General features: G+C 33.2%; 4 protein-coding genes across 4 annotated transcripts; 1 reads left to right on the forward strand and 3 right to left on the reverse strand.

Moving 5' to 3' along the window:
• Positions 1-9,571: 9,571 nt before the first annotated feature.
• Positions 9,572-20,408, reverse strand: LOC119835597. Its single transcript, XM_038360518.1, has 3 exons — positions 20,277-20,408; positions 18,156-18,450; positions 9,572-10,204 (listed from the first exon to the last, which is right to left on the reverse strand). Exons 2-3 carry the CDS (start codon positions 18,441-18,443, stop codon positions 9,719-9,721), a joined length of 774 nt encoding a protein of 257 aa, XP_038216446.1. The 5' UTR covers positions 18,444-18,450; positions 20,277-20,408; the 3' UTR covers positions 9,572-9,718.
• Positions 20,409-29,448: 9,040 nt separating this feature from the next.
• On the forward strand, positions 29,449-49,907 carry LOC119835610 (V-type proton ATPase 116 kDa subunit a1-like). Its single transcript, XM_038360539.1, has 15 exons — positions 29,449-29,565; positions 33,816-33,992; positions 35,532-35,692; positions 36,033-36,198; positions 36,676-36,852; positions 38,113-38,325; positions 40,613-40,763; positions 42,444-42,605; positions 43,065-43,273; positions 43,807-43,916; positions 43,996-44,120; positions 46,296-46,531; positions 47,049-47,256; positions 48,434-48,608; positions 49,362-49,907. The coding sequence occupies exons 1-15, from the start codon at positions 29,449-29,451 to the stop codon at positions 49,498-49,500; spliced, it is 2,526 nt and encodes an 841-aa protein (XP_038216467.1). The 3' UTR covers positions 49,501-49,907.
• A 1,757-nt stretch (positions 49,908-51,664) lies between these two features.
• LOC119835713 lies at positions 51,665-60,041 on the reverse strand. Its single transcript, XM_038360690.1, has 7 exons — positions 59,874-60,041; positions 56,911-57,080; positions 55,133-55,305; positions 53,915-54,166; positions 53,459-53,533; positions 52,223-52,338; positions 51,665-51,859 (listed from the first exon to the last, which is right to left on the reverse strand). The coding sequence occupies exons 1-7, from the start codon at positions 60,039-60,041 to the stop codon at positions 51,665-51,667; spliced, it is 1,149 nt and encodes a 382-aa protein (XP_038216618.1).
• A 1,850-nt stretch (positions 60,042-61,891) lies between these two features.
• Positions 61,892-63,682, reverse strand: LOC119835715 (ATP synthase subunit beta, mitochondrial-like). The gene has a single exon (XM_038360695.1). The coding sequence runs from the start codon at positions 63,680-63,682 to the stop codon at positions 61,892-61,894; it is 1,791 nt and encodes a 596-aa protein (XP_038216623.1).
• Between the last annotated feature and the right edge of the window lie 8,407 nt (positions 63,683-72,089).

The following is a 72,089-nucleotide window of genomic DNA, read 5'->3' on the forward strand; positions in this document are numbered from 1 at the left end:
ACACAATGAATAAAAATATTTGAATAAATACACTTGAAATTTTCAAAAGCACTCGCGCATCTTGTGTGCGTTAAGTGAAAAATAGTAGGTCAATAAAACGCTATGAACTTCAATATTTACAGTCGGTTTTTAGAAAATTGTAAGTACGAAGGGCAGATAAATGTGTAATATCATAATCAAACTTCCTTATTCAAAAACCTTACTTAAATATCAAAGGCATTGAAATCAATAATTAGTTGTATTTTATAGCTGCATTTAAGCATGTGGTATATTTACAATAATTAATAAATGGAGTTAAAATTAAAATGCTCATTTTATTATTCTAATTTTATTCTATGCTCTAACTGAACGTAATATTACGTAGTCAGTCTCTGTCATCGCCACTCTTTTTAAACTTTTATAGCAATTTTCTCAGAAGTAATTATCTTGTTAATTATATTTTTAATAATGAACCAGTTTATCTTTATTAAGACTCTTTTATGTTTAAACGTTTGTTAGGTAGACTTATACTAATTATTGTTATAGGAAATTGATAGTTTTGATGGACACGGATCGAGTTAATACTCATGTAATTGTCATGTTTTACATGTGTGTGTTAAATAAGAGAAATTAGCATAAGTATAAAGTGTAAATAACTTATAATTGTAAACGCGAGAAATAAAGGCTTTTTATTTTATTTTTATTTATTTTTATTATCAGAAATTACTTTAACGATATCAAAAACGATAACGAAACAAACGATATCACAGAGAGTATAGCCCATGTATACAGATCGTAAAAGTGTTTACAAAGGCAGGTGCACTTACAAATCCTTCGCTCTCATTGTCTAATGGGACGGATATCCGACACGGAGATCTGTGCAGGACTGTCAGAATTACGTGCTTTGGAATGTAAGAGGCCATCTACTATTACAGATGCCCATATAGGAAAATTGTTTGGTGATGAAAAATGCTAAATCGTTCTTAGTATCGCTTATACGTGATTATGAAGGTATTTGAGGTCGCAAAGAGATCGAAAGTTAGAGTGAACTTGCCAATCTGTTGATGGTCAATTAAACACACGGTTGAAGCGTCAAGAACCTAATCAAAGATTATGGGACTTTAAATAAAATTAGGTGAACGTGTTAACGAATCAACTTATACACAAAAAACAAATTTTACATTTTTATTATACAAAACAAAAAAAGTCAACGTTACGAGTTAAAGTCAATATGAAACGATGATTTTATGAATACAAATCTAGTGTAATGAATCACAGTTAAATTACATTGATGTTATTTTATTGAAAGATACTGTAGCATGCCGTCGCCGCTTCGCGCGCTTGTTCAAAAAGAACTACAAATAAATTCGCTCCGTTGCAACGTGAAAGAACGAGAAAAAAACTCACTATTGCATTTTAAATATAATGTTATCATAACGATTTATTTTGTTATTTTAGTACGTTTATTATTTTTTCGAACAATAGCTTAATATTATTTTGATTGTACATGTACTTATGACGACAGTCTCTAAAGCCAGATCAATTAGCATAAAGGGGCGTTCTACGTATTGATTCATTATGACTAATGTACAGTGAATTAACAATTATGTTATACCACTTAGTATAATGTTTGTTGGTAAATAGGTACCTATTAGATTGAATCGATAAGTGCTTGAAACTATTTGATGAGTTTAGTAGAATAATATTATTGGAAAATTTCCATCGCCGCTTCGTTCACGTAGTCAAAGAAAATTCATATAGTAAGATATAACACTAAATTGATTTCAATTAATTTGTTACATTGTGATCTGACCACCTAAAAGTACCAAATAGTAATAAATATAGAAAAGAGAAACGCAATAATGTATTTCAGTTTTTAACATAAAATCGAAGTCGGTAGGAACATCGGTGCCTTGGGGGGTTACCATGACATCATAAAGCAGAACTTGCTCATTCAAATGTTAAAACATTACAGGCTATAGATCGCATATACTCGATTTACAGGTTGGATAGCGGCATCGCTTTCCCACACTGATCAGCACTCCTTTAAGCTGTCAAAGCTTTTATATCGTACTATTTAAGAATAGTCAGACAAATATGTTAAGCCACAGGCAAATGATAAACATAATGTGAAGTTCTAACAACATTCCATTGATTCTATCCCATGATGGAGATCATTCACATACTTACATTTGATTTAGAATTCCTATATAACGTTACCCCGCATAACTGAAACGCTTTAAGATAAGTTCAAACCCATTTGGTTGGATGAATATTTAAGTATAAAATCGAAATATTAGTTAATTGAATATATAGATACAAAGTTAAGTGAATTGAAAAAAAATTAAAAATTAAATTTCGCTTATTACATTTAAACGTTTTCAATACATGTGATAGTAAATAATTCCACTACTATGATACAAAACAGCGGTGTAATTTATTTTATTATATGCAATAAATACTTAAAGAGTAAGAAATAGTACATTTATTCGCGATTTCAATTATAAGTGAAGTGGGATTACAAAGATTTTATACATATTCTATATTGAGAGGGAAGCTTAGTAGCCAATTAATACATATTAAGTGATTTCCAGCACTCTAAGCTTGCAATTTGCCGGACATCTTTATCGAGACCAAGTAATCCTTTATTAACGAGGCTAAATGATATTCATAAATGTTGCGATTTGTATGAAATTTAATCACCGTTCCTAATACTTATTTTTAGTCTTATACAAATTTAACAGTTATGTGTATGTATTAAAATTGTTTGATAACACACCTTAAAAAAAACACAACAATAAGCAATATAAACAATTGACATTGTAATAAATATTATGTACCGTTGTTACGTCCTGAATTTTCCATTGCTTGATTTTTTACATTGCTAAGTATTACATCTAACAATATTATAAGAACAGTGGCTCATTTATTATTTCATAGTAAAAAATAATACAATTTTATAAAAGCAATAAAACCTTGCCTATTTACTCATTTATATAAATTCACTTAAGAATTTTGTTTAAATTACGAATGAACCGCTACGATGATGAGTGAATAATCGTCAATATTTAGCCAATGGGTGACACTGAAACAAAAATATTGATGGATTTGGCTTCGGTTAGATCGCGTCGCTCTACGCGCCAATTCACATGCAAATTTTATTTGTATTGTATTTTGTTTCTGACCGCCTCCTTGGTACAGTGGTTAACGCGTGAGCTTAGAACCGAGGGGTCCTGGGTTCGATTCCCGGTAGGGACGCACAAAAAAAAAAGTCTCGGTCTGGCAGGACACAGAAGGCTAATCACCTACTTGTCCATAAAGAAAATCGATCAGTGAAACAGATGTATATCATCTTCCCCCTACCCCACTTGGGGAACACGGGACTTCACTTTTGTATTTTGTTTCTATCACCGTAAGATTGTAAAAACCGTTAATGTATAACGTAACTCTCTTGATTGTTATCTGTACCATTAGCTTGTTATGTACTTTATATAATTGTACAGGTATTCACAATACTATGATACAATCAAATCACAATACAAAAAAAAATAATAATTTTCCAATTGGATATTGTATATTATATTAATACCTGTATATAGAATAAGCTTTTTAATGTTTGAATATGTAAGATCATTACTGCTTCAACTATAAAGCATTTATAATTAGTGTACCAATTACTTTCTCTTGAAAGAAATTAATCCTAGCGAATAGATATTTCTATATATATTATTTACAACGATAGTGACATTTACAATGATACAGAAAATAGGTATATGTATTTCTAATTTATGTACTGTTTTACATCTATGAAGAATGTAACCTCAGTTTCAACTTGGAAGTAATCATAACTTCAAATACGTACAAGTAATTCTGAGCTACTAGTTTACTAGCTGTTCACCCCGCATCTACCCCCTGGACTTTCTTCGTTTTCAAAACTTTATTAATTTTATTAATAATCACTATCCTAATTAAAGACCAATCCAACAAATCGTCATCAAAATCCGCCCAGTTCATGGTTGAACTAAATTTCTTTTTAACATTGAAAATAAATTTTTGACTATTCATTATATATTTGTTCTTCATTGACAATCAACAATTACATGGGTATTTCTGTATTTAGACCCAAGAATAAAAATATAACATAGGCTTTTCACTGGAAATCTCAATGGAGCGGAACCTTTGTGGAGAAAACCTGACTAATCTTACAAAATACTGTCTATTTTTTCTTTAAATACGCGGGCGAACTCTATGGCGGAACGCTAGTAAAGTAATAAATCGCTTAACATACACCAGAGTTCGCGGGATTTATTCGACAAGTACCTATCATCAAATTAATTTGTGCACATTATAAAATAATATAATACCCCGCTAATTAGTCTCAGTGTCTTAATGTTCTAGTATATTTGAGATAATGAAATGTATTTTACGCTGCTACAATTCGTAACAGCCACGTTAGTTCTACGTGAAAGATATTGTTGTCTCAAGGACTAGTTGAGGAGATATAGCTCATTTCATCGAAGCAAATGCTCGTTCGAGATCGCAGTTGCGGGAATGCTAAGTATGATTATTATTTGCAAATCGCAGAAAGCACTTCTAAACGAATAGCTTGGAAGCTTTCGTGGAAGTATGGGATTTCAGTTTCAGGGTTTCTAAATGAAGTAGGAGTATGAACGGGGAGTGGTTGTTTATAATTATTTATTCCTTGTATCATAATTTTCTTAAAGGTTAGGAAGGTGGGGAAGCGGGGTGAGCGGGTGTTAAACTTTTCAGGGGAGGAGGGTGCAGTGGTACTCCTATACCCCACCCCTTAGCTACGTCCATCCAATATAGTAGATTTTTTTTCAATGTGGATAAATTGTTAATACTTTATATTTGTAAGTTCATCAAATCAAAATATATTAATTTATTATAAGTCATTTTTACAACGGCGATGCCAGCCTTTGTTATGTCATCTTTGGCAGTGGTGCTGGTGGCTCACCTGATGATAAGAGCTACGACCCCCAAGAAAATTTGCAGTCGAGTAAGATCTTTTCCGCACCTTAAAATTCTAAAAATGTAATGGCGACTGTAAATGGAAAGGGGTAAATAAAGAATTGACAAGAGGAACAAAGAAAGGAAGAAAAAGGATATAAAGAAATCGATTCAAGCTTAAGCTTATGGGTAAATATAATGGCGCCTTTATTTGTAAGCCGATGATGTTGGGTTTCTAAGTCATATTTCTCAAGTTCACCTGTCAATTACTTGAGAAATATGGAGAACATTAAAACTATTTCAATAAAATATTTTGTTAACTATTTTAGGCATCGACATAAGTATCATCAAGCACAGTTTAAACATTCCTAAAATAACCACATCATAATTTTAATATAAACTGTCGTTCAGTTTATCAGATCGCTTCTTTTTGGAAGTTTATATCGTGAAATGGCTATTTGGATACTTATTAACATGCTGCATTAATTTCCAAAGAGAAACTTTTAATGAGAAATTTGCTGTGTTACAAATATTAAGCGAGCAAAATTTTAGATTTAACAATGTATCGTGTAAAATGCAAAAACATTTAACATATTATAAAGAGACGTATACAGTATAAGCAGAAATGTGTGTGTCTTGTAATATTATATCTTCATAGTTTTAAATAACTCTTTCAAGATAATTAAATCAGTTATACTTTTTTAGTTGATTACGCTATTGTTAGAATTAATTATTCATAGTACAAAATGAAATGCAACTCATAGCTACCAGCTAAGCTATTTTTATGCCGAAAAGAGTATGCACATTAGTTACGAGTAATTATATATATTTTAGTTGGTATGTAGTCTACCTAGAAGCTATACTTTGTGTGGAAAAAAAACCGCTCAATTTTGAGTCTGGCATTCTTATATGAATATTTATTGAAGAGAAACTTCTTTAGAATCGTTGTGATTTCAAACCTGATGCAACGGAAAACGACAGGTAAGAGACACAAATACAAAAATGTGTAGAATGAAGCCGGCAAAGAATGAGACAGAAATATAGATACTATTTTATATTTTATATATATTCATCTCATTCTTTTGTCAATTTACTGAAGTTTCACTTCTATCGTGTGTGAATCGCACACACACCTTTTTCGTAAAGAATTATTGTGCTTTTCATTTTTGCGCCAATTGATGTTAGGTATTTTTGTGATGTTAAAATGGAGTGTGTGGGTGATATGGAGAACCGAATTGCTGTGACAGCATTACGTTAAGGATGTATGGAGCCAAATGTAATTTTTGAAACTCTCCATCCGCCTGATATTTATAGTTGAATGTTTCTTAACCGGGTATTTGATACGAAGAATTTTTTAATATAAGGAGTAAATGGAAGAGCTTTTAAAGGTTTTTAGAACATGATAAAACATTTTGTTTTACAGATTTTTTGTTTATGAACAAATCTAGCTATTCTTAGTAACACTGGCATTTAAAGGAATACTTATAATTTATAAACTTAAAATTATAACATGTTATTAGATTTTATAAGTCATCTGTTGCGGTAAATAAATGAACCGATTTATTAAAAAAAAACTGCTTTTTACATCATACTATAAGCGTCGAATTCAAGTTTTAAACAATGTTATAATTAAAATTATGTTTAAAGAAAGATTTTGATTTTTTTTTGTATTTGAACATAAAATGCATTATTTCTTCTTCCAACAATAGTACTTTAAAGTTTCTATTGTATTACCACAGATAAAATAATACTAATAGATGAAGTAATAAAAAGTATGCTGCTTTATAATAGAGCTTCTACAGATACTACTAATGACATCTAGTAAATTCGTTTTGAACAATGATCAAACGAGCTAAATTTAGTTTGAATCAAGAATATTGGGAATTTTTGGTTGGTTTATACAAATTCCGAGAGATGGCGTATATTGCAATCCTTTTTAATGGTATGTAGCCATTAAAAATTAAAATCCAGGTGGCATGTTGTGGTTGGCAAATGTATATTAAGGAAAGATGTTGATTGTGTTTCGAAAACCAGGACAAAAAAGTAACGTTTAAAGGGGCTGCCATATATTTAACTTGATGTTTGCCTTTTTTATAGCTGATGACTATATAAATAGCTAAGGGGTTCTTTCCTACGCTAGTCTGAATCGAAGGTAAAGATCTGAATGAGGTATTATTAAGAGGTAGGCACCTGTACTTGTAGAATATAGCAGACATAACCTTTGTGGTTAAAAGAAGTCAGTATCTTTGTACACTAAAAAGCACTACTGTTTCTTTATGCCATGAGCGGGCAACTGAACTGGTTGTTCGCATGATGGTAAGCGATTACCACCGCCCATGAATATTTGCAGAGGTAGTGCCTCCGCTAATGTGCTGCCTGTCTTTAAGGGGGACGGGATAAGGAAAGTATTGGCGACTGGAAAGAAGAAATAGACTGGGTAGTGTGAGGAAAAGGAAACGGCCTCCGGCTCCCCCACTCTCCGTACGAGACACAGTAGCATTCTGCTATTGCACGCCAGTTTTCTGTGGGAGTGTGCAACTTCCCCGGTGCGAGCTTGCCCAATTCGTGACGAAGCGTACTCGACTTAAACAAAAAGAAAGGATTTTTTTTTTAAGTTTAATTTTTGATACGTCAGTTTTCTTATGCTATTTATTTTTTTGTTCATTTAGCCTATATAGACCAGGGCCGATAATTTTTGAAACCATGATTGATTTTTAAGGGAAAAAAAATGTTTTATCTTGATTTCCGGCAAAACTACAAGTCCTATGGATCTTGTTGTTTATAAATACCTTATCTGAAATTATAATCAGTTATTCATTCAAAATAACAAATTATCAAATTTTTGAAAAAGATATAAATAAAAAACCAAAAACTTGGTTTTTTGAATTTTCCACCTAAATTTTGAGGTTATGTGAAAAAATTGCAAATACAAAAGTTGTAGATCTTTTTATTATCTACAACTTTGCCATTTAACTTTTTTCCATAGGACTTGTAGTTTTGCCGGAAATCAAGATAAAACATTTTTTTCCCTTAAAAATCACCCCCTCCCACTTCCCGAACTCGGATCGTCTGTAGTTTATTTTTCCTTTCATTTTGATCATATTTCCCACCTTTTCTATTGGTTTTCATCCTACTGTAATTTTTTTTCATTTTTTACCATTTTTAAAGGCTTCGGCCCTGGTCTAATACCCTTCCACATCACAAAAGACTCCCGCAATTGCATACGGGGAGCGCTATTGTATTTGTTTATAGAATACTAGCTGTTCGCCCGTGGCACATATAATGTGGCACACGACCTATGTCTTCTGGTACAGTTGCAGCTTTTTAATGGTGAAAGAATTTTTGAAATCGGTATAGTGGTTTTTGCGAGAAAACGTTAAAAACGTACAAAAATACAAAAGTTTCATTTTTATAATATTTGTGTAGATAATGTATGGTTATAATTATGATGGTAATTTTATCCATTATTATTGGATTTTCTTTCTTGTACCCTCTCCTAAAACTAAACTCTATTTCATGCTTTGTCGTGATATTATGATAAAGGAATTTCCATTCTGATTTACCTACTACTACTAATAATTTTCTGTTACTACTGTACTTATTTACAGAACACTACATTTTCTTTAAATATTATAATAGTTATATGGAATATAATTAGTTATCTGGGAGTCATAGTCACTAAGTTACTCATGTGCCAGTTCGGAGAGGGATGGAGGACACTATCAAATAAGACCGGGTTTAACAAGTAAGTTTATTATTATATTAAGATACTAGTTCCTTCATACCTACCTTCATTGTGGGAGTCGATCACGCTTCGGCACGAATTGGGCCAGCTCGCACCGGGGAAGTACCACACCCCCACAGAAAACCGGCGTGAAATAGTGGCATGCCACTGTGTTTCGTACGGTGAGTGGGGGAGCCGGAGGCCCGTTTCCTTTTCCTCACCCGTCCCAGTCCATTCCTTTTTTCCAGTCGATAATCCTTTCCTTTTCCCTTACCCCATAAAAGCGGGCAGCGCATTCGCAGAGGCACTACCTTTGCGAATGTTCATGGGTGTTGGTGATCGCTTACCATCAGGCGAACCACCAGCTCAGTTGCCCGCAATGACATAAAAAAAAAAATACTCCTCTCTGATTTTATCATTTTCGTAATATATTTGTAATATTTTAAGGGTAAAAAGCCAAGAGGCATATACGAACACTCAGGCTTAATTAATTTTTAGATGTTTATTTATAAAATACTCATCATTAGATCGAAGTCAAGAGCCCTTGTGACTGTTACATTGAATAGCAGAAATTTAAAAAACATATGTGATTTCCATATGGTAATGTCAATTTATATCACATTTACTCAGTAAAAGAATCATGACTATGACTGGAAGTCCCAGTTCCATTGTTTTATTAATCTTCAATAGGATTGAACCCAGGTCTCCACAGTAGTGACGTAATAATATTATGAGCATTCCGAACTTAGAAAGTATGTAAGATTAAAGGATTAACCTGCTAAGACCTCCAGATTACATTTGACTTTAACGCCCACGTAGAAACTTTAGAGAGTTCAAGGCAACGGTCAATAATCGAGAGCTTAATAATATTCTTAACACTGCAATAAAACCAATGAAGTAATTATAATTTTATTCTATATAGAAGTATAAAATAGACACCAACTTCAACTTTTTTAATTGACAAATGCAAAACATCGTGTAATCTAACTGAGCTCTACGAGTTTATAGTTAGAGTTCAGCTGTAAGTTAAGTTCACTAATTTGTTTAAAAGGTGACTTGCTTCTTTTCTCGTTCAGCACGGACGGTGACCTTGGAGGAAGCGACGGAAGTTTCGCTGGATTCGGCGTCAGCTACGAGGGCTCTGAGGCGGGCGGCTCTCTTTTCCCTGGCTGCAGATCTTTCATTCAGTTCCGTCATTTCATCTTCTAGGTCAGACAAACGGGCCCTTGTCGCCCTCGCCCTTTGTACTGCAGCTGTCTCCTCGTCAATATCCTTCACCGCTGTCCATTTGGTGAGTGCGTTTTCCTCGTTCAATCGTCTTGCAATGCGTTTCTCTGTGCGATCTTCGTTTTCTTTTAAAGCCCTTCGAGCACTGGATACCTCTGATTGCCCAATACCAACGCTCTCGAGTATCTTGTCGGAAATCTTCATGCGATTCTCGATGTTCGTGACGCTGTTTTCGAAGTCGATGTCGTCAGAGAAACGAGATACCTTCTTGCTGGCGCGGAGGCGTTTCAATGATTCCGAAATCTGAAAGTTATGAAGGTCTTGTTATTAAGAATATTGTGAGTACCAAACAAATCCGATATTTGACTTATTTCCACAGAGAAAAAGAAAGTTCACGGTTTTGCATAGCTCGTTTTTGTTTGAATCGCCACGAACGTTTTTTGTTTTTAATGAACGAAGTAGGCACGTAGTTATTATTTAACAAAGATAATATCTATATTTGATTAAGAGAAGGTGATGGCGTATTAATGAGTTACTTGTATGAGGCTATAATTATTATCCTACTGAAATAAGACAGTTGTGTGGTTTCAGTGACTGTCTCTTAGAAGAGCAAGTAACGTTAATATAATAATTTATAGCTATGTCTATATTTGGTTTACTGTTACCTAACTTTGTAATAGGAAAATTGAATGCGCATTTCTTTCGAAACAGCGAAGTTTCGTTATATTATCAAAACAAAAGACAGACTCTCAAATTTATCTATTTGTAAACACGTAAACTTGTTAACTGACACGTGAAAATATCATGACAATTTATTCGTGATTTTAGTATAGATTATACGAATCGAAATACCGAAACAATTTAGGCACCTCATTCCTTTTATCTAAATCTGTCTTATGTTTGGCTGACACGAACGACATGTAGGTAACGGTGCCTCGCGTTTGATAGTTAATTTTATCATCCAATTGTTAAAGATCAACTAACGGAGCGGCGCGTGTCACATAAAACTGACCATCAATCACGGGAAAGAATCTAGATTAAACATTGTTTGTGACGCAGTGTGGAGTTGATTAAGGGTCACCAGAGAACTGGTGTTCTTGATTAGTTTTGTATATTATGTAAAATTATTAACTAAAATAGTGTGTGAACATGTTTCAGGCGTATTATATTTGCAATTCGAGCACGTGTCCGGACAAATTGTGTAATCTCTCATCAGGGTAGGTACAACACCACCATAGAAGATAGCATACGAATGCTAAGTTAAGTTTTGTACGGTGTCTCTAGTCGTGAATTCCTTTCTCACCTCCTATCAGCTAAAAGCGGTAAACATATTTGTAGAGGTGAACAGACATCAGGTGAACCACCAGCTTGTATGCCCACTCTAACGACATAAAATTTTGATTCATCGAATTGGTCACAGAGCTGCTGACACTGGAGCACAGAACAGCACAATTTTATCAAAGGCGTCATATACAATGGATAAACAGCCACAACAAGTAAATCGGTAGGTACAATATTTCGTAATGAATAGGAGTATTAATTTAATGATGACTCCAAAATAAAGTTTTTATGTGTTTTAATTTTTAGTTTTATAGCATTGAAATGCTTTATAAATGAGAAATTTTGAAAGAATAGAAAAATTTTTTGAAAAGATCCTGCCTCGTGATCAAATTTTTTCTATTCTTTCAAAATTTCTTTTTATGTGTTTACAATTTATTGCTATTTTGGACGAATATTAAGTTGACTGTTTCTTTGACTCTCTCCCATTTATGCATTATCTGTACCTTTGATATCGATGATAAATCCTATACTTTATCCGTACCTTTTCCTTCCAGTCGTTTCTTTTATTCCTAAAAGGAATTAAATCCTAAAAGGATTGACGAGAAGAAAAAAAGAAAGGACCCCTCCATTTTAAGTTCCTTTCCATTTTAAATTCCATCTATTCGTAGAGACGTAAGGTCTGCAAACAAACTTAAGCCTGTGCAAATGTGCATGGGGGTGGTAGCGCATACCATCAGGCAACACACCAACTTCATAGCCGACGACGACATGAAAGCCTAGTTCATTAACAAATTCGAAATATAATAATAACGGACTATCTTTACAACGAGACGCCCTCCCTTCCCCTCCCTCCCCCTCCCCTCCCATCTGACATCTGACATCAAGGTTGCATCAATTTATATCAAATAAAGTGGTGTTATTTAATGATTTTCATTATCTCCAATTGTAACTTTGAAAAATTGGAAAAGCTTAAAAAATGTCTCTCCATTTGCGATGGAGATTCCTGATGAGATTGCCTTGATTTTTATACATAACTCTAACAGCTATAAATAAGCACTGTTGCTGAGACTAAACAAAATCTTTATTATGCCACAATTTTACTACGAACTTATTTATCAATTGAATATTAATTTCCAAGTTGTGAACTCAACATAAACATGATTATTCCTTTGAATAATTTATATATTTTATAGGTTAATGCATCAGACGATAATTTGATATTAATATGGATTAATAAATTAATAACTTGGATTGTTGGTAATATTGTTTATGGGATTACTTTGTAACAGCTTGTTGAGGCTATTCATTTGTTGAATTTCAAATTCGTAAAATAATTTTAATGAATACAGCAATGTATGAACTATGAGCTGGGCCGTAATATGATTATCATCAAGCAATATAGTTTTGATTATAAGAGCATCATCACCTTAAGCCATAATATATAGATATGTTTGTTCTAGAATATGCCGAACTCATTACGATTTTACTTTCACTTATTCGTGGAGCAGTGATTAGACAGATATTTTTTTTAAAGAGACTTTTAGGGTTTTCAAGGTTAGGTCAGGACTGATTAGTGATTATCATTACATAACCTTAAAACCGTCTATATCGAACAGCATAAGCTGCATTTTATTTTTTATCACGGGTGGCCCCGGGCGAAGCCGGGATCAGCGGTTATTTGTAAGACATATTCTAATGTGTCTGTTTCCAAATTCATACTTTAAAACATATTCTTTGTTATATTTGTACGTGATTTAATAGTTTAGTTTGGTACATCGGTGCTAGTAATGCGCATAAATCAAATAATCAAGAAGTTAGTCGTGAAACAGAAACCTGAAATACACAAGAAGCAACTTCGTACCCGCGGGCATGCCTTTAGTTTATAATTGTTATTCCACAAACTTTCATGTTGCCCGCTGTGAAAAACAAATTTTAAATATAGATACATGTACACAACATTTAGTAGACCGTGACAGTTGCAGCGAAATTAAATACCTATATTATATTAAACGTGTATTAATAAATTCAGATTCATGTTTGTTTTGGCATCATTTGAAATCTGAAATTAAATCAGTGATTACTTTATTGTGTGATTGGAATGAACCTGTTTTATTAAGTTTTTAAAGAGTAACGTGAACTTAACTTGTAGAAGAGTGTAGCTATTTTGTAAAGAATGGGCAACGGAACTGGCGGTTCGTCTGATGGTAAGCGATCACCATCGCCCATGAATATTTGCAGAGATACAAAAACACTTCCCTTTTCTAAAGAGGATGGAATAAAACAAGACGACAGGAATAAAGTAATGGCTCCTGCTCCCCTTCTTTCCGAACAAAATACATTACAAATTTATGTGGGGTGTGGTACCTTCTCCAGAGCGAGTGGGCCCACTCGTGCTCTACTCGTACAATAAATAGGAATGACGTTGTGGAATAATTTTTGGCTCATTATCAAAACACTCATTCTATATTGTTCCAGCATATCAGCAATCGCAATGATGTATGTGGATTTCATATGCACTTGTAGATGGAACTGATGATCTATGTGTAACAGCTAATAATAGACTATTCATATCTAAATTCTGATTGTTCCTTGCTTAAATTACTTTTTTAATTTATATACTATAATAATAAGTATAATTTATTCAGGATTTAAGTCAAAGATTCTGTTCTCCTGTATTTTATTTGTAGAAATAATACTTTAACGGCGGTTAAAATATCCACACACATGTTTTAAAACACACACAATCGCAGTTCATTTTAGTAAACAAAGAATATAAATACAACAGCAAAGAGGGGATTTATCACATAATACCACAAAGGAAATCTGAGTACAATAAAATGATAATATAGCAATGCTTTTTCATCCTGGTATTACCTAGCCATAACATTATTATGTAAAAATCAATCATCAATTAATTAGCAGACAGACGGCTTACTTGGGATTTATTAATAACAGTGAGTGAGGGAAGGGTTTTATGTTATCCTGTTGTTCACGGAGTTAAGGTTTTAATGCACTTTCATAATTAAAGTCTATAAATGAATGATATTGTGTATTTCTGAAGGATTATGTCATATAGCTATGAATAAAAGTCATCCATATTTACATTTTTACGCCAAAAATGAAAACATTTTAGTTTTTAAAGAATCTTAAAATAGCAACAAGTTCATACCTCACGGGCGCGATTCGTTTATTAATGATTTTTATTACCATCCCTGTTATTTGTATAATATCGTTCCATTTTAATGACTTTATGATCAGCTCAGATCGTATTGTTTATACGACATAAACAGACCGGAAAATGCTTGCAAAGTTGTTATCGATTTTATATTAAATATGCCTTTAGATCAAAAAGTTATGTTATTTGCATGAAACATTATTCATTATTAATCAATCATTAAAATGATCCGCGATGCCTGTCTCGTATTGAACACAGGACAAACAATATGCTGTTTGCTTTAAACCATCAATCGCATTTCACATACCACAAATTAGTGTCGCCGTAACAAAACTAGCCTCCATTAATTGCTGTATGTGTATTCATGGAATACATCCAGCTCTCATTATACTCGTGCTGATTCAAAAGGATTAATCGAGCTCATTCAGCTATTTATGGTCATTAGCTCATCGAGTCATTCGGCTATTTATGGTTTCTTTTACATCACACCTATTTTCGTGATCAAAATACACACGAATTAATCATCCCTTTTATATGCATGATAAATGCTTATCGGATGTACCACCTATATTTAGTTGTAAATAGACAGTGCTTGCGTGTGGGTGATTAAAAATTTAATTTCATTGTTAAGATTAAATACTTTTAACAAGTATGATCATTTCATCTGTTCCATAGTATGAATGAGAATTATCACCGATTTAAGAAAATAGCGTTTACTTTCCAGGTTGATAATTTCTCTAGAAATAGGTTTCTATATCGTAGTCTGTAATATTTGTCAAAAGCATTGAATTTGCGTTCAGAATTTTAATTTAAATGGAAATAAAAATACCCATCATTTATCATTCGCAATGACATGTTTGTCTCAACATGAACATTCAACCTGTTGATGAAGTTTTGTCTGATGAGGGCTTGATAAATTGTTACAAAGGCTTTTAATAGAATTTAATTACAGTTACAATCACTGATTGCAAATTTGTAACCTTTTCAACACATGAAGCGTGATAAATGTGCAATTACCATGGCTTGTATGGGTGATGATTTTAAAAGGCGATTTTATAGTAAAACTATGGATTTTTGGTGAACATTTTTACATTGCGATGAAGCTAATGTTTTCTTTAGCATATTTTAAACGAGTAGTCCAAGAGCTTATAGCCCTACCACGTCAGTTGCGAGGCTGAGTCAATCCGGGGTGAGCTCAGCGTGCAAGCGGTAAACACGAATAAAATAATACACGTATGTAACATGTATTCAATCGATTTGGGTACGCTGTACGCTTACCACTAAGAGTATAATGACACTCTCCCGTTTCCAAACGATTGTAATAACATTGGTGTTTCATTGCAGGACCAACGTATAGACGCATAGAAAATTTACTCAAAAGATTTAAGTAATCTTTTGAGTAAAGTTAACAGTTCGTAAATAAATAAGATATCACAATGAGTGTTAGAAAAACAAAATACTAGAGACACATTAACTATACCCATCCAGTTTCTAAAATGTAATGCTTTGAAAAGGGGATCGCTGCCGCTAATCCTCCACCGCCGCTGTCCGCGAATATGCAGCTTAAGACAAAAAGCGCCTTAATCAGTCAGACGTGTTCATAAAGCAAGCCGTTGCATTTCAGTTTATAATAGCGGGAAACTGTAACGAAATAATACGCTGCACTATCATTATTTACTTAATGTATCTGTAAATCGTTATTGTTCTTGTTCTATTATGTTGTTGTACATATTTATTTGATTTCATTTATCCCTCTATAATTCTAATATTATTTCAGATTCACATTGAATATTTCAAACGTAGCTAAAACACACCTCGTCTCGCCTCAAATTGGCTTTTCTCACCCTTTTATAAGTAAAGCAAAAGGAAAGTAAGCCTTTAGAGAGTCATTGAATAACTCACATATGGTAGCATGCGCTATCTAGAAAGAGTTTTTCGAAATAGGAACGCGATTTCCAAACTAATTCAAGTCAACTCATCACTTATTGCCCTCCACACACGTTTCGTTACCTTTTACAATTTAAATGGCCAAAATATATAAAGTGGAATACACTAAGCATTTATAGCTGTAAGTTCTATCGTGGATTCACCCTTTCACAGCGCCCCTGAGTAAACCGCACAGAAATGACATTAAACGTATTTCCTCGAAAGCGGCATGTAACAGACCGAACATCATAATATTTGCAAGCGCTGTGTACATCGAGTACACATGTGTCTCCCGTATTATCATAGTCTGTATAGCAACTTAATATAAATACGTCACACAGAGTCCAATGGTCAAACAAAAATCAACATCGACACGTTTATTGGTTTTGTATCAAACAGATTCACCCTGTTTCAATGTTTAAAATACCTTAGGGCAATACGATATACTCGTCTCTTATAGTTAAAATAACATTATTGAATCTGTTGTGGATTCGAAACCACGATATTACCCGCACAGTGCACTTGCAAATGTAACGGTACTGAATTAATTGATATTAGCTTTTAAAATGTAATCTCATTCGGTAATTAATGGATTTGGTTTGATTTAACATGTGATTTTCGTTTACGATTCAGTTGAATAATTAGAGGATTCATTATGTATTATATATAATGTCTATATTACGCACCACAAAATTTTTGCAGTTAATGTATTTGGACTAAATTATTATTTGCGGCTGATTTTGACTATTGAATATTAGATTTTGAATTGAACTGGATTCAACATTTTTATTTTGTTATGTACAATTTATGTAAACTATATTACATCATATTATGACACATATTATCAACGATTAAAACATTTAACGATATTTTGTACAATGTAATGGTAATACGAATTATTAGATTTCTTTATTATAGTCTAGTATAACTTCATACATTTACAAATAAACTCACACCGGAAAAAGGAAAAGAAAGGCTGTTTAAATCACATAGTATTAAAGCGATTAACAAAACATTTGTTTTTTTTAACGGTATTTTAGTAAAACACAATTAATATTTTGGCTAAATTATTTGTACGTTAACTTTAAACAACAAATTCCCTTAATTTTTTAGGTCGTAAAGAATAGTACATAATGTATCAACATCTTCGTTTTGTAATAAGATTTATACACGATCCTATCTTAATACGACCTGTATAACTAAACGTCTGCGCAGTGAAATAACCAATAAAAATTGAAAAATATCATATCACTTATTGATATTTTTTTCAACACAAATTCCATTTATAGAATTTAAATTCGAACTCAATAACTCGACATTTTTGTGAGAAAATAGACGAGCCCGTTTGTTGGAAAATTGAAATGTGACTTCACAGAGTCGCGCTGTCAGTCAACTATTTCAAGATGATAGGAGTGCTGCCAAAATCTGACGATGAGTTAATTTGATGGGAAAATGATAATTAGCGATTCGAAAGCACTTCTGATATTTCATGAAATTGAGTTGTTAATTCCAGAGGGCTTTCAGAAAATCACGGAAGAGTAAATGAAAAATATGAGTGTTTACAATATTTACGTGATTGGGATATTTCGCCTTTCGATCTTGAAAGCATTGGCTTGTTCAAATGTTATTTAAATTTAATTTTTCACTCGTACACTTGACATACTTTTCATTGGTTCAGGGGCATGTTATCAGAAACCGAAAATGTAGTGGCTCTGCTCATTTTGTTTTCTAAGAAAAATGGATCAGAGGAAAAGCTTAAGTTTAATTATATTTTGTGAATATATTCAAACTAAATCTTTTTACATGAACTGCAAACAGACTTTTTTTCTGTGTGAAAACATTGGTTGGATAAATAAGTTCAAATTATCTTACGTCATCGTTGAGTTCGTCGTCTTCAAAAGCAGAAGAGAGAGGTCTTCCGCGTTGCGCACGGCCTCCCCTTGAATCAAAGAAATCGTCAGCCGCTGGAGGTGCTTCTATGTCATCGAGGACGCTCCTGATGCGGTTCTGCACGTCAGACCTGATGCTGTCCTTCTCAGGCTCACGGGCTACTGGGACCTTGCCATCTAAGCGGTCCAGTACTGGGCGATAGTAGCTCTCTCCCTTGTTGTAATTGCAATCATAGACGCGCGTGCGCCTCGTTCTTCCAAGACGACTCATTGTTAACCTGCATAAAAAGTTTATTCTGTAACTTGTAACATTCCCAAAATAGCGTAAATAAATAAACAGCACGGAATTTAAATGTTGTGATGTAATATAGTGTTCGGACATTATTGGTTATATTTAAACTTGTATGACGAAAATGTATATCAGTGATTTGATATGCTGCTTTCCATTAGCTAAAAAAAAAAAACAAATAAAACTTTGAAATTGAATAACTGTTGAAACTTTAATATCTGGGAGACAGACAAAGCACAATTGTGCCCACCTGCATATTTTTGAAGTGGGAAGCAAGCGAATAGATGCACTTTACGAAATGTGGGTCATACGCAAAATTAACTGCGCTTCGTATGCTTTTGTCTCTTTGCAATTCTGTTTATTGTAAAATGTTAATGTAAACAAACGTTTATCCTAGATAAACGGAATGTAATTTCCATTTGTATCGCGATCCAATTATATTCTCGTTATACTCTTTATTACTACACAGAAACGTTTAGATTCAGTGCAGCAAGCTTTATAATTTACCGATTTTTATAGAAAAATAAACTTTATATTAAGTAAATAAGATTATCCCTTTTTGCGCTATAACTGGTATTGTTCGTAACTGAAACTGGCTCTGTTAGCATGGGTTCATTAAAGTATTCTAAGAAGTGCTTTGAAGAATTATATAAAGATGTATAAAGCGATTCAAAACAATTTGCCTGCAAAGGTATTTAAGAAATAATGAAACCAATCTATTATTCTCCATCCTGTTCTGACACATGTTATTGTGCTCTTTATTCAGTTTTAACTGCACTCTAGTATGTTTCCTATTTTGATAGCTTGGCATTTCAATTTCGTTGTTATGCTAAAATGGAGATTGGTTTTGAATTTGATTTGTTCAAGTTTTGCACTCAAATGATAACGAATGAAGCTCACACCGATATAATCTCGATTTTCCTGTGAATACTTTTTATCGAAACTGAATCACGGCCGCGTCTATGGTTGGGAAATTATGGTCAATTACGTGAAAGTATCTAGTGATTTCATATATATACGGAGCCTGTGCTTAAAAAACATCCGATACACAAATATTTTATAATTCACTTTATATATTCAGTATTATAAAAATCCTCAAAGAAAACCATCGTTTATTCTCGCTTCCAAGGAATGCTTTTAAAAAGTTTTAACGATACTCGTAAACTGGTGTTTTTGTAACAATAAAAAAATGTTCACGTGACAGCAACGTATGGCCACAGTATAAAGAGAAGCATAGGCACACGTTATATTATGTTTTTATGTATAATAATCTCGCTGAATGTTTAAAACTTTTAAATATGAACACATTTGTTAATATTCTTATGAAAACAACGCCTACGGGCGATAAAATCTCTCTGGCGTCGTAATTTTTGAATGAATCCCGGTTATATGAATGAAACAGAATGTATACATACAATCATTACTATATAAATGATTGGAGCCGTACAAAAACATTACGTAAATTTCTTCTGTGAACGTACAATCGATCATTTTCCTTGATATTCATTCTCAAGCACTGACGCGTGCGCCAAACATTGGTACAATTTCAAAATAGATATCGCAAACATTCGATATGGGGATATTTATAGTAGCGAAACCCGGTTTCTGTCCGAACACTATTGTTGTAAGTGATTGAATGTTTAGAAGTAAACTATAGTAAATATAGACTTATACACTGATAAGCTAAGTTTATCATAACAGCACTACAAAAAGCATTGAAGTTTGAGAAAAAAAAAAACGTTAAAAAACTCGCACAGCGTTTAATGAAAAATAAAATTCGCAGTAGTACCGGTAAATAAAAATAAAAACACTAACCTGGAGCGTGTATTTGCGTCGAGAAGGAAGATGGAACTGAATATTCTGGCTCAGAGGATTGGCGAAGCGGCGTGGGCGATACTATGTTTAACCGTGAGCAACACCGAAATATACTGACTTTTGTTTCATCTGATTTCCTACACGAAAATCTGAAGCGCGGACGCCCATCATCGATTTCCGAAATCATTCTTCAAAACAACCTTGTCCCGTTGTTTGGAAAAATGCGTGCTTTGGAAAAATATATTTGACATTTTAGTGATTTATGTTTATTGAGTTGGTTGATTTAGTGATTCTGATTATGAATTGTTAAAATTGTATAAGCAAATTATGAATGGATAAAAATTAATTCTTACTAATAATATAAATTAAAGCCAAAAGTAACTCTGTCTCTTCTTCACGCTTGAACCCGTTGAGCCGATTTGCATGAAATTTGAATCCGGCATCGTTTGAGACCTAATAAAGGAATAATTTCAAGGGGATAATTTTTATCCCCTAAATATTTTTGTTGATTTTCAAGGAAACTAGTTTTAGGCTCGCAGTTCTGCTGGCGCATGGCACGGCATTCTTTTTATATACAAATGTCTATTTTACCCTTGTCTTTACCCTCCAGTCAAGTGTTAAAGTCAAAAAGTACCTTCAATCTTTACGGTATCTGAAAACTTTTAAAAGTTGTTCAAATTTTCATTTAATTTTATAAGAAGTGGACAACCCTTTGTATATCTACTGTAAGAAAATCAAAAGATATATACTGTCAAAGGATTGAATAAAAATCATTAATGAAATCGGTAACATATTATTTTCGATACTTCAGTAGAGAACCATCGTACTAAAAATTGAGGGGGTGAATGTATTAGAATGTACCACTTTATCAATTGCAATAATAATAGATTTGCATGCTATATTTTAACAATACTATTAGTGTTTTTTTTTTCTTTTTTGGAAGATAATACATAATCAAACAATAATACGTAAAGTAAGTAATAGTAGTGAAGGTTGGTCTTATGCAGTGGATCGAATGTCAGAAGGAGAAGAATAGTAGAAGGAGTACCACAAGACCTCATTATTTTAGTCAAATTGAGAGTTAGTTGGAGTTACTACATATTAATACGAATGCAATGAGTAGGGACGATGAAATTGTATACACAAGCCGACGTTGAATTCTCAAATCTTCCATTGACGATTATTGGCAGCATATTATAATAATTAAATATTGATGTAACATTCCACTTTGTCTTCTCTGCTGCTAGCATACCGGGGCGGGCCATTTTTCACGAAAAATAGTACATAGCAATACATCTTTTTGTTTCTTAGGACTTAAAATAGAATAAGTTGAAAAAGGTTACGTAATCAGGTCAAAATATTAATTTACTTTTTGTTGTTCGTAATACTTTCCTGACTGTGTCAAACGTGTATTGAAACTCAGGTTGTTAATAATGAAAAACGCTTTTAAAATTTGTTGTTACGTAAAAAATAAGGTCGGCATTTTAAAAATGTAAAATGTTTTCCTTTAGGGATACCAAAGAACTGTTGTTTACCAACTAAGATTGGAAGAAATTGTTCGTGCCAGCTCGTTAACCTATTTTAGATGGAAAAGGCACTAAGCAAATTTTGTTGGAATATTAGAATATACTAAAAATAAGACTGCAGTCGTACTCATTATTTATTCATATACAGCCCAGAAATGAGTAACGGATGACCTGATTTCTATAGAATTCTCGTTAGCTATATATACATTAAAACAATGTACTGTGGCATGTGTAATGCATGAAAAAGCATGATTTCATAGTATTAAATTGTAGCAAACAAAAACACAAAAAAGGTGACAGTTCATTCATGCTGCATGACTGTAACCCTCGTAAAGCATTCATTTCTCCCACACTTGAATATACTTTAACCATTATAATTCGTAGCATTATTTCAAACTTTTTTCCTATTATTTAACTACAAGTGTATAGAAAATAAATAAATAAAAAGCAGCTTTTATTTTTAAAACTATGTTAATCGAAGCAGTTTTTATTTTTTATTTTTTCGTAATAATATCTATATATCCCTTACTTGATTACCGATTACAATATATTGGTCACCAATCACATTTGTAACTAAAACAACTATGTGCGCAGACACAGGTGCTTTTTCTATTCCATCATTCTCATAGTCATATGAGTCGGAAATTGAACACGACTAGAGAGGACAAGGCTCACAGCTATACGTCTTAAGACAGCGCTCCCTTCCAAATTTTGTTTTTTTTTCTAGGCAATCAATCCGAAAGCTCTCGATCTACTAATCTAGTCGAACATGATAACCACTACACCAACAAAGTAGTCCAGACTGCAGAGCGATTAGTCACATTATAGAGTAAGCTAAGTTCATTAGTTAATTGGTTAGATAGTAAGAAGTAGGTACTAGGTAATCTAGATAGATACTAAAATCTATCTATTATAAATTATTCTAAAAATTGGAAATAAATTTTATTTACCATGAACGTAGTCTATGATTAATAAAGTATGTTTAATATCAGGGCAGACAACTGAACTGATTACCGCCGCCCGGGGATATATTGAATGGTTTGCCCGCTTTTAAATGGTAGGGGCAGCAAAAGTAAAGCTTCGACCTTGTGAATAAAGTAATGAACTAGGAAAGGTGAAAAAATGGACACGGACCTCTTTTGTATACTTATATATGTGAAATAACAATAATGATAGACGCCGTACGAATAAGCTGCAACAGAACGTTATATATTGACTGATTCCTTTGTGTTGTGATAATTATCTCAACTAAATTTTCGCCGTCTGAATTTCATGTCCCATCACGACATTCGTTGAATAGGATTGAGGCTATATTTGCTACCGATTTCATCACTCTCAAAGCCCGATTGGATGAAATATCGGACAAAACCTGACTGGAGAAATCAGACGTAGCATTGATGTTTGTACAGTGTAGCAATACTATGTTTATTCGTAGTCAATACTAGTACATAATTCTTTATACTCCATCTTACAATGTCTAACTCTAAGGTTCTCAAAGATTTAATTCTAGGGTAGATAACTAGGCAAATATTCTACATTCACATCCCATACTTTATGCGTCGAAAATCTATTAACCTGTTGAATATACGAACGGGCTATCACTAACAGATCTAATTTGAAATTCGTCTTAAGATGAGTCAGTGTACAAGCAGGGATACATTAATTATAAACTTAGAATTCAGTTCAGGGTTCAACTTTGCACTAAGGAGCTCATTACTAAGGCAGAGACAGTTTGTAACTGCGATACTAATACCAATTCTATTATAACACACAGGGTATAACTTTGGTTGCGTTAGGAACTTCACAATACTGTAAATATTGCTAGCATTCGGTTGTTGCAATTCCTATTCATCTATTCTTATCACTTTACTCAAGTTCAACATTAAATATTAACTACTCACGATTTTAAAGTAGGACCAAATGACAATAACAGATTCCTATCAAACACAAAAATAGTCACGTCAATTGGTTGAAAGCCCGAGGCTGCTGAGGCCCGAGGCATAGTCCAATTGAAAACCTCCTTCGTTATTTGGGAACATCGGTTAAAAGTAGGCAAAGTGAACTTATAATTGATACCTTATTAAATGACACGATAAAAATAACCCTTCAGTAAAATGAAAATAGGTTGCAATTTGCATACAGTCGTTCAACGTCACTTAAGTAATCGCTTCTGTCAGCGTTATCAGAGATAAAAATTAGATTTCTTTCGTGTTCAGCCCTTTAAAGTTCCATTGTCATAATGTAATGTAAAGAGATTTCCGTTAGCTATATTACATAGTCCATTGAATAGTATATTGAGGGTTTATATTAGTATTGAGGTATTGAGGACATAGTTGTATTGAGGTTTGCGTTTTTAAGAGGACGATAATTTATTTGAAAAAAATTTTCACTCTTTATCTCCTAAGAGTAGCAACCATACAGAAAATGAGTCACAATTATTTTTTAATAATAAAATGTCATTATAAAAAAGAAATTTGAACAATTTTTTTAGTAGCATTAGATCCTTCTTATAGATGCTGTTATAAGATTTTTTGTAAACTATTTTTCTATGACAATTTATTATTCATACCGTCTCCAGTTACATAGATTCCTCCTTCCATAAACTCATTTTAACCAAGGATTTACAAAAATAGCTAGACTGTTTAATCGAAAACCGTCATAATAACATGGACAATGATGCATACAGAAAGGGAAATTACGCGTGAAGTTTAATTCACGTTCATAAGATACTGGAAATTCATAGAGCCGATAGTTCCGGTCGGAAATTGAAGACGATAAGGGTGTTTCTGTTTAGGCTTCGTTTCGAAAGACGCGGACACAGCGACTTGTATATAAATAAGTGTTTATTTAATACACCGTCATCTATTTAACAGCTACGTCAAACTTATATTTTTATGTAGTCGGGACTATCTAGACTAATTATTGACTATTATCTCCACGCTAAGCGATAGGATTAATGCAGTTGTAAAAAATGTTGCAAATGCGGGAAAAAGATTCTTTTTAATACGCTTTTACAACTGCAGCTGTATGTTTATATGTAAGCGACTTTGATTTTGACCCACTTTTATCGGTAATGTGCATTAACATTTAAATAAACAAATGTTACTGACAAACAGATATATTATAGAAGGAACCAAAAACAAACAATTATTGTATGATGAACAATACTTTATTTACTTCTAATATTGATTTCATATCAATATCAGAAGTACAATAAAGTATTGATAATTCTCATAACTAATACAAATGAAGTGAGAAATTATGGAATAGATTTTTTGGTAAACTTTTGCAATGGTCAATTCTATTTAGAGAGAACCTGTCACGTCAACATTGGAAATAATGACTTACCTCGTATTAAATATTTAATTTCATGAAACATGATCTAGTTTAGTATTCTATGTTCAAGATACGCTTTTGCGCTTTCATCTCAGAACTCTGACGTTAGTTTTAACAGATTCATAAAGTATTAACGAGCAGTTAATTATAGTCGAAACTTTGGTAAACGATTGTAGGCAGGACATTCAGCTTTCAGTCATGCCTATGATATTGCTATTTTGCGATAAAATTTTATCACAACATATAAAGGTTAAAATGTCTGAGACCGTTAGAAAGGGTAGTTGTAGTCTTTAGGGTCAATGATTTAGGCATATAAAATTTTTTATCACAGTCTGACTTTATAGTCAGGGTCAAGTAAAAGCGCATGTAATGTGTAATCACGATATAGCTTTAGTTTTGATAATAATTGTAATTATCAGCCAATTCGTAATATGTATTGATATTATTGTCTCGAAATCTCAGCTAAACAGATAATCCTCAAAAACTTTTATTGTATGTATTAAGAAAGCAATGGTTCAAATTATAACATTAAATGACGCTGTTTACCATTTACAAGATTGAGGCCGACTTGTACATTTAAAGTTTTTAAACCCCATTCAAATTTTATTTAAATACAATTTCGCCATGGTTTCGGGGAGACGGTGGGATTGTTAAATACTGGCATTAAGAAGTTGCTACGTTGACGACATTGGTTGAATAATTAATGTCCTATTTTCTTTTCAGCTTTCTCATACATTAGCAAATTTAATTTAATTTTTCAACGTATTATAACGCGCATGTGTGGATGTTTTGCTACATCTGCCTCGATTATTAGGATGATATATTCTGCTATACATAAAATGGAATATGTATTGCAAAAATTATAAAGACTGCTGCTGCTTTATTTTTCAAACAAAGCGCTTTAAAGACGCAATCCATAACATCACCAACCGTGAACATATTTCCAAACATATCACCAATATCGTTACTCGATGTGATAGTACGCATAATCTTCTTCTTATATATAAAATCTATTGCTGTTAGTTAGGCTCGCTAAAGCTCGAGAATCGCTTAGCGGATTTTGATAATTGATTTGTTTGTTTTGTTTCATTCATAATAGTCTAGGAAAGGTTTAAAAGTAAGAAATATATAGAAAAATGTATCACCAAACTTTGTATGGCGTTGCGAAGTTCGCCGGGTCAGCTAGTTATCCATAAAAATTGGCAGGACGACTACTGACGTACTAATTACAGATAATGTCAGTATTGTAAGTACAGTGACGTACATAGACGTCTAGTGCACGGTCTATTCTCGCCAGAGGAGTAGCGTGTTACAGTAATGAATGTACTACGTGATTGATATAATGACTGTTCAAGCGAAAGTACGTAGTATCTTATAATAATATATGTAGTTAGTAAGCGAAAGAGACGTAAACGTTTTAAGGTGAAGGTACGGTAAGGTACTTACAGTATGGTTAAAACGTAAGGTTAGTCACTGAAAATTACGATCAAGGTGTCATTATATTCTAAATGTTCCGTAGAATGTTAAATGAAATGTCCTAAATAGGGCCATCAATATTGATTTAGTTATAAAACATTTATTAGAAATAAAATAGGTGTCATAGTGTTTTTGTAATAATTTTTTAACGTCTGCATAATATTCCGAATCGAATGACACCTTGAAATAAATTGTATACTATGCAGCACTAAATTTTTTAGAGTTTGATATATAACCATGACGTCATGTTCAGTAAATCGAAGTTTTTTAATCTAAGTTAACCTCATACCTCATATCCACCAATATGTACAGTTGGCCGCAGGAACGTGTCGAAACGTTGTTGAAATCATATATTACTATATATACATATCTATAATTGTCTGCGACTGTTTCAATACAGATGACTAGTCATAATTCAAGTATAATTTGTTGATAAAATCAACGTACACATGGTAGCATTTATTGCATGCTATCAGGCAAGGCGCCACATTGGTTTTTCCACTTTTTACTACAATTGCATGAAACTTGTGCCTAACGTTATACATATTTGTTCTTTAATATCATAATAATGGATAGTTGTGTTTTCTTATTACATAATGCAGGCAGGATATTTAGGACATTTTGGCTTTCTCGATTGCGGCATTCTTGATCAATATCTGATAACTCATAATTTTCTTCTCGAATTATATTTAGAAAAACCTTCATTGCAAATGAATAGGAAATATGATAAAGATTCTTTGTTTTTAATAGTACCTATATTAATAATCTTAATATTCGTTGTTTGTCCGCGATGGACTCCTAAACTACTCAACCAATTTGTACACCATGTGCAGTTTGATCCAACTTAAAAGATAAGATAGTTTATATTATTTCAATAACGATAAATGACTACTCGCCATAATATAAAATGGCACGAAATCGAAACATAAAAAGGTGTGAATAAGCTTTTAACGCAATGAACTTATGATTTAATAAACAATGAACTTTTCAGATATACATGATAAAAAAATAAGGAAAAATTTTCATAACGCATTTTGAAGCCAGTTGAACCCTTTTAACAAACTGAGTTAAGCTTCTGTTATAGGTTTTATTGTGAAATGCACAATGGTATTACATCTGCCTTTTGGATAACGTATTTTTACTTTGCTAATGGATGTACATTTTGTTTTTTGTACATACTATACGAAGGACTAAAAATATAGAACAGAAATAGTGAGAGCACAGTATTATTAAAAGCAAACTATATGCTATGACCAGTCAAATACGGCGGAAGCCAGGCTTGCTTTGAAAGTGGCCTAGTTCGCAATAAGGATGGTTGAATCGGCATCAAATAGTAGCATGAATGCTACTGTATTTCATACGATGAATAGGGAGCAGAAAACCTTCTTATCATTCCTTGAGTCTTATTGTCCATCCTTTCCTTATTGCTTTACCCTTTAAATATGCAGTGTGTGGAGCAATGTATTCGCAAAGGCCCTAGTCTGCAAATTATCATGGCGATGGTAGTCGCTTCCCAACAGGTAAGCGTAAAAAACATAAAAAAAGATACTGAATGTTTATATAAAGCTTACAGAATATTTTTTCTTATAAATATAAATATATAATGCACTTTTGACGTATTTTATTTCATACCTTTTTTTGTATCACGAGATGAGTGGGGTAAGTGCTTAATTTTAATTACTTATCAACTACAAAGCCAAGATCCTCACGACATCGGTCTCTTACCTTGTCAATTCTTAGAGTCTCCTCGTTATTTAGGTTGGTTAAAATATTCATTTAGTAAAAACGATACATCTTATGATAAAATAATAATTGTTTACATGAATAGAACCTCGAAGCAGAAACTGACAACTAGGTTTGTTTCACAGGCAAAAGGGCTAGAAAACAGTTGTACGCATGTCGTATATAAAATGTGTCGGGATATTGAAACGCATTTAATTGACGTGTGAGGATAAAACAAACTACGGTATGTCTAGGGATACGGGCGAGCTTGAAGTTAGTTGGAAACAGTAAATTATTCCATTGCGGACCCCTGGGACTTGAAGAATAACACAAGAAGGTACGTTCAGAAGGGAAATCGAACTCGTTTCAACGAGGGCTTGTTGATTTACCACTAACGATACAAAAAACTAGTTACTGGGTACTACACTTTAATTAAACGAAGTACCTGACTTTAATCGAGTTAGTACAAGTATCTAGATGGTTTAAAGTGTAAAGGTTTTAAATTGTCGTGTTGATAGTTAATCTTCTGTCGGTTGCATTCAAATAAGATTAAATTTTCGTTTGTTGTGTCCTTCAGTATAAAACGGAGGTTATTGCTTTGTTATATTAATTTATCCGCCGATTACATATGTAGATAGCCACCATTATCTTTATAACCCAATATTGATCAATCACCATGCCCACCAAATATAGTCGAAAGTAAACCAGAAAGAATGCACTATATTTTGTTTTGCGATCTATAAAACATCCGATTTGCACAGAAATTACCCTTTTTAAAAAATACTTAATATAAAAAAATGGTTTGGCTATTCTTTGATTTAATGCGAAGATTTATAGAATTTCTTTATCGATTATTAAAAATTTGTAATAATGTCGTGTAACTAAATTAAATAAATAAATGAGATAGTGAGGAACAGATAAATACTCTTTTGAGCTTTTAATTTTAATAACTTAAAAAAGAAGAATTTACTATTGCTGATGTCAATTTGTGTGGAAGTCTAAGACGCCTTGCAAAAAAAAATTATATTTCGGAATAAGTAAGTAATTTTAAATACCTTTTTTTAATAAAATTTCTAAGTACTACAGATGTACGTATTTTATTTTTAGTCAAAATGGGGTGCATGCTACGAAGCGATCCTATGTCATTTTGTGAAATATTTCTGCAACCAGAAACTGCATTCGAAATTCTGTCCAGGATGGGAGAAACTGGGAATGTACAGTTTTTGGATGTAAGTTAGAAAGTTTTATTAGAACCTTATTTATTTTACATATATCTAGTACCTGGCTGATCGAGCTTTTCTTGCATTTTTAACAATGATTATAGTAAGATCGATCTTTCGTCTACAAAACCCCCCTTGTTGTAAATAAACGATTGAGGGTTTTTAATTAGTTTTGGATTAGGAGTCGGAGCAATTAGTCAGTAAACGGGAAAATAATAAATAAAAAAAATAAAAATGATAAAACATTTTTTGACAACAAACAATACAAATAAGAAAAGACAAAATACTTTGTTAGGTAAAAGTACGTGAAGTTGAAAGTCATATTTTAGACGACTTACGTTAGTTTTGCGGTTGAGAGCACGTTATGCAAACCGATTTTATGAAAATCTCGTCTTTCTTCCTTCCTTCATTAGTCTCGATTGTAACTGCAATTATTTGATTACGACCATCAAGTCGATTATCAAATATCTATCACACGCTTGTAGTTTTATTTAATAATAATACTGCAAACTATGAAACCGAAAAAATATAATAAATAAAATTATGAAACTATTAATATAAATTCATATAGACATATTTTAAACATGGTACATACAATTGAATAGCTGTGTTCTTGAATATAAATATGGCGTTAACAACGTTAGGCACAATCAACGCCAGACAACAACACATATTAATTAATAAACCTGAGTGGTTGATGTTATTGATTTTAGATTATTTTGATAGCGTTATTAAAATGTCGGAAGTTAAGCTCATTATATCATTCACAATATACTATAATTATTGTATTACGTTCGTGGATATTGGTGCATTTCTAACTGGGATTTTTTGATGTTTATGTTGAACTCTATTCTGTACTGTTATAGCACTCTTGTTTGTTTTTATTTCAGTAAAACGAAAATTTTAATTGTGTTTTATGAATAAATCACCATGCACTCTGTGGTACTAATATGCACTGTAGTTATTTTCTATTTCTAATAACAGTCGTGATATGTAATAACGCTAACGCCTGAATCCTCTCTATAAAGGCACTGTTGACATTTTTTTTAACACAAAACTTGCGTCATCTCCTTTTACGAGCACAATATAACACCTCCCCTGTGAAGGATCGTATGTCTATAAATTTTTAAATTACCTTTGAAGACATTTGGTGCATTCTTAACGAGATATTTAAGAAATAAGCAATTTTCTTCGGAATCCAGTTACACAATGCTCTTGGCGACATCTGAGCCCGTCTTTCCTTTGTTATAAAATATTTTTAGAAATAACTTCGTGTCTTTCTTTTCTAGGATGCATCTTTAGTTTAAATCAAATAGCTAAATTGTGCAATTCTAAATTCTGTGGATTAACAATATTTATGTGTTATTTAATACAATAAGTAGTATGTTGATTATTACTATGACTTAATGAAATGTTTGTTTATACGTTTGTATTACATTATGAGTTAGGTTAGTATGAGTTAGTTTAAAAATCTGATTAATAAATGGTAAAAAATGCGCATAGAATATTTTGTTACGAAGTAACGCATACTGTATTTAATAACGATGTGTAGCTTAATAATAATAAGGCAAAATATAACCATTTTGTTTAGTCTAGCTTTTCTTTATTTGGTACCAGCTTTCCCCAGCTTCGCGTTACCGTTGGTTTCAGATTAAAATCCATTATGGTAATCCCGGATATTACTGAGATTCTGTTCACGCTATGTCGTTACGATAAATTTTTGTACTTCTTACGATTATTACACAATTAATTATATTTATGACCGGTAATATATTACAAAATTTGTGTGTTGATTTTTATCGAATGTGTAAAATAATTAAAAAGTAAACAATAAAAAATACTCAAACAAAAAAAACTAATAAGTAATATACCTATTATTGACACATAGTATGTTTTTATTCGTGAAAGCAATTTTAAGTTAATGTTAAACAACCTTTCGTTAAACACACTTATTACAAATTATTTATAAACAACTTTTCGTTAATCCATTGCATACTGCCTCAATATTTATTTAATATGTATTTAGTCAAAAAAGCAGATACCTGCTAAAACGAGCAGTGGGATTTCGTACAATACACAATCCTTAGATCTATATCTATTAATGTGTATCTAGTTAGGTTAATACAAAAACAAATTAAAAATTATTGTAGTCGAAAGAAACAAACGCTAATAAACCCAACCTTATACCTTACTAGCTTTTGCTCGCGGCTTCGCACGCGTTAATTCGGAGTAGCTTAATAGATCTTATCATAAATAAACTTGTGACGTGTTCCGCTCATGCCGCCAACAGGAGGATAGAGCGATGTGGTGTTTTCACCTTGACGCTCCAATTGTGACCTGGCCTGGTAACATGCTGCTGCCGAGGGGGTAGCGGATGTATACTAACTACCTCCCGTGACCCCTTCAATAAAGCGGCTCGACGGAACACAGTGGGGTTTTAGTCGGTAGGAATCCGACATAACACACGGCTTCTTTCCCCGGAGGCCGTGTGTATCTATGCAAGATTTCCCCACTTAAAAAAGAAGTCTATCTCACTTCTGCACGATTAGGGCCAGTTCGCACTGGGGGATATACACCACACACAGAAGATCGGCGTGAAACAGTAGCAAGCTCGTGTTACGATTTCATGTAAACAAGTTTTTTTCTCCTTTGTTCATAATTCGAATCGATTTAGGTACTACGGTGTGAAAGATTATCAAATATGCCTTAAGAATTTTTATATTAACAGATTAAGTCACACAAAATAAGCTCTTAATGCATGCTAATGTTTTAATGGATGACATTTTATGTAATTTTCTAAAAAAAATTTTGTTTAGAAAATTTTATATCTTTTAAATTTTGATAAAATTCTTTAATTTGGATTAATGCTGACAGGTACTTGTTTGTTTTTGTAGCGTTTTTTTTGTAGCCAACCAGGTGCAGTTTCATTTTATCTGAAGGTGTAAATGTTACGCTCAAAGAACGAAAATAGCTCATAACACATTGTGGTAAAAGATCCTCATCGCAAAATATATTGTGGTAATGAGGAAGAGCCAGGTCGCGCTCTATGCCTTAATTGGTTTATCATAACACAATGAACTAGGTTGTCATCTATGAATCGTAGTCACGGTGATTGGGGTTCACTTCCACATAACAAAATCAATAAAATGTCAAACATATAGAGTTTGAAGGTTTTAATACCTACCATACTACACAGAAAACACTTAAAAAGAATCACGTATTGCTAAACATATGTTTAAGTAATAGTATATATGATTGTCTTAGTATTATGTGGATGTGTGCATCCGTATATACTCTCGCCACACACTCACACACACATACCCAGAATACAATTAAGAATTAGGAGGAACTTAAGAATGAGAAACACAAGAATTTTGCTTTTAATGAAGACAGAACAGTGTTTGTACAATACTTACAATATACATTTCAGTGCAAATGCGTCGATTATCTCTAGAACATGATTATAATTAGATTCTGAATTGTGATAATTGAATATGTTGTTACTCAATAGAAGAGTTTTATTTTTTTCTGTACGTGAAGCACCTTAAACAAAACGTAATTTCGTATTATTCTATCGGAAAACGTGTTAAAAGGTACAGCGCGATGCACTGCATAATTGCAACTGCGTACAATACACGTGCCTCGCCGTACAGGGTACCGATTGCGTTTATAAAGTCAACTATTCGGACATTGCGCACGTCTATGTGTGATTGTTCAATGGGCCGTAGTCACAAGGGTTTAATAGAAAAACGAAATTCTAAAGCCGAGTACACATGTGCATTCAGCTATCTTGAATTGGCGAGACGGTTGTGTTATAGCCTTATAGGGTCTTATATATATGTTCAGGGGGGTTACCATGACGTCTTAAAGCAGTACTAATAACGACGAAAGACGACGAAGATCCTTTTTGCACACTTATCTTGACGTGAGATTTTCCGACTGAAAATTAGGCAAAATTTTCGATACTATTCCGATATAAGGTAATTAATAGTTTAAGTCAAAAAAAATTACAGTATGTTCCGAATTTAGTAGAAACAAACCCAGGTTTTTCAAATAACCAGTTATTAGAATTATTCATATAAATTTTGTGGTTATGTGAAAAAATTGCAAGAAAAGCAGTTGCTGATCTTTATATTACCTAGAACTTTACCAAATGGCCAGACCATTTCCACAAAAAACCTAATAGAAAAGAATTTCACGACCTTGTAGTCAGGATGGTCCTAGTGCAAATCTAGTTTCAATATTCTGAATAATTCCAGATGACTCCCGACGTGAAACCGTTTAATCGATCTTATATAATGGAGCTGTGTAGATGCGTTGAGATGGAACGAAAACTGCTCTATATGGAAAGCGAAATGCTCAAAGATGAGATAAACATACCGGATATAGAAAAAGAGCCTAAAGCTCTACCTCTCAATGAAATGAAGTCGCTGGAGGTACGTACTTATACTAATTAGATGTGGATGCTATGTGTAGCGGCTTTGAGCGATTTATAACATGTATCATTTTTACAATTCAAGGGGACAGGTAATATTTGTGTACTTATGAAAAAAAGTTGTTTGGTTCTAGGTAGCGGAGGTTATGAATGTTTTTTTTTTTTATGTCATAGCGGGCAACTGAGCTGGTGGTTCGCCTGATGGTAAGCGATCACCACCGCCCATGAACATTCGCAAAGGTAGTGCCTCTACGAATGTGCTGCCCGCTTTTATGGGAGAAGGGAAAAGGAAAGGATTAAAGACTGGAAAGAAGGAATGGACTGGGATGGGTGAGGAAAAGGAAATGGGCCTCCGGCTCCCCCACTCACCGTACGAAACACAGTGGCATGCCACTATTTCACGCCGGTTTTCTGTGGGGGTGTGGTACTTCCCCGGTGCGAGCTGGCCCAATTCGTGCCGAAGCGTGCTCGACTACCACAATAAAGTCATATACATTTATATCTAAAATCCGGTTGGAAACCCTCGTCTGTTTATTAATGTTATAAACGCGAAAGTCTGGTTATTTGTTTGTTTTATTTATGATGTGGTTTTTGAGTCAAGAGATAGTGAGACTAGAGAATGAAGTTGTGTTTGGTTCTAAGCAGGGCTTAATGGTTTACAAAGATCCATAAATTTCTTTAACATTTCATTAATAGAATTATCGAATATATGAATTTGTTCGATCTAATATTTATGAAATATTCCTAATCTGAACTCATTACCTAAATATTTGACTTATAAACATTTATAGATACTACGAGAACTCTTTTTTTGCAATAAGATGAAATATTAAAGGTCATTGGACATTTTGTTCTCGTATTTGACCCACGGCGTTCGCAAACACATTGGGACATAATTTGCAGTTAACTATCCGTGCAACACAATAATGGTCGTATTCTTGTCTATGTAGATAGGACAGTCGTATGAAACAATGTTAGAAAGCGTTGAAGAGTATAATTTGAAAATACGCAATGTACGACCTAACTCAATAGCAATAATATCAATATTCTCAGGGATTTTACTTACGTTAATAATTACAGTCACTCAACTTTGGTTTATATGAATTCAACTGATTATAATGGATATAAAAAGAAAAAAAATTAGCTCTCCTAATATGTTTCATTGTGATCGAAGCAAATTCAACTGTTATAAAAAAGGAAGCCATTATACTGACACATTACTGAACTTTAAGTAATTTTCTTTTGTGTTTCACTATGTTCCATAAAAAGTAATCTTAAAATATGTAAAAATATGAGATTTATTATCCTCTCATATAAATAAACTTCTATAGAATAAAAAGTGAGGCCAAATTAAATAATACATTAAAACCCATTTTGGTGGTTGTAACGGCAATGATATTTAAGATTAAAAAAAACCCGACACGAAAAGTCTAAAAAGAAACGAAAATATCATTAATTAATGGCACTATAACGTTTTGATATGTGTAATATGTAGGTGGTTAGATTCATATCTTAATAAAATATTAAACAAATGTTCCAGAATTTACTCGAAAAATGGGAAAGTGAGGTGCAAGATATGTCCGATAATCAAGTCAGCCTTATGAAGAACTATATGGAGTTGACAGAAATGTACTACGTTTTAAGTCATATCGGAAACTTATTGGGCGATGCGGAATTGACAACGGAATCTTTGTTTGGAAAGTGTGTTTCTTTTATTTTATTTTTACCAGGCTTGTTTCATGATCGAAAATTTATCTTAGGAAGATTTCTAATGGAGTAATTAACGGTTGAATATATGATGTTCCTTTATGTTGAATTTTCTTGTTCGTATAATTTTTAATTACTATGCAATTAAACATATTAATGCGGTATTATCGTTTAGAGGGTACCAATACGACTAGAACATACCCAAACTGCTTTCTTAGACATCTTTCTTCCCAAGTGACATAGCTGCAGGAAATATTAGCAAGCATACAGGTGCGACTCGAGATATTTTAAAATATATAACAGATTTATTCTAAGATTGAGGATCATTCAACAGAGCGGCAGCCGGCGACGCGGTACTCTCCGGTCGATTGACCGTGATGTGTGGGGTCGTGCGGAGAAGCAGATGTTTTCCTTTCGAAATCATGCTCTGGAGAGTCTCACGCGGTAACATATATTACCGTCAAGCGCCCGAGGACGCTATCCTGCACGATCCGCAAACTGTAAGTTGTGTACTAGCCAGGCTTAAATGGCTTTGTTCGAATCCAACCAATCGAAGAGGCTTACACGTCGACCTGTGCTCTGACTCGTATATAAAAATATTGAAGGATAGCTTGCCAATCATGGCATTGTGCGCCGTATTTGAAAGCCTTTGTCCATTAATTAAATGCAACGGATTACGAATTTACGGTTTGCGCTGGAAACAAAACGTTTTCGGAGTTTTGTGATTATTAATTCCATGACTCGGGAGCGAGGTTTATGTAATTGAATATTAGCACGGAAACAAAAATCGCTCGGCAGTAATGGAAGGGGATTAGCCCATGGATGAGCGTATATCGACAAGCCTTTTATTAAGTTGAAAACGTAACGTTAGTTTAGTTAATTTTAAGCAATATTGGTATATATGCTTATAGTTCTGTTTTATGTTGAATTTAACTAACATGTATGAACCATTTGGAATCATGTTTATTTTTCAAAAGGGACAAGAGATTCGTAAAGTCGCGTTCTTGGCTATATTTCAAGGGGAAGCTTTGAATGCGAGGATGGAGAAGGTCTGCAGCGGGTTCAGGGTTAATATCTACCCATGTCCCGAAACACTGGACGAAAGAATGGATATGTTACATAAGCTAGATATTAGGATTGGAGACTTAGAGAAGGTGCGTTAGTCATAAAGGTGTTTAAATTGGTAAATGTTCATCGATACATTTATATTCAAAAGCGGGTTGGAAACCCTCGTATCCTTACTAACATTGTAAATATGAATGTGTGTATTTTTTGTCTTTGATATGAATTTGTATCTGGAGATAATCAGAAGGTATAAACCTCTCATTAGCGCAGGAATTTCCCTTATTTACACGGGCGAAGCCGCATGAGAAAATTTGTGTATTTAATACTTTATTATTAAATATATTTGCGTGTATTTAATACTTTATTATTAAATTGTCACGCTTGTCACGCTTGAAGGTTCACGTAAAGCTGTCCTTGGTGTATCTTCCGTTCCATTCAAGTATACGACGCAATAGCCTTTGTTAGATTTGTGTGCTGTACAATCTTGGTACAGGCTACTTATGTTGAGATTTAACATTGATACAGTTACGCTTTATGACGGTCTATGCGCTGAATGATATAAATTATGCATTATTATTGTATGATCATAGCGTTTTAAATGGTATCTTGTACTGGTTTTATACTTTACTTCTACTGAATCTGAAACTGTTGAAACTGCATTGAAGTAGAGCAAATTGTGTGCCTCTGAAAGAGCTGAAATATTTGAAATATTTTTAATTGCATGGGAATATTCAATAAATAGTGACATTCCCGCGCATAAATACAAATACACGATGTGGCGAGGAAAACATTCTATAGTAATTTTTGAATTTTAGCGGTTATTTGTTAAAACGTGGTTTTCATCACTGCCTATTTTATTTGTAATTTCAAATGGAGTTTATTCGGTAGCGGTTATAATTTTGCCGTGTTACGATGCACCTTATGCATTTATTTTAAAACAATCTGCATCGCGTTTGTTTACAAAGTATTTATTTTAATAACCAGCTTTTAGCTATCAGTAGCAAGCATTTAATGGTCATTATAATTTCATTTGAGGAATTAAAATTTGTTTCCTACCTTAATCATGTTGTAATGCAGATGCTTTTGCGAAAATAATGAAAGTTTTGTATTCACTCTAATGTTATATAATATAAATAATATATGTATAGTAAATTGGCGCTTTATCCTGCACCATTTAGTAAAAAAACAGACGCCAACAGTGCCAACTGTAAAATCAGTTTACTGATTAAGAGTTGATACTCTTGTAGCATTAATTTTGCTTATCCCAAAGATTGAACATCGCAACTCCATCAGAGCTACCTTTTATAAACTTGTATGACCTCTATAAATTGCTTGAAAATTAATTGCAGGTAATCAAAAAAACCAAATACCACAGATGCAAAGCCCTGCGTACGGTTGCCAAACAATGGCAGGCGTGGTTGTGCCAAATAAAAAAATCTAAAGCGATCTATCACACGATGAATATGTTTTCCCTCGATATAACTAGAAAGTGTCTCATCGGTCAATGTTGGGTTCCTGATATGGATCTGCCTGGCATTCGTGAGATGTTGGAGACGTGCTCGGTATTATTTCAATGTTATTTTACTAACTAATTCTGCATTCGCTAAACGTTTAATATGTTAAACGCTCAGTCATGGTGAACTGTTATGAAAATGCATTAAATCTGGAAATGTTCTATGATTCCGCCATCAAAAGTTATCGGTTATAAGCAAATTAAGTACACGTTGACTCATTGATAGTGGCTTTTATCTAAGTGAGAGTAGCTTGGTGGTGTCGAATTGATTGTCGGAATATTGACGCACTATTGTTGCGAATGCACGTGACTCGATAAAAGGAGTTTTGACAAATAACTTGACACAAGTCTCTTTTATCTCTCGGCACAAAAGCGAGCGTAAATTAAATTTGTATATGTGTGTATTTTTCTGTTTGAAAGTTAAATTAGTTGGGTATGTATGAAATACTAATATTGACGTTGATTCTAAGTAGTAGCTAAAAAGCTATCATCATCATCAGCCCATATATGTTCCCACTGCTGGGACACAGGCCTCCTATGAGGGTTCCATAATCTACCAAGCTGGCCAAGTGCGGGTTGGCAGATGTCACATGTCGTCGAACTTTTGATTCTTGGACATGCCGGTTTCCTCACTATGTTTTCCTTCACCGCTTTAAACAGTAATGATGTTTTCCACATGTGCAGATAAATTGAAAAATCAATTTATTTACTGCACGCTCGCCCGGTCTCGAACCCCGACTTATCGATTTTAGAAGTCCGAGGTTCTCACCACTGAGCCACCACTGGAAAACTTAAAAAGCTATGGTTGATGATAATTAATCAGTCCAAGATTGCTGCCGCCTGAATAGGTTGTATAAAATATTTTTTCATCACTCCCTCAATAGGAATACTAAATGAAAAGGCTTGACTATAGATATCAAAATTTCAAACTTAAGGTGGCCACCCAAATGAAAGGAGGTCACGGGCTGTTTATTCTTAATTAAATCTGTTTCTTATCATTTCAATCGTAAAATCCCAAACAAATCTCACAACTAACTAACTAATTGGAACCAAATCATTAATTTCGTGTGCGAAAATTCAAACAATGACCATCCCTTTAAAAAAAACAGCTTAATAAAATGTGGAAGATTCTAAAAGCTTATTAAAATAATCAATTAACAGCAATATCGCTCGTATACACGTAATAAGAATCAAACTGGACTATATGGGATAGTACTCTATATTACTTAACGCATAATTGATCCCACTTATTAAAAGTACGCGTACGCTCGTAAAGCCGTGCTTTGAAGTTGGATTCTTGTTATCTGAGAGTAATCCCCGTGAGATACATCCAGGGAAAACTATTTTGTTTACAAATAAATATTGCGTTCTAATAAATGTTGAAAGACGCTTGGAAGTTTTCATTCGTTGGAACTTTATCCGATCATAATAAAAACGATCTCTGATATGCATTACGTGGAAATGAATGAATAAAACCCAATATCATTTGCATAAAATAAGTTTCATCCGCTTGTATTCACTTGAGTAAAACTTAAAGTGGATCTAGTATGATTTTCTCCTTCAACTAGGTATTCCAAAGAGGATATATTTATTTCTTGTATTTCTGCATCGTCCACTTGTTACACGGTAACTCTTGAATTCTGGAATTGTATTGCCGTAGTAGGTATAAGCTACTTCTTCCAAATTAGCAGTTCGATATTTTGGAACAGAATTTGAGTTCTACTCCCTCAATCTGATAATATATGCTATCAAGGTAGCGCGTCTCTTTTGTAGTGCAGCCTCCCCGATGCGAGGGTGACTCAATGCATATTGGACCGTATTAGATTCTCTCAATCAAGACCCAATATACTTACCCCTTTGTTTTAATACGTTATAAAATATGAACATTCACATGTTGTAGTGCTGAGATTTATCATCTCAAAACGCGTTCAGGAGAACTCAGTTCCGCGAAACAAATTCATATGTCAGTTTTAAACTCATTTAAAGATAAACCAATATCGACGATTAAACTGAGTTCACATGTCGCAGTTAATAGAATTTACAAAATATCTGTCAAACTGCAAACTAGTCTGCATCAAAACTTTCTTCGAAAACTAAATTTCACTACAATTGCATCTTTCTAAAATGATAAATTATAAACAATAAAAATAATGTATTACGTAAAATACGAAATTTTATAATATAATTAAAGTCACAAGGACAAGCAAAAATGACTATTTAAGTGTTAAGAGTTTTAAGTGACTCTGATGATGTGATGAAGCATCAGTGAAATCGGCTCTAAGCATTCGTCATATTTGATTTAAAATAGTTTTTTATTTTATTTTATATATCTACAGGAGGAAATGGAGAGTAATGTATCGTCGTTCATATCCGTAACTGAGACACAAGAAGAGCCACCAACATATCATCGCACTAATAAGTTTACTAAAGGTTTTCAAGCGTTAATCAATGCATATGGTGATTCAACGTATGGTGAACTTAATCCAGGTACCACTATTATATAAACGGATCTTTATATTGCTTTCATGAATTTCGCATTAATCAGTTATAGACAAGCAATTCTTTCATGTTGATAGCAAACTTTCGTTGAATTTGGATACAGTAGTTGAACAAATATAATACAAAATTAAGTGAATCAGACTAACTACATTGGCTTTGATATTGTTTTATATAAAATCAGTTAAAAATGAAATACTAGTATGACGGCAAAGTACAAACTAATTGATTCCCAAGAGAATACTTTAATAATACCCAGAGTGCTGCAGTTAGTAGAGAAATCGATCAGCTCTAAATGCCACTATTAAATTAGTTAACTAATAGTTTAACAAGCGCCCTGTTACGTCTAGTGCATATTGTTCAGTATTTATTAAGGTATTATCGTGCGATATTTTATTGATTTAATTGGGGTATTTTTAATAATAAAACACTTCTTTACTATAACATTCAATGAAATTTATTGCACTTTAAATGTATCGTAAGTAACTATTATTAATTTATGTGCTCAAGTGGAAACGTGAAATTTTTGACTTTTGCGAAGACTATAAATATATGTAGCTGTAATTCCTCCACGTGGAACATTTGAGCAGTCATACTGCTTTAGATATAAGCGAGCTGGGTTCGTTAAAAGATGATTGGGATCTTTTGTTATTTTTTAGGTAGTTTAGAAATAGAAATAAACGTGCTCATTGGATCCATCCATAAATCGATAATAATATAAAAAAAAACATTGCTTCACGTGAACTTTAAAAGATGATGATATATTCTATCACAAAAAAATCTTGTAATAACTTTCAAAATATGATATGCATATGGGATTGATTTAAAGCTACATTAACAGAATACATATGAACGCTTTTGGAATGTTCATACCGGAATTAAATTAAAGAAGAAAATAGCTTTTGAAAATATGATTGGTTTTTATACCAGCATGGTACGCTACGAATAACGAATGTAGTAATGACAAGAAACGTCTTATACGATACGTTGGCACTAAGCTTCCTGTGTGGTCTTGTTTAAGAATGTAGGTTCATGCTGGTTACGCTGTCGTCACCCGCGGATACGCGCTCCGTACGATATCATACATATATCGAAAGCATAGCGAATTAATGAGAAATACGAAAATGGAGATGGATATTCAGCGTCAATATTTAATTCACAAATGTTTTGAAAAAATATGACTGAAATTAACGAAGTCAACTAGTCCCATTTTAACTGTATAGTTAGTAATCATATTAATAGCGTAATTTCACACGAAAAATCATTCGCGCAGCAAAAAGCTCCGATTACAATAGCTTTACTTTAATCTAATTAAATGTAGGGAATTTAATTTCACTTATTGGCGATAATTTTATTTGCGTTAATACATACACATTTATCGGGAGTACTGCACACTTAAAATATTAAATTATCGTAGAAAGTCAAGAGAGATCTTTATAAGGATTTGAGAATAGAATAACAGATCTTTGTATTATACTGGAACTAACCCACGTTTGTTTACTTCAATTAATCTTATTTCATAACTATCTCTGACGATGCAACATTGCTAACAGACATGCTGAAATGAACTGCTTCGCTTAAGTATAATGTCATTAGATATATCTAAGCAATATTCTCATCTCCTGCCTGCATGTAAAATATGATAAATTATATGAATATTTTTTGTTCCAGGTCTATACACAGTTATAACATTTCCCTTTCTGTTCTCTGTGATGTTTGGCGATGTGTGCCATGGGGTGATATTGTTGTCGTTCGCCGGTTGGATGGTGTCAGTGGAGAAAAAGCATATGGGGCGGCCGTCCTCGAACGAAATATGGAATATATTCTTTGGCGGTATGCACATTTAACTGACTATAAGTATATTTACAAAGAATTCTACATATATTTCCTGTTGTCCGCAGCTTCGCCCGCGCGGTTTTAATAAATTTTCATGGCAAAACTTTCATCCCCTATTTTATCCCCTTGGGGTTAAAATTTATATACTTCCTTTCTTAGCGGATATTTACGTCAAATCTATGCCTGCCTGCCAAATTTACAACGTGGTCAAAGATTTTCTGGGGAATGGGATGTTCCACCGCATTAGAAAATGTATATGACAACCTCTGGTCTCCTGGCCTTTCCTGAGTATAAAAATTGTAGTACAGAATCACTTTATTGCGACGTGAAATAAAACAAAGAAACAAACAAGCACATTATCGTTTTATCAGATTAATAAACATTAGACAGAAGCGCAATAAATGCAAAGCTCCGATATCTTTTGAAATAAAATATCCATTGTTATCCTAATTCCAGGACGTTATGTTATCCTAATGATGGGCTTGTTTACACTTTTCACCGGATTCCTGTACAACGTATATTTTTCTAAATCCATCACCTTAATGACGCCGTATTGGAAGAACACCTTTAGCAAAGAGGATATCGAGCAGAGTCAATATTTAACGTTGAACCCGGTGTTTGAAACCAACCATCCATATGTCTTTGGCGTGGATCCCCTATGGGCGGTAACCTGTTTAAATTATATTTCATAAAATGAAAAAAACACATTATTCATTACTACCGGTTCGCTTCGACACGGCCTGGCTTTAGAGGTCATGAAATTTTCAACAGTTATTATGGTAATGTTAGTTGAGTGAGACTAATTAAATGGACCACATATTATTAAAATTCGTTCTGATCTTCTTGAATTATATGTTGTGTAACTAACCCTTCTATTTCATCATATTCTTATATTATATTGATATAGATAAATGATCATTAATGAGCGAGTCCTTTTATATCCATTATAAGTAATTAATAATATCTTACCTGCTGTTCTAATAGTAAATCCACCGATCTAGAATGACTACAAAATTTTGTGGCCTGTAAATTCTGCATATTTCGATATAATATTTGCAAATATTTTATCGATGTACATCTTCAAAACAGTAATAAATATTCTAACATAATTTCACACAGTACGCAAGATTTCTCATTGAAAAATTGACATAAAAAATACTTTAAAAGTAATCAATATAACACAATAATTTTGTTACAGTTGGCGAAAAATAAAATCATGTACTTGAATTCATTGAAGATGAAGCTCTCTATAATTATCGGAATTGTTCATATGATATTTGGATTATCTTTAAGTCTTTTCAATCACCTGTAAGATCGCTTTAATTTTATTTTTACTGTGGAATAATTTATCCGTAATAGTATTGCATAGTTGCTTTTTTTATTTTAGCTACTTTAAACGCCACTACGCTATCTATTTGCAATTTATACCTCAAATGATGTTTTTATGTGGTCTCTTCTTTTGGTTGGTTATATTAATGTATATGAAGTGGTATATGTTCAGTGGAAAATCAAGTAAGTATATAAAAAAAAAACTTTTCATTAATACAATTATTTGTAAGATTATAAAATTGTATGTAATACCTATATTTTAGTGGCGGCGCTAAAACTTCTCAAATAATTCTTTTATAAAATGTGTCTCTATAGCATATAATAAGAAAGCGTAACATGTCTTATATTTAACCTGCCTTGCTCTTATTATTTAGGGATATGAAAAATAGTAGTTCACCAATTCTCAGAGCCACCAGACATGCACACAAAATTTCATTAAAAACAAACCAGCCGTTTTGGAGGAGTTCGGTTACAGAAACTGCGACGCGACAATTTTATATAATGCATTAAGTACGCAATAAACGCACATGCAAACATTGCATCAATGAATATGTTAGTTAGGAAAAGGGTTTATTAGATGCTGTCAACATGTTTACGCTGATATAATAATCTTACTTATTACACGATTCTGTGTCTCGACGGTCACATAGCAGATGGAACTCGTGAAACAATAAAATATCGTTAAGAATTTAGATTTAAAAAGAATGTTTGTAAATGTGTAGCAGACAGAAAGGGTAACGAAATATTTGGAAATGACCACAAGAGATCGCGCTATTAACGTTAAAGTCTTTATAGGAAGTATTATAAAGATCATTTTATCAACACGTTTTTTTGTTATACTGTGGAACATGAGAGTAATGGACCAGAATCATGTCAATTTATGAGTAATTTTAAAAGTCCGTTACACATGCGCGCTTTATAATTGGGTTATTCTCCCCGGGAAGCACAGAGTTAGGTTATTATAGCATACAATAGCTAGAAACCTAGTTATTTTGTTACTGTCATCGGTTTTAAACGAATTACTTTCTATTTTGTGACGTCCACGTTCAAGTATTAATGGCAATTTAAGAAAATATAAATTGTGTATTCTTTATGATACCAGAAATATTGTTATAAAGACCAGTTCTAGGACAAATATAAGAAGAATCTCCCAACCTTTGCTGTATGTTCCAGTAGCGAGGATTGATTTATTTGCTAAAAGCATTTGATTTGTACACTCCGTACGTGTGTACCTATAACGAGTCTTATCCTCCTAATCCTACTAATACTATAAATGCGAAAGTTTGTGAGGATGTTTGTATTTTTGTTACTCTTTCACGCAAAAGCTACTCAACAGATTGCAATGAAATTTGGTACGTAGATAGCTAGACAACTGGAATAACACATAGGCAACTTTTTATCCCGCTATTCCTACGGGATACAGACTTACGCGGTTGAAACTGCGGAGCGCAGCTAGTTACACAATAAAATGGATATATTTTCCGGAACTTAAGTATAGCTATCTAAGATAAGCGAAGTTTAATATCTTTCTATAAGATTTTATTTTAGAATTTCAAAAAAAGTTCAACTTTATTTCAACTGATCTCGTCAAAAAGTATCCACTGTAACTTTTCTTCGAATTATACTTATCAAATGAGCGGTGATCCTTACTCGCAGACGTCGATTGTATTTCCACGAGACGCCGGTGTAGGAAATGAGCACGATTTGCTTTACATTGTGCTCGCATGATTGCTTTTGTAGTATTATTTGCTTTGATTTGCATAAATGCTTCTATCACTAACGTCGCAATAGTGGAATGAGCAATTAACGACAGACGAGTTTTGAAATGAACTGCTTAATATTACCTACGAGGTAAATTGAAATGAACTTGAACATTTCCTTCTTGCTGGGTTAAACGTTTTTGTTTAACAGAGCTGTGAGGCAACGTAACATGTGTTAATTAATTAGACGACTTTGTGAATAGTTTCGGTTTTAATTACATCCGAGGTTGAGCGATTGCCGAGCATTTGTGATTTCTAATACTTATTCTATATTTACGTGTCTTGATTCTTTATAATCTATTTCGATAAAGATTTGTCTTATGCAAAGGAAGGAAATAAATATGTATACAAATTGTCGAAATAAAAGCTTATCACAAGCACACAAAGTTTCATTTTATAAAAATACAAATATACACTGAAAAATAATACATTTCTTAATATAATTTGTGTTTCGCGTCCCACTATATAAGTCATCCTTATTTGAAATCTTATATACTGCAATAATTTAAAAAATGCTATGAAAAACAAACACAAAATGTTCACACGGTGAATAAAAATTAGCTGTGTAATAATTCTGTAGCGCATATATGATTTTCAGCTGACATAAAGACAGGTGCGGGTTGTGCTCCATTGATTTTGATTCTGTTCATTGACATGGTATTAATATCCACCTCGAAGCCAGTTGAAGAAGAATGTGATGCTTACATGTTCGAAGGTCAAGAGGGCTTTCAGAGAATGCTCGTTATTATATCCTTGCTTTGCGTTCCTATTATACTGTTTGGTTCCCCAGTATATTTGAATAACATTAATAAGAAGAAGAGGGAAGAGGCTATGGTATTTATGATATAAATTATAAGTAGTTTTCAGCCTACCATTACCTTTCTGATTAAACGGTGAAATATTGTAACGTTTAATAGACAGTCGGCAACTTCTAGAAACTAAAAAGTTGTGTTTCAGACACAGCAGTCAAACCTCGATATAGCATTACCATCTGCTTAAATTTTGTATTGAGCTGGCCTTTATGCGAAATCGTCTTCACACAAACTTTGAAAATATACGAATTTCAGTTAATTTAGTAAAGTAAATAATACGAATCTGGCAGGTTTGCGAATATTATGAGGAACGTTTATTTTTAAATATCGTGGAAGTTCATTTAAAAAATAACTACACCGACGTAATTATACACAGTATGCACTTTAATATCTCTTTCGCACGCGACCGCGCAGCGATCAGACGGTATAAGTAAAACAACCGAGACTTACGTGTGGTTACACCCCACATGGCTTGCTGAATGTTCACAAGATTTTGCATAATCTATCTCTTTCTAGCGTAGAATTGACATTGATTTCAGAAAAAAATCAGCCAGTTTCGCAGATACCAAAGGCGAGACTCGGATAAAAAAGAGGAGGCGTTAATTCTAGCTGAACTTGCTAAATATTCGCACTCTTTCGGCGAACTTATGATACATCAAGCCGTTCATACTATTGAGTTTGTTCTTAGTACTATTTCTCATACGGCTTCATACCTCAGGTTGTGGGCGTTGTCTTTGGCTCATGAACGTAAGTCATATAGTCATGTTATTTATTACATTTCATTAGTAAAAAATAATATCCGCGACTCGATTCTGTATTTTGTATGAAGATAGAATGAAATCAAAACAGTCGAGGTGTCTAGATACATCATATTATTATATCGAGCTTGATGGATGGAGGGAACGGTGACTTAAAATTAGTGCGATCGTTATCATTGGGATTAAAATAATGTATCGTTATAAAAATTAATATGGTATCTTTGTTTAGGTCGTGATTCATTGTTATACATAAAAAAAATTAAACAAAAAATGTTAGGCTATGGTACAGATAACAACACTATTATACAATATGGTCTAAAATATCTCAGATACGTTACCTCAAGAATATTTTCGTGTCCTAAATCTTATGCTCGTTAATTCTATCTAAATATATGAAGTTAAAAAAATCTCTACAAAATCAATTTAAAAAATAGGCCGCATAGACGGAACCCGATGCTACTAGACGCTAGAAGCGGACTACAGTAACGCTCGGAGCTCGCTAAATGAAATTTAATTATCGCTACAACATTTTTGGTAATTTTATTACACATTCAGGCGTTGCGAAGGGTCTCAACTCTCAAAGTCCGGATGAGTTTTATGGTGAAAGGAAAAATGATAATAAGAGCATGTTTACACGACAGCATTGTTTTCATTTACCGTATGTATGACGTATTGGACAGGGTTGTAAAAGGATTATGCTTTTACAGTCTGAACAATGAGGCTAGGTTTTCTGTAGACAATCTTTTACAATTTCATAAAAGGTTCTTACATTATGGCACATCTATAGAACTTAATTAAAAAGTGGGTTATTGCTGTTTACAAGAATATCATGTTTCATTTTAATGGATGGTCTTACGTATTTTCTCACAATGTATCCAATACGGTTTAATGGGACAATTTTTTATTCATAGTTTTATTATAATTTCATAAGTTTATTCCGTAATACTCTTTTGCTGTAAATGTTTTTTTTTTCGTGTACCTTATAATAACCCAAAGAGCTAATTAACACTTGTTGAAAAGAGGTTAGATTTCATAACAATAAGTTCACCTCGTGTTTGGCCCAATAGATTTTGCCCTGAATTAAAGTTAAACACAATTTTTTCCTGAAAGAACGCCCAAACAAATTTAAACTGTAATTTAGAAATCTCTTAATTATTTTATTTCAGAGTTATCAGAAATGTTATGGATAATGATTTTAGCGAAATTGGCACTACGAGATACGTCAGTCAGTGGTGGGATAAAGCTTTTCTTCATATTTGCCATCTGGGCGGTATTTACGTTATCTATACTGGTAGTTATGGAAGGGCTGTCGGCTTTCTTACACACTCTTCGATTGCATTGGTAACATAATGACAGAATATTATTTATTTTATTTTGTTTATTTATTCAAGTAACTAATTTTTAAGAATTAAAAACTTTTTAATTCAAATTTTTAAGAATTAAAAACTTTTTAATTCTTAAAAACTGTGTTAGTATACGTCTTAAATACAATAATTGTGATTTGTGAAACACGTTCTATGGTGTTAAGGCACAGGACTGTTTGTAAATATGTAATTATGTGTCACTTTGTATGTAATGCCCCTGAACACTAAATAATAATTACATAATAATTATGTACCACACAAAATCATTTTTTTTTAATGCGAATCTTTCATTATAATAATTAATAGCTGATTAAGATATAGAAGGCAAGCAGTACACAATTAATATAGGCGTGTACGTAAACAACAGTAATAGCTATTCTCAGGTTGTAAGCATGGCATCATGACGTAACCTGTAAATCCTGCGTCTTGCCTTAGGATCAATTTCGATATTGACTGATAATACAATAAATCTATAGTGATATCTGAGTAATACGGTTTACTAATTAATGATCGTTTTAACACATGGGCTGTACGGTATCCGGATGGTTTCGTATTCCGAGCTGCAATAATCATACTCAATTCCTGTCATCAACAACATCAACAATTCCTGTCATCAACGCACGACCTAATCACTAATCACATACGATATTCGATTTATAACACTTCCTGTAGAAAATAGGTATTTGCAATGCACGGATAGTGTGTAAATGCGAAAATTGTGATGTTGCAGGGTCGAGTTTATGAGTAAATTCTATACTGGAAGCGGATATCCTTTTAAACCGTTCTCATTTAGAGCTTTGCTCTACGGGGACAGCAAAGATGACAAGCCTGATGCAATTTGCAAGAAAAGGGTCAAAAGTGAACGTTAACTCGAGATCCTTCGATGCATAGATATTTATCTCTTAATTATTTTTTAAGTTATTAAACCTCTTTAGAGTTCTCAATTTGTTTATGATAGTTGTAACGATAATACTGTCGGTGTTATTTAATTTTGGTTCTAATTGTTGAACTGATTTGAAAAAGGGAGGAGGATATCAATTAGACTACATTTTATCTGTTCGTTTGTGCCTCCGTAACTTTTTACTGGGTAATAAGCTACGGAGGTGCGTTTTTTTTTATTTGAAAACTGGTGGGGTATTTTTTTTAAAGCTGGTCCCTCCCATGTAGTCTCATTTAAATTTGGTTTAATTCTGACAATTTTAAGTTGCGTTTAAGGATTTTTTTTAATAATTATGTTGTTATTTCATATCTGTAAGTTCAACTTAAACAGTAAGGCCTATGAGTTGTTTTTAATCATAGTTGTGTTAAAAAATTACGATTGGTTTGTTCTGTTTATTTCGTTCTGATCTTTATCTATATACTTTTTGTTCGCATGACATATTGGTGACTGTAATAATTTACAGTAGAACAAGGATCTTTTGGCACTTTGATGATGCTGTGTTGGATGACATTTGAATGATGGGTGGCGCAGTTTTGGAGGATTTCCTTTAATTCAGCCAATTTAGGAACTAAGCCGTTTTCTAGGTTTAGGAAACTGCTTAATTTTTATAAATTTTATACATTTTCAAAAGTTGTGTGATTATATTGTTCATGTAGTTCTAATGGGACAAGTTGCATTAAACAACACTCAATGTCGGTGTTAGTTTAGAATTTCACCACGCGCCGAAAGATCCTCGTAGTACAAACACAGTCTGATAATCCATACAGTCGTTTAACGAAGACATTTGGACATTTCAATCGAATAGTGGCGATACACGGAAGCCCGAGCTACATGTTCGCCATGTTGTTAGCAGCTCGGGCTTTAAGGGCTGCTACGCGCTTGTATTTAATATTAATTGAGTAATGATAATGATATGACATATTCGTTCTAAACAACGAGATGAAAGGCATTATACTACTGTATGTTGTCACCTTGTGCTATTATTATTCTTTACGAGTCTGATGTTGCGCTGATGGTGAAGGTTATCAAATGTAGTTATTTTTATTTTGTTTTTCAATGCGACTTTTATTTAAGGTAGCTAAATGTATTTAGACTTTTTTTAACACAAACTAAGGCTTAAATAAAACGTTCGTTTTTCTCGTTCTTTTAATTAAGGTATATTTTCTTTATCTGGTACCTATATATTATTAATAGATATCTTTGATAGAAAAATATAAATACCAATTCGTATATTAAATAGAAACTATAATTTATATACACCAACTACATTTTTTTTGCACTCGTCGGCAAATTTCATAATATTATAAACGCGTAATTTATATTATAGTATAAATGGATGTCTGCTACTCTTTCACGTAAAAGCTACTGAAGGGGTTTTAATTAAACTTTACAATAATATATACATCAGAATGAGATACTTGCTGTTGCCCGTGGGTTCGGCCGCGGGTGAAACTGCGCAGTGTTCTATATTCCATTTCTCTACAGCGTTTTGAGCAAAAAGGCATAGATACTACAAAGTCAAAATACCTTTCCCATATTGACTATATATTTACTAAAAATTTCTTGTGTGATAATTTTTTTTGACCAAGATAATTTATATCTAAACTTTTCAATTTAACAAATCATTTAACTCGTACGCAGTAATCCGTACCTAGCCGAAATAATTGTCAGCAAATATTTGTTATCACTATATTATGTTTATTATATGCTAGTCAAGCATTATATCAAACAATGGGACTTAGCAAAGACAGAGAAAAATCCTAAACGATTTGCTACGCAGATTATTATTTTCATTTCTTCCCTACCATTGTTTCGCATTTGCGATATTTTTTTTATAAATTATTGTCATTACTCTTTGTCACGAAGAATATTGCTGCGTTAATATATTTACATTTGCTCTTACTGTTTTATATAATGAGCCGAATAACTTATTGCTATGATAAACGATGATTGATAAAGATACGTAACATTCTGTTTATTTTGCGGATTATTAATCTTAAGTGGGTTTAATCGAAACACGAGAAGTAAACATACATCGTGATTGCTTTTAATTAATTTCATATAAAATTGAAAACTGAAACGAAATGCACGCGTTAGTCCTTAAAGGTGGTCTTTTTACTGACAGCACTTTTAGCAGAGGTCGCAGACCTTTTGCTAACGATTGACTTAGCGTCAACAATTTCTTCCGTTTCCTCGCCAGCCACACTTTCCAGAGATATCGCTGGTGTTACTGTGACGTTGCCGTCACAGAATTCCGTTTCGCGAGGTAAGTATATACCAAAACGATCCTGTTGAAATTCATTGCATTCGTTTAGAAAATACATTTTATTTAATTTTATCCACTGGGCCTTCCTTTATAATAAACTAGCTGCGCCCCGCGGATTCACCCGCGTAAGTCCATATCCCGTAGGAATATCGGGATAAAAAGTTGCCCATATGTTTTTTCAGTTGTCCAGCTGTTTACGTACCAAATTTCATTGCAATCGGTTTAGCAGTTTTTGCCTGAAAGAGCAACAAACACACACAATCCTCACAAAATTTCGCAAATATAATTATCAGGAACATACACATTATAATATACTATATACAAATAAATAAATAGTAATGTAGTATTAAGTTGCTTACAGGAACATTAAACAAGTTTACTGTACCTTAGGATAGCGGTTGTAATGGACTTGCGGGTGACACACGCACGGTTTGGGTGGAGGCTTCTTATAGCTCTCGTGTGACGAAATTTCGCTTTTTGGTGTCGGTGGAGTTGCATAGCCTGTGGTCATAGGATTATTGTTGTAAATACTTTTATAAATCTTATATCTTTAAACGAGCAATTCTTATATATATATATATATATATATATATATATATATATATATATATATATCTCGGAATCGGCTTAAACGATTTTCATGAAATTTAGTATATAGGGGGTTTCGGGGGCGATAAATCGATCTAGCTAGGATTTTTTTTTAGAAAATGTCATATTCGTGTTTTATTCGTGTTTTTTTTTTCCTAACATCTATTGTAGAATAATAATACTATTTTGCTTCGTAGATAGCTGGACAACTGAAATAACACATAGGCACTTTTTATACCGATATTCCTACGGGATACGGACTTACGCGGTTTCAACCGCGGGTCACAGCTAGTTAGCATTTAAAATGATGAACAAAATAATCCTGTAGTAAAATTAAGAGCGACGTCTTTCATGAATTAGGGACAGTTCTTGCATGAATTAGAGACAATAAATAATTGAATTGGTTGAAATGACTTATCCCTACTATCCCTACTAATATTATAAATGCGAAAGTAACTCTGTCTGTCTGTCTGTCTGTTACGCTTTCACGCCTAAACCACTGAACCGATTTTGATGAAATTTGCTATGATGATAGAACTGAGCTTGAGAAAGGACATAGGATACTTTTTATTGCGAAAAAAAATGAAGAAGGGATTGAAATAGGGGATGAAAGTTTCTATGGAAGTCCTTATTGTCAAACATAAAATCATGTAAGATTCTTTCACACCGAAACCACTTAACCAATTTTGACAAATAGTCCAGACTTTGGGAAAACCTATAGGCTACTCCTTACCATGTCGCGCGATGTAATCGAATTCCACGCAGGCGAAGCCGCGGGTGGAAAGCTAGTCATCTATAAACTAAGGTCACAAAGAGTGACTAGGTCATAAAGAATTTGGTATATCGCATTCTTAAGGATTTGTTAGTTAGTCTCCCTTAAATCGGTCTCGGTAATAAGATTTGCACCATATGCGCAAGCTGTTTTTTATATATCCGTGCCTCGCTTTAAATTCATAAAATAATGCAATTATAATTTAAGTTTACTTGTAATTACTATTATAATTATATTGATATTCCCAAGGTTATATACAACCTTTAAAATTATCCAGTCGTCTTAGCGTCCTCTTCATTTTCTTACGCATTCTCTTTTCCCAAGCGATTTCAGCCGCTGCGAAGGCAATGTTGCTTATTTGAATTCATTCGAAATATCTTTGATTATACATGACACAATTAAGAATAAACAGCAAATTATTTAAAAAGAAGTTTCCTCGGTACTCTTTTTTAAACCATGAAGGGAATAAATATACAAATGAAAAATAATTAAACAAAAAACAACATAAACAAATTGTGAGTATAAATGAATGTATGTTTATATTTTATCGTTGTCATGCGAACAATTCTATTAAATAAAATTTTTGTCTGGATATAGTTTCGACCGCATTCCAACATATCATTCACATTATGACTTCACGGCTGAAGCTGCAGGGCGAAAGCTAATAGCGAATAGTAATTTTATGATTACATATACAATAAAAAATGTTATCATTACCGATACGTTCCTTTTCCATGATATCCATCTCGAACATTTTATAAGCATTAAAATACAGTTCCGCAATATCTTCCTTTATTTCAATGACTGGTATCTCCATAGCTTCTTCCACGGCCTTTTTTAATTCTACGTATGCGGTGTCATAACGCAAGGCTCCATCGTCCACGTGAAGAAATATTGCTTTATCCACCGTGTTGGATACCAATCCGAAAAAGTGCTCCGACAACGTCGGTTCCGGTGTTGGAATAGGCTCTGCGAGTTTTCAAAATGTTTCTATTAAATGATCCTGAGGTGAGGTAGTGAGTGAGTTATGAGCATTATAGGCACGTAAGTAAATTATCAAAAAACAACACATAAACGCATTGATCTTGAACAATTCGGAAAGAAACTGAAGCAATTGTTACAGAATTTGGAATAAAAAATACGTTTACGTAGGTACCCATGGCAAATCCAAAACACGTGCTGCGTAGAATAAGGAAATCATGAAACAAAATTATTGGTAGCCATTATGATATTTACAATTGCCCCTTTGTATTACAATTCTTTTAATAAACATATATTTAGATAAAAGATATTTAAGTATTTATATTATCACAAGACACAAATAATAAATTAATAACGCCCCATTAAAAGTATGCATTGTTACAATATTTAACGTTATTTTATGCTAGTTATTCAATATTTTTGTACTAATCTGTTTTGATATAAATAATAAACGTACAACATTACTAATCCCTATGCTATAAAGGATAAATTCCCGTGACGATACATGTTACAAAGATTGTAGTTTATCACCTTGACATCTCTGAGAATTACGACGAAAATCACATGTAATAGTTTGTAACTGCATATTTTATGATGTCGATATAATGTTGTGAATTTCTCGAAATTGTTTTTCCCAATAAATCAATATTACTATTAAAAAGTTCAAAGTAACAGTCTATCGCCTTATCTCGCTCCAGACATTCGAGGGGCTTCGATAAAAGAGAAGACAAAAGATAGTCTACGTCCAGAAAATGAAAATTAAGTGAAGTTATTTCGTATAAAATATAATATACCCAATATAAAATACTCACAACCAATTTTCTTAAAACTAATGTTTCGATAGTAGTATGATGACGACTCGGTTTCTAATAATGGCAAATTTATACCTGACATGGCCGTTCACGTGACAAGTGATAAGAATTTTGTATGAATGATAAAAATAGTAAAATGCACCTGGCGTGGGCAATGTGGTATCAGAAGTCATTATTGAAATGAATGAGGACGAAGCAGTGTTGACAGACGAAACTGTTGGTGTCGGTATATGCATCGGTTCTGGAGGAAAGTTGGTATTTATTATACCAATTAAATCATTCACAAGCGCGCTGTCATTGTAAACAAATGTATGACTGCCGTCCTGGAATGTTAAAGTGTATATTAGTGTATATTAAATTAATTTGCTGTTATATTGCTATGATATTTAGACATTATACGACTTGCCGAATGTAAAGAATCCTATAGTAATTTATAAGAATTCGTTATTTTTATAACATTTTGAAGTAGATGTTAAATGAAAGAAATGCTCACCATTTTCTTTTCTACTCTTCAATTATTGTATTTACTTTCAGTTATTAAATTTATTAATTTATATCAATTAATCAATCGTAACGAATATAAACTTTTTTCTTATCTTAATATTTTGTTGAAAAGTGTAATTCAGCTGATTTATTCATACACAGGTGTACCGTTTTATTATTTTGAGTAGAACAAATGATACAATAACTTATTACTTGACACCTGGGTTGTCGAACCAGTACGATCTTAACTTTAATTTTAGGTATTTTCTTCGGATATATTTACAATAACATAACGACAAATGCAACGACTTTATAGCTTTATATTAATTATATAATATATAAACGAGGTGCATTACGAAACCGAGTGAATGGTGAATGTAATAGGAAGCAGTAAGCGTTTGATGTCTAGTTAATAAGCGCCTTTGACACAGCTTCTGAACTTTAAACTTAAAGGTCTCGCTAAGGGAGTCTCGCATTTATAGTTAAATCTATTTCAGTCATCCCATTATTTTAGGTATTCATGTTTCACTTCAGAATAAGAAATAAATTGTTAGGGATATGCGCGCAGTTTCATGGTTAATTAAGCTATATAATATAATATTTTTGAGAACAAACAAAAAATCGTTCTGTCGCCGCATCGAACGAAATATGGATTTTTGGGTAAAGGTGATTGTCCAGAGTTTATGGTTCTTTCTTTTCAATAGGGATATTCTATCCTTAAAATTTTGATGCAATCAAAGGTCAGGGTGCAATATTAACAGATTTTAGACGGTTCGAATATCATCGAGGGAGTTATTAGAAACCTATAATGCAGTTTTATTTATAGAAAAAAAATCTATACTTCTATAGATTTTTAGAGTACTTTCCTATTCAGGCAGATCTACAAATTTCCGCCATGTATGGATTACTTTTCATTGAAAAATAAGTTAGTTTAAATGATTATAAGTCCCGCGCAGTTGTTTGTATGCCACAGGCTCTACCTGCATCGTAACAAGCGAACAGCTGGAGAGCGTAGAAAACTAGACTTAGTTCAGATGCAATTCTACCAATCGCATCGTGCGACCATGTTGCGCACCCTAAAAGTTTTTAGTTTTAACCTGAACTAAAATGTCTATACATTTACGTTTTATCATTGAATTTCAGAAGTGCTCCTGAATGGTTTTTTATGGATGCAATGAAGTATCAAGTATATTAATTTATGTTGTAACGATTGTTGATTTGTGATAATTTATTCAGTTGCTTTAATAGAATGTTGCATATTGTATTACCAAAAATACAAATATCTATAAAGCAACTGTGCAAACCACTGTTTATTTGCTAATTTGTCGTATTGATAAACGATGACAATATTATCATAATTTGTAAAGACTACATAGGTCAGCTCCCTTCTTTAAAGTGAATACTCAACAAAATAAATTAAAGAAGCTATTTAAATACCCTTTAACCTTTATATACTGGTCCTTTTGTGGCAAGCTAAGGTGTTTTCGTATTTCTGCATCGAGTTGCTCGACAGGCCTTGTAAAGTGTTCTGCGGCTTCTTTCAGAATACCTTTTCTTTTATTCGTGCGTGATATTTTCCCAACAAATATTTCCAACAATGCTCGGATCTGTTCCAACAGAGGAAAATTTCTAGTCACTTCTATCTATTATTATATTTACTTATGATGTACACAATGTGTTGTCTCGTTGGTTTAACTGTTACCTAGAAAATATTTTGCGTCACAATACCTTATAGAACGAGTGAAGCGGGTTCTATATGTAGAAAGAAATGGCGAAAATTGATCAACAGAAAATTCTACATTATTTCATTTTTTACATTATCAAACAGAGCATTGGTGTGGACCCATGCGTCAATAGAACAGTCAGTTGTTCGAGACCAGGCAAACGTGCAGGAAATAAATAAAACTTTACATCTTTGCTTCACCCGCACTTCTTTCCGCGTACGGTGAAGCTTTGGAACGATTTACCAGCTACGGTGTTCCTGAACAATTACGACATTAGGGCCTTCAAGAAAAGAGCGTATATGTCCCTGAAAGGCCGGCAAAGCACTTGTAACACCTCTAGTGTTGCAAGTGTTTAGGGCGGTGGTGACCACTTAACATCAGGTGGCCCACCTGCTCCTTTGCTTGCCCTGCCATAAAAAAAAATCGTTTTGATCAATATCCACATCACCACAGCTCAAAGTGGTGAAGGAAAAAATCACGAGGAAACCAGTATGTTCAAGAATCAAAAGTCCGACGACGTGTAAGATTATCACATACTTGGCCAAGATGGATGGATTATGGCCTGAACCCTCATGGGAGGCTGGTATCACTGCAGTGAGAGTATATGTGGGCTGATGACGCTGATTAATTATAAATTAACGCAGAAAAATCATGAACATATCCTTTTAAGCGTGATATCGCGCTAATTAACGTATCTAACGTGTGTACAAGTCTAAATTTTCAACGATTCGAAGATGGGAAGGGAGAAAAGCTAGCAATTTGTACCGCCAACCCCACCCAACCAATTGGTAAAATATATCTAAGCATTCCTCTAATTTGACATTGATCCTTTATTGGGGTATAGAAACCTGCCGTGTGAGAGCCCCCAATTAGTAGATAATATTCAGATATACAAATATAATGTGAAACATTGTCATGTATGAAAAAAAAATTATCAAAATATACTTTATTATAAATATATATATAATTTAGTATGCGAAAAATAAAATTTCAAAAAATCCCCAACATTCGTAACTTGAAAAGTATTTTTGAATAAACTATAAATTTTTTACCTATGAAAGCAAATATTGAATATTAAAAAAAATCTCAATATCATAGAACAAAACACCTTCTTACGTGGCACCAAAGGCCAAACTCTGCTAAAGCAAACACTAACTAAAAATAACAGCTGGACGGTTTTCAAAGGCTCAAATAAAATAAACATTAAATATGGCTAGATAGCTCTAGAATATTTTAACCTTCAACTAATCTAAGTACCTATAGTAAACTATCATAACTACATACTATAAAACAAAGTCGCTTTCTCTATCTGTTCCTATGTGCCTATGTATCTTTAAATCTTTAAAACTACGCTACGGATACACTCCGAATTTAACGCGTGCAAACCGCAAGCAAAAGCTAGTCAATTATAATTCGGTCTTTCGTTTCTTGTGAATTGGACGACAATACATGAATCCCACTTTATGTAGCTTCTGGAGTATTAAGCATACAAGTTGTAATAGTATTACAAAGCATTTAGAGGGATGCATCGAAGCGGTAATAATGATAATATACGAGTATGATAACGTACTTCACCATCGCATTGGGATTGATTGAGTTTCCAAATTTCAAGGCCTTGTGTTCCGTAGTGGTAGTTTGATCTCTCCGTTATCAGATAATTTCTAAATAGTTCGTCTATTCTATGACACAACTGGAGCAATTTGATACTCAGTTATTGCTACAGCTAAACGGAGTTCTAGTGCGAAATCTACACATCGCAAACTTTATATAAACATTTATAATTGAAGTATAATGCCTAAATTTGTACGTCATTTCATTCAATTTTAAAGATGGATTTCTACAAATTTTCCTAAAAAAACCCCTACTAATATTATAAATAAAGTAACTCTGTCCAAAAATTAATGATGACTTTGAAAATACAAAGGATAGATTTTGTCTCAGAAAACTTATGGGAACGGGAACTATGAGTTTTTCTCCGGGATTATCTGACAGAGTCGAGCACGCTTCGGCACGAATTGGGCCAGCTCGCACCAGGGAAGTACCACACCCCCGGCGTGAAATAATAGCTTGCTATTGTGTTTCGTACGGTGAGTGGGGGAGACGGAGGCCTATTTCCTTCTCCTAACCCTTCCCAGTCCATTCGTTTACCATCAGGCGAATCACAAGCTCAGTTGCCCGCTATGATATAAAAAGAAAAAAAAACGCGGCGGAAGCCGCGGGCGGGAGTCCAATAAAATAAATGCCATACGCTTAATACAGAGAAAAAACTGATAAAGGGCATTAAGAGACTTTAAACGTATTGGTAAATGTGACCTCATTTATTTCAATCCTTACTGCGTAACGATGCCCTATCTTAATATATACCTATATTATCTTAATGTATATGAATTACGTGTCATCGATTTGAATCAAATTTGCACACTATGTGCAAACTGCACCAACTTAAAAGATAGCATTGTTTACATTATTTCAATTACGATAAATTACTCTACGCGTGGAGCCGGGTCGTGCAGTTTGTATTATATATTATATAGATAACCTCTAGATCTCCGCTAAACTTATTTACACTACAAACCTTTAATAAAGTATAATTATATATGCTAATGAATGCCTGATGCCTCGACTATGATCTATTTGTCTTTCGTACCAACAATAAAAAACATAATATATGAACACCTCTGGATGTTGTGATAAATATGCCTCCTGTTCCAATTGCATTGTCATACCCAGTCGCGCGGTGCATTCCTTTTGGCAAGGTGTGAGTACATCTTTATCATGATACAATAGTCCTTCAGCAGGCAACACCTCCGAAGGTGTACCTTTCACCACTTTTCTTAACGGCATTTTGCTTCCAAATTTTACTGCAAATGTTTATGGTTTTGAATCGTTAGAATAATATTTGTCGACTTTTCCTTGTTTATCAAAACGTATTGCTAAATGACAATTGACGTAGCTGTCTTTTATTTCTTTTTTTATTATTGTTGTCTGGTTTACATATTATAATATATAGTATAAAGAGATTCTATAGCTGTATATGTAATTGGGTGAATATTTTATTATTCACAATGCATTTACAATGTAGTACAAAATAAACACATTTTAAAGTTATCATTATAAGTTAGTATTTACCATTAATAAAGTCGTAGATGGTTTTCTTACTATAAAATTGTTCCTTACTCTTTGAAATTCAATAAAAAGTTTGCGGCATACAAATATAATAATATTTTAGCATCGACCTTAATAAACATGTAAACTCAGTGTTCAGTACCCACGTGCACATGTACAAATTTAATTAAACTCACAGATCATTTATTCGGTTACCGTGACAAATAAAATACAGCTTATAAGCCAACAAACGTATAATAGTGGCAGTCCAAGCCCCTGCGCGATTATTTGTAGTTCTAATCCAATATTACACTTTGCGGATACAACCCCAGTCCCCATCTCCCCTTGAATTCTTTTAATGAATCACCGTTTGATTGTGCTTTGGTAATATATGATGTGTAAGCGCACAAGTAACATGTAGGTAATATTTATCGCCATTAACAATCGCCGTTTTCTTATTCAACAACACTATATAATATATAAAAAAATAAACACACTTTAATCTTGGCCATAAAACACCGAAAAACAATTTCCTTTTCCTTACCCTTTCAAGGATATTCTTTTATACCCGTCGTCAATAATTACCATGTCATTTATTATTAATCAAAGCCGGGCAACAAATTTGAATAGGTCATACCTCTGCAATTATTCACGGCGATAGCGATCTATTAGCATCAGGAACAGCATCAGGTTGATTACGCGCTTTATCACAAAAAATCACTAATCCCATTATATGTATCGATTTCCTATATTGGGATTCAACCGCCAATTATTTTCATACAAGCTTGCATTCCAAGTTACAAATCCCCTAGGTTTATATATAATATACAAGGGTTGAATTAATAAAAAGAAACAGTATGGCCACGCAATACTTCTGCTATTTTATACTACAATGCATGTTAGGGTCGGACCCCGCTGTAGAGATGATATACTCATGATGTTGTAAGATAATAATTCTATTTTTTCACTATCGAATCATAAATGTACCTACTGTTTTGCTTAAATATATTTTTTAATTGATGGATAATGCGCACACTAAAAAAAAATTGTTTCATAAAAATGTATTCAAAAGAATTTGATACAATCTATATTTAGTCTATAATTTTCGACGGGCAAACAAACATCAATATTCTGCATAGTGAGGTACAAACGTCCGCACTAAGCACCCGACACAATAGGTATTGAATGACGCACCTTGAATCACTAAATAAAATTGAATAATGCTTTTGTGGGTAACATTTTTTTTATAAACCTCAAAACCAAGATATCCAAATAAAAAAGTGTTACGAATTATTGCTGATTTCAAGCGAGCGTTGCATTTTGGCATCTGAAATTTATCCTCACCGCCCAAACTTTGTGGAGCAATTGTAACTTATTCTACGCCAGTTTTAGGCCATTCTGAACAAGAACTCGATCAGCGATCCCACTTTCACACTAAATTAAATTTTCAGGATACAAATTTGAGCATGTAACAACGTGCTATTTTAGTGGTTAGCTAAATAAAAATGAGATATGAGTTGAAAATAGTGTTTATAAGAATTATTGAAAATTTAATAACAAATTATAACGTTAAACTACATTTTCATTTTTTAGGACTTTGCTAAAGATTGCGATTTAGCAATAACATCTTCAATAGTGCCCACCATATAGAAAGCTGCTTCTGGTATGTGGTCAAGTTCTCCGCCTAAAATTCTTTTAAACCCTTTAATTGTTTCTTCTAGTTTAACCATTTTGCCAACATGTCCGGTAAAAACTTCAGCTACTTGGAAAGGTTGGGAGAGAAATCGTTGTATTTTACGAGCACGTGCTACAGTCAGCTTATCGTCTTCAGATAATTCGTCCATACCCAATATAGCAATAATATCTTGCAACGATTTGTAATCTTGTAATATTTTTTGCACACCTCTAGCAACTCCGTAGTGTTCAGGGCCGATTATATTCGGGTCCATGACTCTCGATGTAGAATCCAAGGGATCAACAGCTGGATATACTCCCAATTCAGCAATAGCACGTGATAGTACTGTCGTAGCGTCTAGATGAGCGAATGTAGTTGCTGGAGCAGGATCTGTTAAGTCATCAGCCGGGACGTAAACAGCTTGTACACTTGTAATAGAGCCGGTGGTCGTTGTTGTAATTCGCTCTTGCATCGTACCCATGTCAGTTGCTAACGTTGGTTGATAACCTACTGCAGACGGAATACGACCAAGTAAAGCTGATACCTCAGAACCAGCTTGGGTAAATCTGAAGATATTGTCCACGAATAATAAAACATCTTGACCCTCTTTATCTCTAAAATGTTCGGCTAACGTTAATCCTGTTAAAGCTACACGAGCTCTTGCTCCAGGTGGTTCATTCATCTGCCCATAAACTAAAGCTACCTTGGACTGCTTATAGTCATCTTTAATAACCCCACCAACTTTCATTTCATTATATAAATCATTACCTTCACGCGTGCGTTCTCCTACTCCAGCAAATACAGAAAAACCACCATGGGCTTTGGCAACGTTGTTAATGAGTTCCATGATTAATACTGTTTTGCCCACACCTGCACCACCAAATAGTCCAATCTTACCGCCTTTTACATATGGCGCTAATAAATCAACTACTTTTATACCTGTGACAAGAATTTCTTGTTCGACTGACATTTCTACAAACGGAGGTGCATCTGCATGAATGGGTGCAAATTGATCAGTTTGAATAGGTCCCCGTTCATCAATAGGTTCACCTATAACGTTAATTATCCTGCCTAAAAGAGGCTCACCGACGGGGATAGTAATGGGTGCTCCAGTATCTACTACAGGTTGTCCACGAACTAAACCTTCCGTGCCATCCATAGCAATTGTTCGAACTGTTCGTTCTCCTAGATGTTGTGCTACCTCAAGAACCAAACGAGGTTTCCGCCCGGGAACTTCGAGAGCGTTTAAAATTGGTGGTAATTCTTTATCAAACTGTACATCTACAACAGCACCAATCACTGCTATAATTTTTCCCTTCGCTCCACCTGCAGGTGATTTGGGTGCAATTCCAGTTAATGCCGTGCCTGGTGGCTTATCAGGAGGTTTGTCGGGTTTACTATCTTGATTTTTTTTGCTGCTTGTGGAATATTTTGCCTTAGGATTATTTAAATACACACATGCGCCAACTTTTCCGAGGGACTTCCTGGAGCTCCCGTTAGCCTTAGTGCTACTTACGCCTTTTAGGTTCAATTTTTTTGGCACTTTTACTGCATTCGTTTTGTTCGAGTTGGAAGTAGAAAGTTCTGAGTCAATTATCTTAATTGATTTTGCTTTATACCGCTTGTCAATATTATTTAATAGTTGAATTCCTTTTTTCGCAAAAACACTCCATTCTAAAATTTTCACAGAAAGCATTGAAGACATATTTTTTAATAGAACAATAGCTTTTACCCAAACTACTCAACGATCATGACACAACTGTCATTTATTTTTTATATTTAAAATCTCATATATATTTTTTGACACAATTAAAAAAGTAAATTACTTTTATGTGGCCATGAACATTCCATTGTAGTTATTATAATATCACAATTTAATAATTATTAATAAATTGATACTGTAAATGCAACTTGGTATCTCTTTATACGAATCTTGCGTGGTCGGAGTATGTCAATTGATTTCGTATATGAAGAAAATTTTAACTAGTTTTTTTGTTTAGAATTCATGTAGTAGATAATTCAATTTACTATGGAATATGTCGGGGTTGTGCGGTTAATAAACAGCAAAAAATAAAAACCGGTCAAGTACGAGTTGAACTCGCACACCGAGCGTTTAGTACAAAGTAAACGTGCGTAAAAGTATTTATATTTTTATTGATAAATTACATACATTTTTGCATAGCATAACTATGTGGAAAGCTACAGTAGTATTAATCGTTTCAATAAACATTATTTTTTATTAACGCATATCATGTTGTGTATTTTATAAATAGCTTCCCGCACGTGGCTACGCTTACATAGATTAAAAAAATTCTTCGTACATTTTCTCTTCTTTGCTACCTCTACGCATTCCTGAGAAAAATACTCTTGATAGTCAGAAGGATAGGCGGACAATAAAGTGATACTATAAAGGTTCCACTTTTTTTCTTATCAGCCATGTGACTCTAAAAAGAGGGTCAATATGTAAATGTATTAAAAAACGATAAATTTACTCCATTTCGAGTCAGGTTATATCACACTAATTGAAATTTTGATCGATGGTCAAAGTATATTATTCTGATCACAGCATTAAAATGTGATACACAATATAGTAATTTAACAATTACAATTTAATAACTTTGGATGAATTCTAAATAAACAAGACACATTCGATATCGTTGTGGTCTGCAACAAAATAACTCGGAGAACTACAATTGAATCATAATACTACTAAAAGTACCTTTCAAAGTTAACCAGTCTACGAGGAGGCCTATACAATAGACTGTTGACCAATAGGGGCCACGTCGAGCGAAGCGGGTCAATAGTGCGTCTTACCTTTAATTTTTGATGAGGACTATTTCGTATATGAGAGGGGTCTTCACATAGGAACCGTGTGCGTATAACTCATCTACGCATGACTTTTATAATCGTACCAAAATATTGATTAAAATTTTGATGATATATGGTAATGGCATAGCATCAAATGAAAGTGTTAGTGATAAAATGTAAGCTTGGTGTTTGTACTTACTTCTATTTATACTTATGAAAGCGTTAAAGACATGGACATGAAACTGTTAATCAATTTCATTTATCTTTTTTATGCCAGAATTAAAATCTGCCCCTTTAATCTTGCTAAGCCCTTTGAATAATTAAGAGTTGCTTATAATAAGTCGAAGAAAGCTTTATAACGTTATGCATATTTCACTAACTAATTTGGCTGGTCGTGTCGATCCAATTATAGGAATACAGCCCTGCAGCGTGCGGCTCTGTACTTAGCTTCTTTTTTAATATGCACCCCAATGGTAGTATTGATATATGGATACAGGGTTTAATCATTTGTTTAGTCTGTGGATTATAAATATAGAAAAATAAAATATTTAATAAAAATGCCTGTGATAAATATTACTGCTTTTAACCTTATTTAATATACCGTTCGATGAGAACGTAATATAGGAAATTTTATAGAATTTTTCATTTTATCATATTTTCCATTTAACTGAACTACATTTGATTACATAATACTGCTATATATGGCGTAATATGCAATATAGATTTGGATTAAATATTGCTTTATATCGAATGATTTGCTTATTAGATAGTGGATATTAAATAAGTGTAATACAAAACACCAGCTCCGCTAAAATTTTATGAAACCAAGAAATCTAAAAAGTTTCTTTAAAAACTATAAGAAAGGCGAATTTTCGCAACCGCTGTCGTTTTCTTAATGGAATACTATGTAATACTATGTAGGAATAACATGAAGTTTACAAATAATTGTAAAAAAAAATGAAGAGTTTTAAAAGCAGTATACGTTAAGTACTTTTAAAACTGTTTTTGAACCATTGACAGCGGCGCTGTGTATCATTGCTTAAGGCATTCGTCTTTACACAAAAATTAGCTTTTTTCGACAACGTTATAAGGATAATGAGCACGTCACCTTTTTATTAGAACCTTGCTGCACTATTCCTATTATGACACAAATTAGCATATTTGCTGTTGCACCAGGAACTTCGGAAGTTTGATTGAAAACAGAATGAGGACGCCAGTTATTTATTATTTTATGCTAAACTTATATTGTTTTTCTCGGTATAAAACTTCGATGATTGTACCTACTAATATATCTTGGTAATTATTAAATAATGGAATAAAATGAAACAATCAGAGCGATAAGTTTTTTTATGTATGAGGTGATATACAGATTAAATTGGCTTTAAAAATTCGAGGTTATAAATTCAATAGTTTTTTTTTTGTTTAATTAACTCACAACTTTTGACTGGGTAAACCGATTTTGATGATTCTCTTTTTTAGTTGCTTATTTTCGTGTGGCCTTATCAAAATTTGGTCTAGTTCTGATAATTACAAAGCGGTTTACATGTTTTTTGAAATAGTTCTTAAAATAAAAAGTTTAACGTTTTATTGCAACCACAAAAACACATATATGAGATATAAGATACTGTAAGAATTTTTAAACAATTCCATCACTTTGGAATAATATGAAACGAAACCAAACACTGTAATGTATATAAAGGAAATAAAATAGAAGTAATAGCGGCGATCCCTAAAATTGTGCCTTACGCTAATTAAATTAGATTCTCAAAGGTGTCGTTTTAATTAAATCCAACGTTGTCGGAAACCTATTTTGATGTCCGTCGGAAAGCCCGGGTATGATTAAAACAATATATAAAAGTCATCTTGCATTCTAATTTTATGTACCGTGTTGAGAGTCCTTGGTAACTATTAATATTTTTCATAATGGACTACTTGATGGTAGAGTATTTAATTATCTACCTACGAGAAGGGTGCTAAAGTTAGACGTGACATTAATTTTTTTAGTTTTACCCGGATGCATATAATTATACGAAATATAATTTCATAATTATATTCAATTTTTGACGCAGTTTGTCGTGTATTACAGTCGTGAATGTTGCTTGAGTGTTTTAATTTATTTGTTACTCTTATTAGGACATCATATATGGTTTAAATCAGTATAAACGATTTAATATCCGTTTAATATAGAAAGATAAAAAAACAGTTAACGTTTGATAGGGGTCATATGAATTGTGGGGGTTATCCCCATCAATCTGTCTCTTTCTCGCGCCTAAACCGCTCAACCACTTTAAGTGAAATTTGGTACAAAGATTGGTGTGGTTTGAGATCCATAATGGGGCATAGGATAGTTTTATCCTAAAAATCCCATAAGACCGGGACCTATACACGTAAAACCCCAACCACTATCTATCTTTCCTTTGACAACGCGGGCGTAGTGGGAAAGTTAGTCTATATAATTTGAAATTGACTTACAATTGGATTATTTTGTCATTTTCTTGCATCTCAATATGCAGGCAGACTAAATCACATAACAGATTATGCACAACAGAGTATTCTAATATTTTATCGAGAATATTGACTAACTTGATGACCTACCCTGTTTCAAACGGGACGGTCCATTTTTCCAATATGCGTTCACGCGTCCCCAAGGAAAGCTTCACAACACAGAATTGACTCGTTTCAAAGCTAACAAATAAAATAAATATTACCGGCTTGAAATCATGACGAAATTTTTATATTATGCTAAGAGAAATGGAGAAATATACCCTTCTTTAGAGTATTTAACTTTTTTTCCATTACGATATATTATGTAGCTATGCTATTGCAGTGACTACGATATTATTGTTTTAAAGAAAATATTTAATGTTCTAAATTTTAAAATCATAATACTCTTTGGTGCATTTGATTCCGAATTATGGGCACAAATTGAAGTAAATAATATTCAAATACAATATAAAGAAGACATTGCAAACAAGCCCGTGAATTAAGTAAGTACATAACCCACTTGGTGAACGTTATTCTTGTTGACTAACTCCAGCCGTGTATTGAACAGAAATCGATAACTGTGTAACGCATTAAAAAACTGCAAACTAAATAGAATTAAACTGAGGTCAGTCAGGTCCACAAGTCAAACAATATCGCAGGCCGGGAGTCGGCGGAATTGAGCCAGAATCATTTATAAATGGGGGGAAAAATGGGGAGTGAAATAGGAGGGAAGGTGTGCGCTGCATTTTGCATGAGCTGTGTTCGTAGGTAAATCCGCCCAATTTCTCTGTTTCTATATGAAACAATAGTATGTTGTGTTATTGGTCTATTATTCCATTCTGTACTTAACGCGTGCGGATTAAACGTCGGCTTTTAGTGTAAGAGGCTTCGTCTCTCCATTAAGTAATCCAAAGATGAATTATATATGAATGAATACTTTCACATAAAATCAAGATTCAGTACGAATATTTGGTTGATAGGGATAATGTGTGAAGATGTAATTGGAATGTTTTCCGTATCATATTTTGTATTATTTTTCTTTCATTCTGAGTGTTAAATGATATACATGTTATGATAAAACAGTAACAAGAATATTGATGTAATAAATACTTTTTTACAGTAATTGCTATGTGATATGGATGAAAGACCCAAAAAAATGGTCAGCATTTTTTGGTCAGTTTCTTTTTGTATGTGGATCAATCATGTCAAAATCAGATTTTGTCATAATTGTATGTGGGGTAGGTAAGACCAAAACTAGGTTCAACTTACAGGCTATATTTTATTCAAAAAAAAAATTGGGATGGCTAATTGACTATGCACACACGTTACCGGGGAAAAGGGAAAAATGTGACACCTGCCTTGTTAGCGTAATCCTAACTTTTACGAGTAGGTACATTTATTTTATCTGTGGAAACGAAAAAAATTACTTAAAGAAACAACATTGTTAAATAAATATAAAATCGTGTATTTTTAATATTTTTTATTGATCCATATTTGGACTCGTTATGTCTTTTGTTAACCATACTTATAACGCTAAGCGAGATAACACGGTTATAAATAATTGTTTCCCTGTTAGTGATTAAAATGCTATCTATTGAGAAATTTATGTCTGTAACCGTATACTATAAAATATAACATTATTTACTCATTAATTTAATGATTGTATTGGGAAAAAAGTGGCCTTCGTTGTGTGAAATAATTTAAATGAAATGATGAACAAAAAAAATAACAATTGAAGTTTTATGTTAGTTGTTTCTGTGAAAAGAACTTGAGGCATATAATGGAAAGTCAGGCAGAGCCTTTTATAACGCTCAAACTATGAAGTGATCTTATAAGAGTTCCTTCTTTATTGTTTTGAGGTTCAGAATAAAATTAAAATTTTATTTCTTTAAAGAACTTTCTATTTTCTCCCATACCTATTTGTTGTGGAATTACTTTTACACAGCAATCCACGGGAATATGGAATAAAGATTCATTTTTTAGTAAGTTTATTGTTTTAAAAATGTAACTATACAGAAATATGATTGGCAGGTTAAAGCCACTTCTGGAAATGTTATTTTAATTATCTAATAATTATAATATGTGCTATATTTTATATAATATGGGGCTTTTTAATGTAGAACAATCGTAATTAAACAGCCAGTCAGTCCCACACTAACCTCATACACTACAAGAGGAACGAAATAAAACAATAATCGTTAAATATAATTAGCACATCGAAAAGGTTTTTCCTTCGCTTCCTGTATACATTTTTAATGAGAACGCAGGTAGGAAGCGTGAGATAGGAAACGGGTAGTCACCTTGGTCTGCATATTGTATTAGATTTAAATTGTTTACGTCGTTAAGAAAGAAACTTTCCTGAACTGCGAAGAGGCGGGAAACTTTCGCGCTGTGATGTACAGATATGTTATTTTTCATAATTGTGAACACCTGAAAATGTTTTTGAAAAAAAAGTAACATCGTTTGTTTTTGTTTCTTTAAGCGGCTGTTATATGTAGGTAACGTAAGTTTACTGAATTCTAACATTGTTTTAAGAATATTGGATAATAGTGACTGTGCCTGTATTAATTATGATAAATAAATGTGTTCATGGTTATTGCAAGTTTTAACTTTGTGACTAATTATTATATAATTTTTCGGTATGGTATTGTCTAATCGTATGCGTCGTTTGTTTTTACACAGCGACTTCAGTCATAGTATAATAGCATACAATGTTACTATCATCTAATATACGCAGTCTATTGTTCTCCAACATTATACAAAATGTTCATCGTCATCACAATATTGTGTCATTAATTAAAGCAATAGAAGTCTAGTTTGATTTGAGACTTGCTAGAGGGAACATTCCGATTTTAGTATGAGGTTGTTTACAATCTTAACGGTTTTAATAATTCACCAAACTTGCTGTGTTGCTTCTGTCACAGTATTTGATACAGTTTCTGATAAAATTTACGAATTTTCACAATCAGTAATAGCTGCTTTCAAAGCTTTGAAAATTAAAATACGAGATCTCTTTTTTCCGGATGAAAATAGGGATAGAGAGCTCGATTATTTGCTTAAATACGGGGTTAGGCCAAGAACTAAGAAGGCATTTAGTGATTTCGTGGAGGAAATGGCGGCTGAAAGTGAAATAGAATCTCCTGAATATTTAACTTTAAGATCGGAACCTACTGCATTAATGTCTACCCCGCAACTCGCAACCTTACATGGAAAACGTGTAGAATCGCATATTGTTCTTACCAAAGATGGCTATCTTCTTACTCTTCATAGATTGATTACATCATGTGTCAAAAATGATACCAGCGACGATTGTATTTACGAAACAGTGCTGCTTCATCACGGTTTACTTGGAAGTTCGGCAGATTGGATTTTATCTGGACCAGACAACTCACTGCCTTATATTCTTTCAAATGTTGGGTACGACGTCTGGATGACTAATGCAAGAGGTAATTATTATTCTCGTGGCCACATATCTAGAAAAGTAGAGGATTTCGATTTTTGGAAATTTTCTTTTCACGAAATGGGTGTATATGATTTGCCAGCTGTTGTTGATTACATCAACAGTGTAAGAAATTCAACTAACCCTATGAATTATATAGGCCATTCTATGGGTACAACTGCCTTTTTAGTGTTTTTATCTTCTATACCGGAATATAACAAATATATTAAAATTGCAATATTTCTAGCACCTCTTGCTTATTTAACAAATTTGGATGGCCCCTTAAGAATGCTTAAGTGTATGGGTGATTATCCCCCTGAACAATTAATAAAACTAATAGGTCAAGGAGAGTTTATGGCTAATAGAAAAGTGCCTCATTGGATTGCCAATAAGTATTGTAAAGGTGCTTTAATATATTGCACAAATCCATTTTTATTTTTTTCTGGAGGAATACCTGAAGAAGACGTTTGGGACACAAGTTTTGTTGCGAGGTTACTTTACCATGTCCCAGCTGGTGGGTCAACAAGAACCATACTACATTATGCACAGTTGATAAAAACTGGAAAGTTTCACAAATTCGGTGAAGAAGAACATGAATATCCTTTGAATAAAGTTACTGTTCCAATAGCATTGATATCTTCAAGTGACGATTGGCTATCAACGGGACCTGATGTTTTGAGGCTTTACTTTAGTATTCCTCGACCTATAGATCATTATATAATTCGCGATAAAAAGTTAAATCATGGCGATTTTATTTGGGGTGCCGATGCTTATGTAGTTTATGAGAAAGTGATTGATTTCTTATCACATGGGTTAAATTATAATCAATTCAAAACAAATGAAGTGTAATAGACACTGTACAATAAAATTATTTTAAATTCATATTATTGTTTATTTTCTTTCCATAAATATATTTCAATATTTTCGTCATATACAAAAGATCGTATTATAATGCATAGTTTCAAGAAAACCATTTCGCAATTAATTAAAGTCCGCTCACAATATTACCCATAATATTAAGTTGCGAGTTATCAATATAAAGTAAACTTTGTATAAAGATTGGTAAATATTTGCCTTTTTGTGTACTTATAATTATAACTATAATTTAATAAATACAAAAGTATTGAGTGCGAACATGACGATCCAATATCTTATTATTCATAACCACCCAAGTTTAATTGAGATGTCAGTTAGTGTAGATGAAGGAAACGTCCTCATTTTTATTAGTAATCTCAACAGATGAGAAAACTTTTAGTTGCGTATGTTTCAGGCCGAGCTCTGGTTAATTTTGTACTAAAACTCGGGTGGTATCCGATCCGATCTGAGAACTGACATATACTTAACATTAACTGATTCTTTTGAAATTTAATAAATTAATTAA

The sequence above is a fragment of the Zerene cesonia genome, chromosome Z (genome assembly GCF_012273895.1).
Source record: "Zerene cesonia ecotype Mississippi chromosome Z, Zerene_cesonia_1.1, whole genome shotgun sequence".
Classification (NCBI taxonomy): Eukaryota; Metazoa; Arthropoda; class Insecta; order Lepidoptera; family Pieridae; genus Zerene; species Zerene cesonia.

Bases quoted from the DNA above. Each gene is read 5' to 3' on its own strand.
- LOC119835597 (XM_038360518.1), bottom strand. From the start codon at position 18,443: ATGAGTCGTCTTGGAAGAACGAGGCGCACGCGCGTCTATGATTGCAAT. The intron at 10,205-18,155 runs GTAAGATAATTT...CATAACTTTCAG, and splicing joins ACGACGAACTCAACGATGAC to ATTTCGGAATCATTGAAACG.
- LOC119835610 (XM_038360539.1), top strand. From the start codon at position 29,449: ATGGGGTGCATGCTACGAAGCGATCCTATGTCATTTTGTGAAATATTT. The intron at 38,326-40,612 runs GTATTATTTCAA...ATATATCTACAG, and splicing joins AGATGTTGGAGACGTGCTCG to GAGGAAATGGAGAGTAATGT. The intron at 44,121-46,295 runs GTAAGTATATAA...TATGATTTTCAG, and splicing joins TATGTTCAGTGGAAAATCAA to CTGACATAAAGACAGGTGCG.
- LOC119835713 (XM_038360690.1), bottom strand. From the start codon at position 60,041: ATGCCGTTAAGAAAAGTGGTGAAAGGTACACCTTCGGAGGTGTTGCCT. The intron at 54,167-55,132 runs GTGCATTTTACT...GAAAACTCGCAG, and splicing joins TACCACATTGCCCACGCCAG to AGCCTATTCCAACACCGGAA. The intron at 51,860-52,222 runs GTACAGTAAACT...GAATTTCAACAG, and splicing joins ATTACAACCGCTATCCTAAG to GATCGTTTTGGTATATACTT.
- LOC119835715 (XM_038360695.1), bottom strand. From the start codon at position 63,682: ATGTCTTCAATGCTTTCTGTGAAAATTTTAGAATGGAGTGTTTTTGCG.